At 34.7% G+C, this 55,766-nt stretch overlaps 3 protein-coding genes across 3 annotated transcripts; 1 reads left to right on the top strand and 2 right to left on the bottom strand.

The window, feature by feature from the left end:
- Positions 1–10,131: 10,131 nt before the first annotated feature.
- LOC133870608 (putative UPF0481 protein At3g02645) lies at positions 10,132–11,903 on the bottom strand. The gene is made up of 2 exons (XM_062307771.1): positions 10,685–11,903; positions 10,132–10,148 (listed from the first exon to the last, which is right to left on the bottom strand). The coding sequence occupies exons 1-2, from the start codon at positions 11,901–11,903 to the stop codon at positions 10,132–10,134; spliced, it is 1,236 nt and encodes a 411-aa protein (XP_062163755.1).
- Positions 11,904–19,191: 7,288 nt separating this feature from the next.
- LOC133870607 (uncharacterized) lies at positions 19,192–19,905 on the bottom strand. Its single transcript, XM_062307770.1, has one exon. It carries the CDS (start codon positions 19,903–19,905, stop codon positions 19,192–19,194), a length of 714 nt encoding a protein of 237 aa, XP_062163754.1.
- Positions 19,906–35,061: 15,156 nt separating this feature from the next.
- LOC133870161 (uncharacterized) lies at positions 35,062–44,744 on the top strand. Its single transcript, XM_062307218.1, has 9 exons — positions 35,062–35,131; positions 35,304–35,336; positions 41,826–42,627; positions 42,791–43,035; positions 43,138–43,371; positions 43,482–43,574; positions 43,695–43,796; positions 43,888–44,341; positions 44,449–44,744. Exons 3-9 carry the CDS (start codon positions 41,832–41,834, stop codon positions 44,619–44,621), a joined length of 2,097 nt encoding a protein of 698 aa, XP_062163202.1. The 5' UTR covers positions 35,062–35,131; positions 35,304–35,336; positions 41,826–41,831; the 3' UTR covers positions 44,622–44,744.
- The last annotated feature ends 11,022 nt before the right edge of the window (positions 44,745–55,766 follow it).

The following is a 55,766-nucleotide window of genomic DNA, read 5'->3' as shown; positions in this document are numbered from 1 at the left end:
TTATTACAAATTGATGATAACAATACTATATCTCAAAATGATGAATATTCTAATAATGAAATAAGATTATGTTTCTGTAATAATAAGAATATGTGTAGAAAAGATATAAATACTTTAACAAGAGAAGAAAGAATAATATTGGAATTAATAAACCAAATTGAAGATCCAGAAATAAAAATAAAATATTTATATCAAATTATTCAGAAAGAGAAAGTTATTACTAATAACATAAATTTTTTATAATCTTATTGATGTTCCTAATAGACTTAAACAAGAAAAACATCCTACTACAAGTCCAGATTTAAAAGTTGAAATAAATAATATAAAACAAAAGATAAAAGAATTAAAATATAATTTCAAGATCTCTAATGAACAATTAGTACAAGAAATTATAACATTACAATCAGAAGAACAACATACAAAAAAGACTATACAAGATGATAAAATCAAAGATCATGATAATATCAAACAAAATTTAGTAGATAAAGAATTATTCATTAAACTTATAGATAGAATAATCTTTCAAAAAAGGTATGTTAAAGTTACTTTAATTATTAATGCTGAATTTCAAATTACTACTATAGCATTATTAGATTTAGGTGCAGATATGAATTGTATCCAAAAAGGAATTATACCTACAAAATATTATGAAAAAACAAATAAATCATTACATCAAGCTAGTAAAGCAAAATTAAAAATAAAATATAAAATACCTAATACCCATATAGGTAATAATGAAATACGTTTTAAGATTACGTTTATTTTAAAAGATATTACTTCTAGAATAATATTGAGGAATATATTTTTAGCATTATTTGATTCTTTTATAAAAACAGAAGAAGGAATTAGTATTGAAATTATGAGAAAGAATATCTTATTCAGAATTATTTTACCACTAATAATTGAAGATATTAATGTTATTTCCAAACAAATAAGAAACAGAAAAGAAAAACAAATAATGTTCTTAAAACAAAACCCAAAACATGAAAGAATAGAAGAACAATTAAAGGATTCATTATTACAACAAAAAATTAGAAATTTTCAAAAAAGAATAGAATCAGAAACTTGTGCTAATATTTCAAATGCTTTTTGGCATAAAATGAATCATGTCGTCCAACTACCTTATGAATCAAACTTTGATGAGAAAATAATATCAATAAAGACTAGGTTTATTCAAATGAATCAAGAATTATTAGAATATTGTAAAAATGTTGAATTAAAAAGAAGAGCCCTTAGACTAGTTATAAATTATAAATTGTTAAATAAATCTTTGAAATGGATAAGGTATCTAATTCCCAATAAAAAACATTTACTTTCAAGATTATATGATGCTACTATATTTGTTATGAAAAGAAGATTTTGCCAAATCCAAATAGATAAAAATGATAGATATAAAACTGCTTTTACAATACTCTTTGGACATTATGAATGGAATAATATGCCATTTGGATTAAAAAATGTTCCCAGTAAATTTCAGAAGATTATGAATGAAATTTTGAATAGTATTTTCACTTCTTTTACCAACTTTTCCATTAAATACATCAATGATGTTTTAATCTTCTTTAAATTAATCAAACAACATTGGATACATACTTCTGTCCAAATTATAAATAATAATGGATTAGTAGTGTCACCTATACTAAATGAAGATAATGAGTATTATGAAAGTAAGAGAAAGAAGTAATGAAAGATAATGATTTAAAATAATTTAAAGGACTGATTTAAAGAAATAATTTGAAAACATAATACAAAGGAGAATCATATAGTGAAGACAAGGAAAGGATAATAAACATACTTGATATTATTGATTCGAAGAGGAGATGATACAAAGCCTTGATGCGAGGCAAGATAAGATACAAGGAAGGGGAAGGGAATAGTACTGATACAAAGGATTCAAAAGCTAAAAGGATAGAAAGGCTGATAGGCGATTACAGATTGGCTCTTAAGTGGCTAACCTCTCAAAATACCTTTGTTAAATAATTCTAGATGGTTTTAGCAAAACCGTCTAGAATTAATTATGGACGGTTTGAGCCAAACCGTCCAGAATCCGAATTCGTGACCCATATTTCTGAATGGTTTTAAATCGTCTAAAATAAACCATCTGGACTTTGTTCCAGACTGTTTTTTGCAATTTCTGGACTGTTTGAAACCGTCCATATATATATATATATATATATATATTAAAAATATTATTTTAATAGAATAGAGAAAAACAATTTAGATAATAAGGTGTGTGTGCATGGTGTTTTTGAAAAGTGACAAGCTAAAATAGAAAAAATAGATTTAGTTATCTATTTTAGATATAAATTCAGAGAAATCATTATGAATGCTCAAACCAATCCCAATACACACCATCATGGTTGTCCAAGACAGATCAAAATCTTTTAAAAAATTTAGACTATTCTACAAAGCAGATTTATTCCAATATCAACCATTATTTTCAAATGCCCTAACAAAAAAGTAATTATTTTCAAATGAAGTGATAAATTAATGTTGAGGTAGAAAAATGAGAGATTTCCGTGATTTGTGGATTAAAAATATAAATGTAGTATATATTTTTTTTTAATCTCCACATTAATTATCGCTTCATTAGTTATCATATATAAACATATAAGCTAAAGTAATACTACTCTTTGTTGGAAATAAATTTTGAATGGTGCACAAAATTCTTGTTAAAATAAAATAATATCAATTTGAAATAAATAAAAATAAAATAAATAGAATGCAATAAAATAAAATTAAAGTAAGAAAATATCTTACAATGCTATACAATCACGTAAGGTCATTATCCTTAAAGGTTGATTCGTGCCTCCCGGAGTATATAATTCGGTGTGATAGGATGTAACACCCCAGTCCCATATTGGAAAGAGATGAATAGTTCACATAGAGTGAGTAGTTATATAGATATTCATGGGTGCTAAGTCCCACATTGCCTAGTTACTATGTGAAACTGGGCTTTATAATGAATTCTAAGGAAACTTCATATTGACTAGTCCTTTTGGGGTGATAGCGCAGATGTGGCTAGCGCTTTTTCTTGGGCCATTACAAATGGTATCAGAGCCACCTAGTAACGCCAAGTCATGTGGTACTAGAGCACCGCATGACATGGCCCTGACGAGGACGTCAGGGGTTTAAGGGGGGGAGTTTGTAACACCTCGGTCCCATATTGAGAATAGATGAATAGTTCACATATAGTGAGTAGTTTATATAGATATTCATGGGTGCTAAGTCCTACATTGCCTAGTTACTAGGTGAAACTAGGTTTTATAATGGATTCTAAGGAAGTTTCAAATTGACTAGTCCTTTTGAGGTGATAGCGCAGATGTGGCTAGCACTTTTCCTTAGGTCGTTACATAGGATCTCTTGACGCGCAGCCTTCCAAGATTAGACTACAACGTCTATCTTCGTTAAAGACACACTTCCAAGAACAAAAATCAAATAGAACAACCCTTTGATTTTCTTTTGTAAAAATAATCTCATAATCTTTTTGGATCAATATCATATATATATATATATATATATATATATATATATATATATATATATATATATATATATATATATATATATATATATAAATGTGACACACTTCTAAGAACGAAAATCAAATAGAACAACCCTTTGATTTTCTTTTGTAAAAATAATCTCATAATCTTTTTGGATCAATATCATATATATATATATATATATATATATATATATATATATATATATATATATATAAAAGTATATAAAAATATATATTCAAATGCCACAAAATACCATAAAGTTTAATAATGTCCAATGGTCAAAACCGTTAAATTAATTAAAACTCATTTCTCTTTTTAAAGTAAATGACCATTTCCATTTGTTAAAGACAATTAAAGACCTTATGAGAACAAGCTTTTTTATCATAAAAAGAATAATGACCAAACAGTCATAACATCAAAAGCATTTCTTATTGGTCAAATGCTATAAAATCTTTGTTAAAACCCAACAGTAAAACCATAAAAATAAATAAATAAATAAATAAAGATTTAAAGTTGATTTCTTTTTTCTTCTTTTTCTCATAAAAACTCATCAATGTCTTAATGTCAAACATCAAAATATTTTTGAAAACAGTCAAAAATAAAACAATTTTTGCAACATTACAACAATCTCCTACATGTTACAAACACTAGAATATAAGGAGATTGAGAACATGCATCAATGTAATACCCGAAGGTTTTAACTGTATCTAGGATAAATAAGTAGGAACTTAATAAATCATGGTAGAATTAAACTCTTTTAACCAAATTCTCAAGTTGACCAAACTTATCACCTACATAACTTTCTCAAAAAAAAAAAGAAAAAAAAAAAAAAAAAAAAAAAAAAAAAAAAGGTTGTTCTATAGTGGGTTGGTACCTTTTACATGCCATGCGCCCCTGGATTTTATGAGCGCTCTAGAGACTTATCAAAGTCTCATAGAAAGCGGCACCATCTCCAAGCTCACATAGATAGCACCAATCAAGAGTGTTTGCAGGGAACACTCCATCCCAACATATAAGGACTATAGATCCATTAAGAGTTTTTAACTCATCCTTAGTTTTTATGCATCTTGTACTGTCTTACACCATAAGGATGGTCTCATCGCCAATCTTTTCATTTAAGATAGTGGATAAATATAGAATGACAGTACCTCACCATGATCACTTGTGACTTCGTTTCCCAATAAACCTCATTCATGGGATCTCCAATCACAGAGGTTGGGTTTCAATCACAGTGTCATAATTTGAGTATCAGTCATATCCCCCTTGATGTTTTACTCACTAGCCTTCTTGTTAGTGCCTTGGTCAAAGGATCTGTAAAACTCTTTTGACCTCACAAAGTCTGTGGACATTACACTGGTGTCAATAAGCTGTCTCACAATATTGTGGATTTTTCTCATTATAAATCTTGCCTTTTGCTTCGAGCTATGGCAGCCTGCCGATCACAATAAAAACACAGGCGGAATTGAATTAATATATAAAGGCAAATCAATTAATTAACAGGCGCCTTAGCCATTCATCTTCAATTCTTATCCTTTCCAAGGCAACTAATTCTGACTCCATAGTGAACCTTGCTATGCAAGTCTATTTTGAAGATTTCTAAGAAATAGTTCATTCAGTTAGAGTAAACACATAACTACTAGTAGGTTTTGCTCATCTAAAAAAAATTCAATTAGCATGACAATATCCTTTCAATATAGTAGGATAACCACAATATGACAAATCAAAATTAATTACTCCTTTTAATTATCTCAATAATTTATTGATAGCATCCCAATGCTCAACACCAAGATTTTGAGTATATATATTTACTCAATCTGCCAACAACATATACAATAGCATGGGCCTGGCATATACAGTTTGCCAAAACATAAAGCTAATAACAAATTTTGCATATTTTTCTTGCAATATACCATCATTGTGATTCTTTACCAAATGTATTTTTGAATCATATGGTGTAATACATATGTTTCTTGCAATACACCATATTTTTCTTCCAATTGTTTTAAAGTTGATTTCTTGTTTTCTTTTTCTCATAAAAACTCATCAATGTCTTAATGTCAAATATCAAAATATTTTTGAAAATGTTCAAAAGTAAATCCATGTTTGTAACATTACAATATTCTTCATACTTATTTATTAGACGTACATATTTTATATTTACTAGCGTAACGTGTTTTAAATAACTTTTATTTTGTTATTTTGTTTTTAAGTGATTGACATTAAAAAATATAAAAAATGATATAAGTTTGTCAGACGTGTCCTTTCTGAGTGTGGATGATATCATGATATGATACCATAACTTTGGCTGCCGCTTGCGGCGTGATATGAGGCTAAACAATGAGAAAGAAGTGCTATACATATATATTTTCAAACTTGGACGTACTCAAGTTATTATCATTTCATTAGATTGTGATATATTTTTTAAAATAATAAATGATAAGTGAAGGTGGCCCGTCATTTAAGAAGTAGCTTTTAAAAGGAAAATTTGGTAGCTAGTATACGTTTATTTTCCTTTCCAACAGTGATCGAGACACATCCCACAGTATCATGGACCAGGGGATCTTATTAATTGTTGACGATATGATGAACACCTGCACGAATTAGTAGGGAACATCCAACCGACTTAGGGAACCGAGTTTTGACTGAAACCTCCCCAACATTATTCTCCACGCGCGTGGTCATATATATATATAGTTAGCTCTACGAAACATTAATGACACACATTGCTCCCCATGCAATTAATGACGATGAAGACCGGCCAGTTGCAATATGAGACTCTTCGATCTAGCTAGAGGCCAGTTGCCTGGAAGAGTTTCATTGGCTCTAACAGGATAAGTTGCGATTTTTCGTTCACTTTCACGTAGAAGTTACGTTCTACGCTGCCTTTGCTTTTTTTTTTTTTTTTTTTTTTTTTTTAAGTATGCTGCCTTTGCTTTGAACTCTCTGCTTTTTGGCTCTTCTTTTTATCATGATTTTTTTTTTTTTTTTTGAAAGGAACTTGTAATCTCATAAAGAATTAGACAAATGAAGTTCATTACATGACAAAAGAAATGTCATAGACCTAAATGAGTTAGTCTTAATTAAATTTTAAAGTTTAGCTCGGTTTAATTCGATTATACAAAGACCTAATTCTAAAAACACATAACTTAACACCACCTAGCTCTTCCCCTCCCCTCCCCCCAAAAGAAAAAAAATAAATAAAGAATAAAAAAGTAGGAAGCCCCAAAAAAGGGGGTAAAGAAGAACATGAAGAGTTATAGGGCTATGCAGTACTATATCTAAAATGCATTTTGCATTGTGGATATATGGTTATGTCAACTTGGACGTGTGCCATTTTTTTGGACTTGCTTTCTTCTTTTAAGGTTTAATAGGAATCTAATGTGAATGTTAGAATAAAAAGAGACAACGCGCGTGCATATATTGCGCATGCTAAGTAGCGCTGATGGATATGAACGCCCGTACTTAATTATCACATGTACCACTTTCCGATGGTTCACACCTCAGCCGGCTACCAATTACGGCACGATGTTGACTAATTTGAAAAGTTGTAGAGTCCAACTCTTAACCGTACTTAACGGACTCGTTTGGTAAAGAAAAGAAAATTTTCATTCTCTTTTTTTCACTTATTCTAAAAATAATTAATTTTAAAATATTCTATTTTTATATTACATCAATAATTTTTTATTATTATTTAAATAAAAAAATTCACTACCTTACAAATTCTTTTTACTTTTTTAAACAAATTCTTTTTATTTTATATTACATCTATCAATTCTAACTCCCACTACCAATTTTCCTTCCTTTTTTCCTTCCCTTACCAGTCAAGCCCAACACGTTTATTAATCTTTTGAGATGGACAGTGGGTTAAATTACCATTTACTGGCGAGTTGTTCCGGTGACAAGATGTTGCACTGCATTCTACACTTGGTGGCTGTTAGAACAAGATCGGGAATGGCTATTTCTTATGTCTCACTTAATGTAATAAAAACCGATATTAGTGTTATTTTATTTATTTACGTGGTATTAGTGTATTAGTTTTTCTTTTTTATTAGGCCAGGGTTAGGTTTTTCTTTTCCAATTACGTACGTGTGTTTTAGTTTTCTTTAATTTTATTAAGGATTTGGTTTTCATTTTCCATTAAGGATCAGGTGTTTTCCTTTCCAATTAGTAGGATTTGTTTAGTTTTTTCCAATATAAGGGATAAGCACTTAGTGGAACAATGCAATTTTGAAATATCAATTAAATTTCAATCTTTCATAAATATTTACTTGTTGACTTATTTTGGGCAACTATGGTTAGTATTTTTATTTCCTATTTATTATTTTATCTCTTTCTGAATTTTCTTTTTCATATTCAATTCTTAGTTTTTATTACTATCATATGTCATCAGAACAATCTTAGTTCTATTCAGCATCACCACTACACCCTGTGCTTGTTTTGCATTGTTGGCTAGCATGCTCGCTTTCCTGGCTCGGGCCTGATCAACCTAGCCCAATTTGTGGGTAAATGGGGTCGGGCGAACCGAGTGGATATCATGTATATCAAAAATTAAACACCAAACCAAAGATCTGGCTAGTAATAAAAAATTAAAAACAAAATCATGAAATTAAGACTTCCATACCACAAAATACAATTCTTTCTTAAAAACGCAATAAGAATTGATAACATATACTTCATAACATTCCGTAGAAAGATATCGAAAACATTATTCATATAGCCTTGAAAATTATGGGGCGATTGTACATAGAACAAGCAGTCTCGAGGGTAGACATCAATATCAGAAGATTAGCAGCTAAAAATGTGAGACATGGCCATGAACCAAAGATATACTTGTTCATGATCACATTCATTTTGGCCTTTGACGCCGGAACAGAATAGCGATTATTCTGTAGGCTAACCAACAGGTAGTTTGCAAGGAAGAAAACAGTAAATTCACCCAAAACAGAGAAAAACTCTGAAGTTTGATAAATTATCAATAACAATAAGCTGTCGGAAAAAACGCCCACAAGCCGGGCTAATATAGCTAAAAATTCGACCTATAGGATTTTACCAAAAATAGTAAAACCCAAAAAAAATCTCCAAAGACTTGAATAAATACAAATAAGCATATTATGGAAATACTTGGTACCAAAGAATATCTCCAAATTAATGGAAAATACTTGGTGCCAAAGAATGACCATATTTAGGGAAAAAAATAATAACTATAATATTACTTGACGACAACGTAAATATAAATATGAGAATTCTTTAAAAGATGAATCAAGAGATTTGTCGATAGTCTCTTCTTTCCTTCTTGGTCTTTCTCTTGATGGATGTTGACAACTCGGTAGAGAATATCTTCTAAATCATAATTGTCAAAGGTCTGTTCTTTTTTTCTTGAGTAGTTGACCCTTCCCTTTCTTGCTTAAATCAAACCAATTACATCGCCACATCATAGACTAAATAATTCTATAGTTGTGTTCGATTTCCTCCTGCATCAGTCTCATCGGGTTGGAAAGAATTCGTCCTCGAATTCGAATCTTTTTTACCTCGATCTTTTGGAAGGCCGATTAATTCATTCCATCTCGTATTCCTCAATACCAAAATAACTTGAAACCAGAAGATAAATAAATTGCAACTCATTACAACAACTAGCCTCACACTAAATTGAAACAATTCAATCTTCTCACGTCTTTTATTTATTTTCTCCAATTCACGCTCCATAAAAGTCTTCAATGAATTATCAATTCTTTTTTTACCGCAAAAATTAAAATTGTCATCCATCACACCAAAACCAACATTCAAATTATTACTAGAAGAACTTGATAGAAAATTTTCAATCCCAAGAAAATCAACATAACTAATTTCCTTATTACTCAACTGAAATCCCTCGTCATGTGGACTTTCATCAAACACATGGTAGTCATTATTTTCTTCAATAAATTTTATTGTATCACCCACAAAACTTACCTCTTTCAATAAATCTTCTTCTTCATGATAGACATCATAAATTGGGGAAGAATTCCAATCCACAAATCCTTGTGAAGGATTTTCAACATCTTCATGTTCAACATCATCATGAACATCTCCATGTATGAACTCCTCATCAACGAACTCGTCTTCTTGGAACTCTTCATCAACGATTTCTTCATCCCGACCACGTTGTACCCGGTATAGAGCAGGATTGTGATACAAGATGTCGAAGGTGAAATTGGAATCGGAGTTCATCTCACGATTGCCGACTTCCTTCGCCGCTAGGCGCTGGGCTAACTCTGCAACTTGCCTCTGCAAATCCTCAATCATCATATCCTGAACGTTACGATCATGGTGCGGAGCTTCCTCATTCGGAACCTGCTCACGATGACCACCACAACTACGACCACCAACCATCGAAACTGATGAAGAACGATCATGGTGCGGAGCTTCCTCATTTGGAACCTGCTCACGACGACCACCACGACTACGACCACCAGCCATCGAAATTGATGAAGAACTCGTCTCAGGAAAGTGCTGAAGCTTTGATACCAATTGACGCCGGACAGAATAGCGATTATTCTGTAGGCTAATCAACAGGTAATTTGCAAGGAAGAAACTAGAAAATTCACCCCAAAACAGAGAGAAAACTCTGAATTTTGATAATTAATCAATAACAATAAGCTGCTGAAAAACGTCCACAAGCCGGACTTAAATAGCTGAAAATTAGGTCTTTAGAAGAATTTTGCCAAAAATAGAAAAATCCCGAAAAGGCCTAATAAATCTTGTAAGACTTGAAATAAATACAAATAAGCATATTATGGAAATACTTTGTACCAAAGAATATCTCCAAATTAATGGAAAATACTTGGTGCCAAAGAATGGCCATATTTTAGGGAAAAAATAATAACTATAATATTACTTGACGACAACGAAAATATAAATATGAGAATTCTTTAAAAGATGAATCAAGAGATTTGTCGATAGTCTCTTCTTTCCTTCTTGGTCTTTCTCTTGATGGATGTTGACAACTCGATAGAGAATATCTTCTAAATCACAATTTGTCAAAGATCTCTTCTTTCCTTCTTGAGTAGTTGACCATTCCTTTTCTTGCTTAAATCAAACCAATCACATCGCCACATCATAGACTAATTAATTCTATAGTTGCGTCTGATTTCCTCCTGCATCAGCCTTCCAACTGTCCAAATAGTAAGTATTTGCACCTTCAATGGCCTTGTCAAGAACTGGGACTTTCGTTACCCTCACAGACTTCGTCATGCCATTCCAAAGCGTTGCCACTTCTTTATCGCTTTTGAGGCGGTTTAAGATGATCCCTGCCTCCCGAAGAATTCTTACATCTTCCTCCGTATCAATTATTCCATTCATCAATTCCGTATAACGTGTAAAAACTATCACCTCCGGTGCAATACATGCCTCATAGGCCACGAGGCTCCTCATCACAACTTCCGAGTTATCATCCAAATGAATAACCGGAAGGTAAAATGTACCACAAGACTTGTCGAAATTTATAGATCCTAGGCCACCCTTTGCCGGACAAAATTTGACACCAATTTTATGGAGCTCTGTCACGCTTGGGATTGCAATCTCTTCAACCAAAGGACTTTCGTCTTTCTTCTCATGAGATTCGCTTTCCACCTCTTCGGCCACGCTCCCTGCCGATGATATGAGACTGTTTATATCACATTTGTTTCTAAGACGAAAAAGATACGAGATGATTTTCAATGCCTGTGTAACTAAAAACGTGACTGCTTTTGACCTGTATATTTTACTGAGAAGGCGGAGCAGCGCCAAATTAATGTAAAATATTGACGCCAAGAATGATTTCAAGGCCTTTCTAAACCAGCAAATCTCTTCGTCATCTTTAGGCTCCTCCTGCTCATAATCAGGTATAAGTTGCAGTTTTGGTGCAACCAAGTAGTAAAGAAGTTCTAGCAAATGAGCTCTCTCGAAACATTCTTCTCTTAAATGTTGGCAATTAATATACTTGATGGGTGACAGATCATTGCAAAATCCCATCAGAATTGTGTCTAATACTTTGTCATGATCTTCATGCAGCTGATAAAAACTGTGGACTTTTCTGAGCAAAAAGAGAGGGATTCGGTTTTCCAACATGATAACATCCCTGAGGATCGCATGGTGTGTGGTTTTCCTCCTTGAATAGTCGATCAAATGTGTCATCTTAGAAGAGATTCGCATAAGCGAGTCTTCCGTTTCGGCGGAGTAGGTTTGGAGATACTCCAACAAGAAGGAAGCATCGATGGCAAATATCCATGCGAGTGTTTCCCGGTCGAACTGCAAGAAGCGGTAGAAAGCGCGGAGAGTGCTATCACTTTCCGCAATATGGTTGACCAAGTGGCAGAATTTGATTGGTTGGAGGTTCTTTTGCACTTTTTTAGCAGAAGTGAGCTTGTAGTGCTCCATCTCGAAGAGTCAAGCCGCTGGTGATGGTATGGGCCAAGGGCTATTAGCTGTGTAATGTATGCATCTGGTTTCAGAGAGATTAGGGTTTTGGGTTCGCTGAAGATGCTAACGGGAACGCCTTCAGCATTGTCTTCAAGGTCTTCTTCTAGGGCTCGACTTATCTGTATGACCCATTCTTGATCGTAACTAGGTTTTGCTGTTTCCATGGCTTGTAACTCAGAAGACATGGTCGATCTGTTTAGGGAGAGGGAGGCAAAAGAGAATTAACGTACGTGTTTGGCAGAGAGAGAGAGAGAGAGATAGAGAGAGAGAGCAGTGTGTTTTGTTCTTCTTGTGAAGTACTGCTCCTCGTTTATAATGGGTTGGACTTAAAATTCTGGCTCCGGGTAGTACCTCAAATATTTTCTTATTTTGTGTTTATAATTCAATTTTTATTTATTATTATAAGCATTAACTTTGGCTTTAATTTCCTAATAGCTCTTTTCTTCTTTTTTTCCCCCCTATTTTTTCTGTGAACTTGGGTTTCGTAGCAGGCGGCAACTAGAAGTCTAGAACCATGAGGTTGTCTTTGTGCACGATTTCATCGTGGATGGTACAATTTCCCTAATCAATGTCTAATCACTTAATTAAGGTTATATCACGAAGAAACTTTTTATAGGCGGCTTACTCTTTCTTTCACTGCGATTTGATCGTACGTGGTCGATGTTTTGTTGTTTCGTAGAAGGTAGAAATTAGGATCATAGGTTGGCGTGTTTGAACGAATTTGTGTATACGATACTCATGCCTCTGTCGTAAAATTTTATTTTAAATGTATATTTTATCAAATTCTCTGTTTTTTTTTTTAAAAAAAATGACAATAAACTTCAATAATACTAGACGTACGAGTTAAATTGCTCAAAGCCTATAATATAGAATAAGATTCCAAACAGTAGTGGTATTGGTAAAATATATATATATATATATATATATATATATATGGTTTGTCTAAAAAAAAAAATGATAGGTTTGTGAGAAAACTATTAAGGTTCTTCCAAGAAACATGATTATTTTACTGATAGAAGAAAGTATTTCAATCGACGTACTAAATTATATAAAAATATTTGATTATTTTTCAAATGCATGTGTCGCTAACAAGATTAATTTGATTGTCAATATTTGTTCTATTTGCTTATGCAAGGAAAATTTTTTGTAAACTAAAATTGATAAAAATCCTATTTAAGATAGACAATGTCACAAGAAATTGAGCGGATTAACCATTTTGTCAATTGAAAATAAAATGTTAGAAAATTTTGAATATAAAATCTTAATTAGTAATTTTTTTTAAAAAAAAAAAAAATAATGATTTTTTAAATAAAAATATAACATAAAATTAAAATAAATATTATTTAGTTAATATTTAAATATTAAAAAATAATTCACTTAAAATATGTCGTCTTTAACCTCAAAATGTAATGAACTGAGTGGGCCCGTATGTTTGGAGGTAATTAATTAAGAAAGAAAAGATAGAATAAAATTAAACAAATGTGCCCCTCACTTATTTAGTTTATAGAGAGATGAGAATGCAAACCTATCTCTTTACATATGGGTGATTTCTATATTTTTATATAATAAGAATACTACTATGTATTACACTCTTATTTTACACTTATTTTATTTGACTAATGTGACACTATTAATCACCTCTGAATTTTTCTTTTTAATTTTAGTAAAGATTGATAATTAAGCACATAATTATATTTTCACATCACAATGGTGCACTTTTACACATCACTAACGTTACTTTAGCGACCGACAGATTAGTGATTGAAAAATGTTAGATTTACAACACCAATACAATAACTGTACAACAATCCCTCATATGAGGGTAGGTCCCACATACTGGAGCCCACCCTCATGTGAAGGGTTGTTGTACAGTTGTTGTATTGGTGTTGTACAAGAATCAAATCCCTTAGTGATTTGGACAGTAAGTCACTAATGCCATGTCACTAGAGTTTAGTGACCTCCACGTCACTAAATTCCAGATTTTTTTGTAATATAACACAACTTCCTTTTAAAGCAACAAACAAAAGATAGGAATTTTTATTTTCTTAAAAAAAAAAATTACAAAAGAAAAAAAGAAAAAAAAAAAAAACAAACAAAAGATACGATGACAAATGAATAAATGGGCACGAAGACGGCATTCGATCACCATAAACACGTAACCACATTTGCGTGCCTGCCTCTTTCTCTCCCTCTGATCCCCACTTGGGGTGCCACAGCACAGGCCCACAAAGAACTGGGTCCACACCGATATTCAAAACGTGAAACGAATTTTTTCAAAAAAGTCAAAAGTAAAGGAAACTGTTAGGTAGCGTGAAGAAAATAGTTTTAACTTTTTTTTTTTTTTTTTAGGTAAAAAAGAAAAGTCACGTCTCTTGATGTTTTTATTTTACTATTTTCGTAATCATATTCAAAATTTAAAAAAATGTCAATTTATTCTATTTATTTTTTATTTCTTTTCAATTTTATTCATTTATTAAGATTTTATGTTAAATTCTCTGATTATATATATATATATATATATAAGGAAATACTTGGGGAGCCTATTACAATTAGTGATACTCGACTGTAATATTGAAAATAGGCTTTCCTTGTTTTACAGATGTACATCAGTATATATTTATGTTGTTGACATGCAATAAAATTTAAGAAAGAGTTTCCTCTGCATATCAAAACTTTTTACACAGTACCTACTGAGGCAGCCCACCAAACTAAGAAATTAACAAGACAGTGGGATGCATTCATAGGAAAAATACTGGCGCGGTGGAGTTTACGGGCCATTTGGATCTAACATGGCATAAGTCAATAGCTCTGATACAAAATATATATATATATATATTGTAAATGAAATTAAAAGAAAAGGTGGAATTAAGAAAATAGAAAATAATTTACTTGTTTCGTATTATGACTTACATCCACAGGATAAAGTCTAAAGAACTACATTTTTTTCTTATTCGCTTAATTGAAACTGCATGTACAATAAAATAATCTATTTATAATTGAATGAGACCAAAAATACAATAATATATAACGTATGAGAATTATGAAAGTAATGTAACAAATGCTTTATTTGTTTCAGCGTAAAATAATTTCTGAAAAATGATTTCGGCATTTTTCGGTGTTTGGTAGGGGCGAAAATAATAGTCAACCGGAAAATGATTTCTGTTTAACCAAAAATGCTTAGTAAATTTCAAAAAATGATTTACGCTTTTTAAAAGCGTAAATTATTTTCCGAAGACGCCAAACACATTCAGCCCATTTTAAATGACACAGTCGACCTTCACATTCAAGCAATCGACCATCACCAAAATCTTGTTGGTACCAAAATCCGACAACATCCTGTCAATGTCGTCGGAATCTGGACATCTTCGCCGAAATCCAGCAGCCCATATTTCAGCAACTAAACTGGTCATATTTCAGCCATCTGGCCGGATCTGGCTAGAAAGACCGGATCCAGCCAGAACGGCCAATTGGCCAAACAGATCTGGCCCGGAATCCGGCCTTTCTAGCCAGATCCCGGTCGAGATCTGGCCAGAAAATCCAAGCCAGAACGGTCGGATCCGTGCTATATGGCCGGGATCTGGCCAGAACGGCCGGATTCCAACGGTTCTGGCAGAACTCCGACCAGTAGGCCGAAGTCCGGCGGTTTTGTGCCAGATTCCGGAAGTTTTGGCTGAATCCGATTACTTTTGCTGGAATCCAACCACTTTTGCCGAAATCCGACCAACTCAGATTCCGACGAAACTATTCGAATTCCGGCATTTATCTCAGATTCTGGCTATAGTAGCCAGAATTTCGGTAAAAGTGGTCAGAATCCTGTCAGTCAGTGGCGAAATCTCGTCCCCGGTGATTTTTATATTATTTTATATTAATATTTATATGTTTTGAATAAAAATTGATTTTTGTAGGTTAATATGATTGAACAAAAATATAAAAAATATTTGTGATTTTTCGTATGCGCCAAACACCAAAAAATTCTTTCAACGAAAAACATTTTTTAAAAGTATGACTTCCCTAAAATCATTTTATGGTGAAAATCATTTTACATCGAATGAAAGCAAAAGTTGGATAATCAATATACGTAACGTGTGAAAATTATGAGATGAGAAAATAAATAATAAATTAACAGAATTGACTCGTGTAAGCCGTTGTGTTGATTTTGATTTCTGGATATGATCTGTACTTTTTTTTTTTTTTTGGAAGATGAATATGAATATTATTGATAAAACTGAGAAATTACAGTTGCTTAATAAACACAAGATCATGGAGAAAAGACGGAAACTACCCCTTCCAAACAATATCCTGAACTATAAACAAAGCGTGCTTGGCTAGAAAATGCGCCACTTGATTAGCCGACCTCCTTGCATGCTTCAATGTCCAAGAGTTAAACTGATGCAACATTCTTCTAGTGTCCTCCACAATACCAACACAGATCCTCCAACATGGAGATGGAGAGAGGAGAGAGTTGACCACAACGAGAGCATCCCCTTCAAATACCACCGACTGAAAACCTAGTTTTGCACACATAGACACAGCCCACCGTGCAGCAATAGATTCTGCTATCTCCGGGTCAGTGATGAACGGAGTATTAGAAATGGCTGCTGCCTTGAAGCCTCCTGAAGAATCAGGAACCACTAGCCCCATTCCCATCTTCTTGGACCGACCATCTATGGATGCATCCCAATTACATTTCAGAAAATCCACAGGTGGACGAGTCCATGAACTTTGCTCACAGGGACCCACCAGTACTTGGGTTTCGGAAGGAGTATTGGCTTGCAGAAAACCCTCCATAGAGGCCAAAGCTTGCTTATTAAGAACTGAAGGGGAAAGAAAAGGCCCCTAAAAAATAAATGAATTCCTCCTCAGCCAAATAAGCCTAGCCACCCCCATCGCCTAAGCAAACTCCTCCTCATCCAACTTCTCTAAGAGATTCTGCATGATCCATTCCATACCATCACCCCCCCCTGAATGATAGCTTCTGTATCTTACGAGATTGCTCCTGCCAAACAGCCTGTAAAGACCTACAACTCCAAAGTATATGCTCGGTAGTTTCAGGTTCACACATACATATAGGGCACTGATTATCAAGGGAGATATGTTTGCGAAACAGGTTCTCCTTGGTAGGAAGCAGATTCATCCCAACCTTCCAAATGAAATTCTTAAGCACCGGCGGGATTTTCAAAGCCCAAGCCATTTTCCAAAACTTCCTTGTGGCTCCCTTATTTGAACCTTCCCCTTGCTCCTGTGCCCTTATAGATTTTTCAAGAAAATATGCACTACGCACAGTGAAGAAGCCTTGTTTAGAGGCACTCCATCTCAACCAATCAAGAATGCTACCACTACTCAATGGAAGACCACAAACACTCTCAACTTCAATTCCATAGGAGAAAACAGAGAATGAATAAGGTCCAGGTTCCATCTTCCAGCCCTATGATCTATGAGGGCTGCCACCTTAGCCTCCGTAGGGAGAATTGAAACTGGCGACCAAATTCTGCCTGAAGGTAAATTAGGTAGCCATTTGTCATGCCAAATTGAAATAGATTCGCCATTCCCTACCCACCAAATAAGCCCCGCTTCCAAAAGAGACCGAGCATGGGAGATACTACACCATGCATAAGAAGGGCGCCTACCAACATTGGCTTCCATAAAAGAGCACTTGGGAAATATTTTTCTTTGAAAATCCGAGCTACAAGAGAATTTGGATTTTGAAGAATCCGCCATCCCTGCTTAGCGCAAAGAGCTAGATTGAAGATTTCCAAATCCCTAAACCCCATACCTCCACTGTTTTTAGAATTTTCCAATCTCTCCCAACTCATCCAAGCCATCTTCTTCGTCCCTTCCTGCGACCGCCACCAAAACCTGCTCATTAAAGAATTCAAGTGAGTGCACAAGGTCTTGGGAAGATGGAACACACTCATACCATAGGTAGGAATCGCTTGCACAACAGCCTTAATCAAATTTCTTTTCCAGCTTGAGAAAGAAATCTTTCTTTCCACCCATCCAACCATTTACACACCCGATCTTGGATTTCTACAAAAGTTTGAGTCTTGGAACGTCCCACTAAGGTTGGTAAGCCCAAGTATTTGTAATAATTGTTCATTGTTGCATTACCCACCAGAGAAGCAATGTGTTTTCTAAAAGGCCTTTGAGTATTGCGACTAAAGAATATTGATGTCTTTTCTGAGTTGAGCTTTTGACCGGAAGCTAACTCATACATATGTAGCAGATTTTGAACACTATTCCATTCTGTAAGATTAGCCCTACAAAACAAGAGGTTGTCGTCGGCAAAGAATAAGTGGCTAATCTTTGTACCCCGAAAAGAGATAGGCACCCCCGTGATCTTCCCTTCACTTTCAGCCTTCAACAATAGCGAGCTTAGACCCTCCGCACAAAGGATAAAAAGGTAGGAAGACAAAGGGTCCCCTTGCCTTAAACCACTTGAAGGAGAGATGCAGCCCATTGGAGTGCCATTGACTAGAACAGAATGTGGCTGAGCGGACACAAGTCATCAATAATGAAATCCATCTTTTTGCAAAACCCAGCTTCTTCATAATCTCTTCCAAAAAAGCCCACTCAACTCTGTCGTAGGCCTTACTCATGTCAAGTTTAATGGCCATATAACCTGTCTTTCCTTTCATCCGGGAGTCCATGGTATGTAGGGCTTCATATGCCACTAGAATATTGTCTGTTATTAACCTTCCGGGAAGGAAGGCACTCTAGTACTAAGAGATCACCGAAGGGAGAACCTGCTTAAGCCTGTTTGCTAGGATTTTTGCAATCAATTTATGAAGCACGTTGCACAAGCTTATAGGTCTATAATCATAACCTTGGCCACATTGGGATTTTTGGGAATCAAAGCTATATAGGTATAGTTAATCAAACGATCAAAAATACCATGATTTAGGAAGTTAAGGATCACCTGCTGTACCTCACATCCAACAATGCTCCAATTTTTCTGGTAAAAGCATACTTCATACCCATCAAGACCGGGAGCTTTTAAGGGCTGCATTTGGGCCAAAGCTTTGTCTACCTCATCTTCCGTATACTCCTTGAGCAGAATAGAGTTCATGGCAGGAGAGACCCTTAGGGCTATCGAATCTAGACATCTATCCATTCCCTATGGTCCAGCTGAAGTGAACAAAGTTTGGAAATAGTTGGTAAAGACCATCCCTATCTCCTCCAGTTTAGTCCAGGAACCCCCATTCTGCATCCATAACCTTGTTAATCCTATTGTTTCTTCTTCGGTGATTCACTCACGCATGTAAGAATTTCGTGTTTCGATCCCCCCCTGGAAACAATTTCTTTTTGCCCTTTGCCGCCACCGGATTTCTTCCATCTCCAACAAATTGTTAAGTTCTTCTTGGAGGATCCGAATTCCCTCTTCATCTCCTTCTTGCTGATCCCTTTGGAGGATTTCCAATTTCTGAGTCAAGGAAGAAATTCGTTTACCAATATCCTCATATTTAGCCCAATTCCAGGCAGTGAGGGCCCTTGCACATCTCTCTAATTTTCTCTGTGTAATTGCTAGGGGATAAGGTCCTGCTACATCCTTTTCCCATTTGTCCTTAATCACCTCGGAGCTTTCATCATCAATATTCCAACTGGCTTCAAATTTAAAGCCTCTGTGAGTGTGAGAATGACCCTGCAGAAGTCGCACACAAAGGGGCTTATGATCCAAACTCCTTGCCGACATAACTTCAACTTCCACATCTGGGTATTGCACGCACCACCCCTCAGTAGCAAGAGCCCGATCGAGTCGCTCCTTAATAAAGCCTACCCCTTCACGGTCATTGCACCAGGTATATTTAGAGCCCTTATAGCCCAAGTCGCCCAAAGAGCATGCTTCAATAGCTGAACGAAACGGGAGGATCTGTGAAGCTATTTTCAAGGATCCGTCCACTTTTTCAGTATTATCCACAACTTCGTTGAAGTCCCCCAAACACAACCAGTCCCGTGGATTCATCCTACCAAGGTGAGTCAAGAGTTTTCAAGAATCCTCCCTTCTTTCCCTGTTAGGATGCCTGTAAAAATCGGTAAACTTCCAGACAAACTCAGAATTCACCAGGGAAATAGAAGCTAAGATATGATGGGGAGAGTAATTCTGAATTTTTACTTCATTTTCATTCTTCCACATCAACGCCATGTAAGATTTTATCTCCATATATGGCCTATATGCCACATAAGGAAGTATTTATTAATAATTTAATAAATAAATAGTATATACGGTATTACGGTTAGGTAATTTAATTAATTAAATTACCGTAATGGAATCGATTAATTGATTTAAAATCAATTAATAATATTGTTTCCTTGATGGGAGGAACAATACGGTACTTACCATATTTGAGGGTCCCTGACCTAGCCTATAAATAAACAGCCTGTGTACACCATCAGTACGGCAATTCGGTAATAGGCATAGGTTAGAAGATCCCTCAAATAATATTTTCTTGTTCTTCAGATGGATCGTGGAGACGCTTGAGCAAACATGGCTAGAGGTAAGCCTAAATCCTGTTTATTCGTTTTCCGCTGCGCATGTTAGATTAAATAATATGTTGATTATTTCTAACATGTGGTATCAGAGCCACCTCTATGCTATTTTGCTTAGCATTAAATTCATGTTGAATCGATAATATTTGTGAACATAAGTTGTTGTTCACGTATGGTTGAAAAGCACATGGGTATTTATATATATATATATATATATATGTATATATAAAATTTACTGTTGTGCCCCTGTGAGACCTTCTGCCTTCACCATGAAACCCATTGGAGATCAAGCAGTGAGTCACTGCATAAGGAAGGATCACCGAATTCCACTACTATGGGCGGCGACTCACTGGCAATACCCTGTATTGGCGCCGCATAAGGAAGTTGCAGTGGGAGAAGAGGCTACTTCCGATGGCCTCCCCCCGTCATCGGGACTGGTGGTCCTTATGGGTCACCGGTTTCCTGGACCAATGGCGACCCCTCTGGGTCGCCGTTGCTGCTAAGCAGCGGTCCATCAAGGCCGCTGCATAAGGCGGCAGCAACCTGAAGGCCGGCGCCGTTCTGTGTAAGGAGAGGCCAAGCGGCCTCTCCCCGTCACCGGGATTGGCAGCCTTTGCGGGCTGCCTGGATCCTAGACAAGCGGCGACGTGGGTCGCCGTGTCTGCTGAGCGGCTGCCCCTTGTGGTCGGCGCATAAGGAAGGAGGAAGAGGCGGCGGTGGGATGCGGCCTCTCCCTGTCGCCGTGACAGCAGCGGCAGCCCGTCTGGGTGAACGGCGACCCATGGGGTTGCCGTGGTCTGCTGAACGGCGGCCTCTCGTGGCCACCGCATGAGGAAGTGCGGCTGATATAAGGGCGGCGGCCGGAGCAACTAAGGAAGAAAGAAGAGTGCTAGGCACATGAGGAAGGGCGGCGGCAACAGCTAGGGTTTGTTTTCCGGGTCAAAGGGATGAGTTTTCCGGGTCACAGGGTCGGGCTGGGATACGGGTAGGGTTTCATACCCATAAAGGATTCCGGGTCAAGGGGTATTATTTCGGGTATGGTTTCGACCCATAAAAAAATGAGGGTCGGGCCGGGTTGTGGATCGGGTAAGGTTAAAAACCCATGAGCCCAACCCGATATCAAGTGGATTGACCCATTCGGGTCAGTTCAACCCAGTTACTGACCCATTCGGGTCAGCCCAATCCAAGTGCTGACCCATTGGGTCAGCCCAAGAGGCCCTATTCAGTTAAAAAGGGCCCATTTAAGTGGGTTTAACCCAGCCCTATAAAGAGATCCACTAGCCCATTGCAACAACCCATCAAGTTCTTTTTGAAAAAATGGGAATTTAGGCCTTATGGGGTTTAGAACTTGGGTTCACCAAGTGTAAAGGGCCTTGGCCACCTACTAAACCATTGGGCTATATTTTTTATTATGTCCTCATATTGCAGTTTTATTCCACTTATTATTTACAGTGTTGTATGTTAAGATTATTGTTTCTTTAATATATGAATTGAGGAATATATTTTTAATTGTTGAATTTATATTGGTTAAATATAAATTGCTTGATGCCTAGACCTAGGAATAATTAACAATACCATATATACTGGTGTGTTTACAGTAATATCTAAGAATGCAATGTCGGGGAAAGTTCTGGCAAGGAAAGTCTTGGGATTTAAGTGTGTCCGGTGTGACCCCCCTCACTTTCCTGGGAGCTCATCTGCTTGCACCTTGGAAAATGCTGTTTACCCCTTTTAAGTATTGGTTTGTTATATTCTTGGGGCTATTAAAGGGGCATCTATAAAGTTGTTAGATGTTAATGAAGTCGCAATTATTATTATGATTTTGGGAAAGCCAAAGCATCCCAATTTTTGAATAATAATTGCATCAAGATTACACACACGTAATTATCATGATAATTATGGGAGAGCCAAAGCATCCCAATTTTGTATGATAATTACATCAGGATTACACGCATGAACCTCATAAAGATTTATTAGATGTTCATGAATTACAGCGTGATTATTATGATTTTGGGAGAGCCAAAGCATCCTAATTTTGTAATAATTGCATAAGGATCATACACATGAACTTCATATAGAAAAATTAACATCGTCTTGTAGTTAATTCATAAATTTAATTACTTATCCCCAAAGGGAAGTTTTTATTTTTATGACTTAATTAGAATAAGATAACAAATTTAGTATTAAAAGTGAAATTTCTTTCGGTTGCCCAAAGGTACGAAGAATTTTATTTATTAATATTTAAATTTGCTTTAGTCTTGTTAATAAAGAGTAAATTTCATGCGTGATGCAACCTTTGCCCACAGGTAGGTTGAAATTTACTATTTACTATTTAAATTGGCATTGACCAATTTGAAATAAAGTTACTTCATAGCATTAAAGTATTTTTATTTTTTATTTTCTTGGTTATTGCAGCTGTTCATATTACTCTACTTTTGTGGTTTTATATTCCAATACATTATGGTAATATTTTTCTGACTGGAAAAAGATTAATATACTTTTTCATTTGAGCGTTTCTAATTCCATTATGGGAATGAAGGATATTGTAGTTTAGCTTAAGTTCCTAAAGATTGAGATTTTTAAGTCATTATTGGTCTATTTCAATTTTTTGAATTCTCTCTTCTAAGTGTAGAATTTTATCTTGTAACACATGTAAGGATAAATGGTTAGTAAATAAACTTCTAACCATGTGTGTTCAAGGATATGAGAGAATTTATAAAGTGTTCACATGATTATTCATGTCAAAGGAAGGACCAATAAATGCAATCATGTCCAACACTTAAAGCATGAGAATAAGGTGCCAATAAAGTATTATGGCAATCAAGATACATATTTCTCATGAAATAAGGAAAATTAAGGGCATATAAAGAAAGATTGCATGAAGTATAAGAAATGACTTAAAATAAAGATAATCTCATATATCTAGTATGTCGTGAATCTCTTTTAGTGACTCATTCAAATATATTGTGGATTGATTATGGTTTAACAATCCATGTTGTCAACACAAATGCAGAGTCTTTTTAAAATGAATAGCACGTGTTTATAATTTGAGCTTGTTGGGATCTATAGGTTAATTTTAAAATTCAGTTATAATTTTGACCTCAAAAATGATTTATATTCCATAATCCTTTTGAAATCTATTTTCTAGTTTGGCTTATTAAAAATTTCAATTTTTATTTTAAACTTGAAATTTTTCTTATTTTTGGTGGAATATTGGTTGGGATTTATTTAAAGTCTATTTAAAATTGACCTACATCCCAATTTTTGAAACAAAATTATTTGTTTATTTCTGCATACTGATGTTGACGTAAAGTAGAGTCTTTGAGAATTTAAAATGCTCTGGTTATGGCTTTGGAGATTGAAATATATCTCCATACAGTAAATAAAAGTCGGTAATTCACTGACTTTGGTTCTTGTGTGGGCTGCATAAGGGAAAGCATACCAACAAGACCACTAGAGGTGCCAAAGAGAGCATTTTGAGATTCTTGAGATCATGTACATTGAAAGGTGTTGACCTTTTCATACTCATTGCCTAAATGGTCAGAGATATTTTTTATCTCTTTTAGTGATGACCATATAAAGTTTATGTATCTCTATCTTCTAAATATTAAAGCTGGGGTATTGAATGCTTTCAATACCTATAAGGAAGAAGAAGAGAAACAATATGAAGATCATAAGATCTAATATAGGCATAGAGTATTAAGGTAGGTACACACAAAAAGGAAATGATTAGTAATACTAATCTACTATCACCCTTATAGAGTAAAGCTTTGCAGACCGTTGTGTATATGTTAAACAGGATTTCATCTAAGGTTGTCCATAAGACACCTTTTAAAGTATGAAATAGATGGAAGCTTAGTTTAAATTATTTACACATATGGGGTTGCCTTGCTAAAGAGAGGATTTATAATCCTCGCCTTAGAAAATTAGATTCAAGGACAACCAACGGATCTTTTATAAGCTATCTAGTAAACTTTAAAGGGTTTTAATGTTTTATTATCCTTCGTATAATCTTAGAGTTGTTGATTGTAAAATTTCTAGAGGATGCAGAACCTAGTGGGAGTGCTCATTCACATAAATTGGAATTTGAGGAAGCACTAGAGTTGGCCAAGTCTCCTCCTCATAGAGGATGATTGATTGTATTCAGGAAAAATCAGATTGATTATCCTGAGCCACAATCATTTCTAGAACAACCAACTCATACAGAATAGGTTCAAAAGTCTATTCTCCCCTTGCAAAATGCAGAGGAAGTAGAATTAAGAAAATCCTATAGAATAAGGAGATCAACAATTCTTAGTGATCATATTGTATATCTCCCAGAGTCTGATGTTGACATTGGACATAAAGATGATCCAAATTTGTTTTCATATGCTATGAGTGGAGAAAACTCCACATTGAGATTCAGTGCCATGAAGTGAGAGTTAAGTCCATGACTGAAGGGTCGAGCTAGACTCGTAGCCAATGGTTTTACTCATAAGGAAGGCATTGATTATCGTAAAACATTCTCTCCAGTGTCTAAGGATGGTTCATCAAGATGATCATAGCATTAGTAGCTCATTTTTTGATCTAGAGCTACATCAAGTGGATGCGAAAACGACTTTCTGAATGATGATCTTAAAGACGAGGTTTACATGAAACAATCAAAAGGTTTTATAAATAACAGTCAGAAAGCTTGCAAATTAAAGAATTCTATTTATGGCTATGATAGATCTCTCAATGGTAATATACTTTTTACAAGGTTATTGTTTATAGAAAAACCTTGTTGATTAGTATATATACCTTAAGGTCAGTGGGAGTACAGTAATCTTTCTAGCCCTATATTTGCAAGTGGTGATTTAGGTTTGCTACATAAAGTTCACAAAACTTTGAAATGAAGGATTTGGGTGAAACCTCTTATGTCTTTTGACATAGAGATTCACAGAGACATAAAGAATATTAACATTGTCTCGGAAGGCCTACATTAAAAAAGTTTTGGGAAAATTTAGAATGAAGGATTTGCACCTTCAGTAGTAATTAAGAGGGACTAATTAAATACAGATTAATGTCCCAAAAGGTATTGGAATAAGGGCAGATGAAAAGTTTTAAGTGTCTGCATTATACATAACCATATGACTGACAATAAGTATATTGAGTCAATAAAGTGCTGCAAATAAAGTCTTGCGGTATATGCAAGGAACCAAGAAGTACAACTTAACCTAAGGATACACTTTCCATTTGAAGGTGGTTAGTTGTTCAGATTTGAGTTTTGTTGATTGTGTAGATAGTAGAAAGTCTACTTTAGGGTATATATCTTTTTATTGAAGGATATATCCTAGAGATGCAGTATGCAGACTATAGTTGCTACGTCTACCAAGAAAGCTAAAAATCTGGCGTGCTATGAATTTAGTACACAGGCATGATGGTTGAGACATTTGTTAAAAGTCTCAATCTTGTCGATTTTACAGTTAGACCATAAAGATACTCTGCGGTAATTCTACTGTAATCTTCTTTTATAAGAATAAAGAGTAGAAGCAGAAGTAAATCGATATCAAGTATCTCAGTACGAGAGATAACATTAAGGGACATAAAGGGTCTATTAAGTATATAAGTACTGAATTAATGATTGCGGATCCCATGACTTAAAGTTTACCGGTAAAGAAAGAATAAAGTCATGCGGAATATATGAGACTCATTAATTCATGTTCGCTTGGTTTGTCTCTCTTTTTGGTCTATAGACATAAAGTTATTATAATAAAGATTTTGTGCACATTTGTTATTTTATCCATGAGGATAAATAAAGTTGGACCCGAATGACTTATAGGAAGTTCATTCATAAAGCTTGATTATCCATAAGGTACTCATGTAAGGAGTGTTTTACATCGTGATACATGGAAGGGACGACCTAATTTTATAATGGTTTTACCGTCATGATTCGTGTGAAACATTTCTTATCTGAGTGGGAGGATTCCATAAGTGATTGGCCAAACTAAGGAACCTAATGCCATAAAGTCATGTGTCATAAAGGCCAAGTGGGAGAATGTAAAATTTTATCTCCATATATGGCCTATATGCCACATAAGGAAGTATTTATTAATAATTTAATAAATAAATAGTATATACGGTATTACGGTTAGGTAATTTAATTAATTAAATTACCGTAATGGAATCGATTAATTGATTTAAAATCAATTAATAATATTGTTTCCTTGATGGGAGGAACAATACGGTACTTACCATATTTGAGGGTCCCTGACCTAGCCTATAAATAAACAGCCTGTGTACACCATCAGTACGGCAATTCGGTAATAGGCATAGGTTAGAAGATCCCTCAAATAATATTTTCTTGTTCTTCAGATGGATCGTGGAGACGCTTGAGCAAACATGGCTAGAGGTAAGCCTAGATCCTGTTTATTCGTTTTCCGCTGCGCATGTTAGATTAAATAATATGTTGATTATTTCTAACACGCCAACCCCCCACTTTTTCCAACTGGATCTACAGTGAGTAAGCCATCGAATCCAAGAGAAACACGTAAACGCTGTATAGCTTTATTCTAAACTTTCATCTCCATCAGAAACAAAAGAGTGGCCTTCTTTTCCTTCACCATAAGGCAAAGGTCTCGAACTGTTTGAAGGTTGCCAAGCCCTCAATAGTTCCAAGATAAGATTATCATTGGGGATGGCGGGGCTGTCCAGCAGCCTCCGCCGATAATCCCATATCATTTTTAGTAGAAGTTTCATACCTCCTCTCCTTCTTTCTCTGCTTTGAATCCTCTTCCTCCAAATTCTATTCGGACCAGCCTCTCTTCTCTGGCAAAATCTGTGTAGGGACACCCTCCACCAACTCATGAGAGGAATCCCCTCTTTCCAGCTTCTTCCAAGTTCTAGCCCCCCCCCCCCCCCCCCCCCCCCCCAACTAGTTGGAACCCAGACCGCTGCTGAACCCAGAAGCTAAGATATGGTTGGAGTGCCATCAGCTGGTGTGTGCTCTGTTTTTTCTTCTGGGATTTTCGCCGACCCATTTGCATGAATAGTGGTCTTTCCACGTGTTTCCTCTTTCTCCATGGAATTGCCTTCATGGGCTTCATTTGAAGAAAGGTTTGATTTGGGCCTAAACATTAAGCCTCTTAGTGACAACTCACGCAAGCCCGACTCCTTATCAACTCGTCCATAAGTCTCCTTTTTTGAACCTCCCTTTCCAGCTCGCCCATTTGCCGTTACTTATGAATTCACGTTATCATCTTGGAGCCATTGTCCGTGAATCTTGCCTTCCGAGAATATTTTGTTTCCATCTTTGTGCATGCCTCCTTCCTTGATTCCCGGATGTGCATAATTGCGGGTGGGTGATTTTCCTTTCCTGGAACAACTTGCCTTTTCTTGTTTTTTGCCCACGTGTGCCCTATCATCGCCGCCCTTTCCCGAAGACCTAGGCTTGCCTTGGTTGGACTGATAGCCGTCAACGATTTCTGAAGCTTTGGCATAGTCATCAGCTTGAATCCACGAGCCCCATCCTGTAACTCCTTCTTTGTGGTTGGCTCTTTTTGGAAGTGGGATATGACAACCTTTAGGGCCATGTAGAATCCTACCACACTTGAAGCAGAAAGAGGGTAGTTTTTCATATTTGAAGGCAATCCACCATGTGTTACCAGCAAAAATCAGATCCCTACCTCGTTCCAATGGCTTATACAAGTCAATCGCCACCCTCAAACGTAAGTACCTACCCCATCCGACATCATCATCGGCTATGGCTACTTCTTCGACTTGGCCCAACGTTGCACCAATTTTGTCTCCTACACTTCCCTATCAAGGTATATATCTATCATTTATCAAGGTACAAGACCCCGGTGACTCTTCTGGAGCTGATGGTTGTGAAATTTTTTTGCTTTGTATATCCCTTTTGTGTCTACTTGTAATGCACAAATGTTTCATGGGCTTATTTGGTATATGTGGTAGCCTAGACCAGCCCTTTTATCTTGTTTAATATGGGCTTAACCGTAAAGGATGACTTTAATTGGTTTTCTTGTAATATTTGTATATTGTATTTAGGCAACTGCTTCAAGTCAAACTTGTTTTCTGACTTAAGGTTTAGGGGGGTCTTGTACCTCTATCCTTGTATTCACCTTCGGGTGCTTTCAACAATATATGGTAGCACATGCTATCTTGTTAATATATATATATATATATATTAAAAAAACAACAAAACAAAATAAAACAAAACAAAAACAAAAACAACAACAACATAAAGAGCTCCAGAAGACTCCACCAAATGCTTCTGGAAAGAGGTAAAACTACTTGTTGTGGTGGGGACGAATGTCCCTCCATAAAGTTTTGAAAATCTTTATAAAGTATATGTTTTTTATAAATTCGTTTTCCAAAACTAGATTTCTGTCCTCCTTTTATAAATCTGTCTCGATCTCCAAAATTATATTTTGTCCCCCCATTTTAAGTTTCTCTTTTAGTTTTTGGCCCTCTCTTCAATTCTAGCATGAAAAACCAAAAATATCCGCCATGTCCATTTAGTTTTCCTCTAACTCTAGTTCACTTCTAACCAGTAGAAACTCCAATTTAGTTTGGGACTCTAAACCAACTTTTTAGTCTGGGACTTAATTTGAGCTTTGCGTAGGGTCAACAACGTACATCTCAATTGTTGTTGGGTTTTTATTCTAAAATGTCACCAAAAGCCTACAAGAGTTTTGTTCATAGTTTACTATGAAATTAAATTTAAGACTTCTTTATTTTTATTTTATTGACACAACTTAACCTCATATGTGAACATGAATTGACACCCCTAGTCAAAATGGAACTTAGTGACAATCAGATTTCAGGTGTAAACTCAGAACACAAGATCACTACCTCAGCTCGAAACCCAAACATTTTTTTTTCCTTATAAAACAAATTAAAAACCAAAAAGACAACAAAAAAAAAAAAAAAAAAAAAAAGGAGAGAGAGAGAGAGAGAGAGAGAAGTAGGGTTAAATGCAATATTGGTGCAATGTTGATACTTGTGGATTGTACCATTATCAAATCGCCAACTCGATTATATTTCAAATTTTATCATATGTGGTATTTGTGGTTATCTTAGTATAAATTTGAGTACTTTCGTTAGTTCGTCTTTCGTCCACCTACTTAATGAAAATCCATGTCATGACCTATCAGAGTCTAATATGTGTCCCAAATGTCACATTAATTATCCTAATCACCAAAAAAAAATTAAAAAAGTATAAAGATATAAAACAAACAAAAAATAAAAATAAAAAGTATACATATCCCCTTCAAACTACCACTCAATTATCAATGTACCCCACAAACTACTAATTGTGTGAATGTCCCCCCTAAAATTATCAAAAACATGTCAATGTCCCTCCTAATACTAACAAAAAGACAAAAATGACCCTAAATTTTTTTAAATAAGACAAAAATGTCCTTATAAATTTGGAAAAGAAAAACTAAAAAACAAATTACAGAAATTAAAGAAAAAAAAAAAGAGAGAAAATTTTTTTAAAAAAAATGGGAAAAAGAAATATTTTTTTAAAAAAAAAATAAAAAAAATAAATGAAAATTATACAAACATTTTACAAAACAAAACAAATGAAAAACAAAAATGAAAAACCTGTTTTTAATTAAATTTTTTAAAAAAAAAAAAACGAAAAAGAATGATTTAAAAAAAAAAACTGAAAATTATAAAAACAATTTTTTTTTTATTTAAAAAAACGATTATATTTTTTAAAATATATTTTTTAGTTTATATTTTATTTTAATAATTTTATGAATGATATTTTTGTCATTAGGAGGACATTGATAGTATTTTGTAGTTTGAGCCTTTGAGGGGAGACTTTAACACAATTGGTAGTTTGGGGGGACTTTGAAAATGGGGTAGTAGTTTAAATGGATTATGTGTACTTTTTAAAAAATAAAAAATAAAAAGACCAATATTTACTTTTAGTGTGATCCTATTTAATATATCAAGATCAATATCCCAATAAATGTTCATCAATTCGAGATGTCAACAAAAGTATAAAGTATGTCCTTAAGGAGTAGCTTAATCGGCTAGAGACCACATCTCATGAAGCGGGGGTCACTAGTTCGAATCTCTCCTTTTGTGTAAATAAAAAATAAAAAATAAATAAAAAAACAAATTAACAAACAAAACAAAATTATAAAGCAATCATCAATGTGTTGTAAGGAAATGTCATTGTTAGTGAATGTAGTTATTTGTTTTCAAGAAAACTAAAAATAAAAATTGATGTTAAAAATAACATCCAAATAATAACATCGAGTTGTTGTTTCAGATCTATCCAATGAGAAATGATTAAAACACTCACACTACACAATAATGCTACAATACCAAGACATAATGGAGTGGGGTCCACACATGAACCCCACTCCATTATGCATTGATATTGTGTCATTGTTGTGTAGTGTGAGTGTAAGGATCACTCCCCCTATCCAATATTCGAGCAGGGTCTTTTCATTAACTTAAGGTCAAGCCCAACTCATGCCAACAAGCCCAATTCATGCCAACATGCCCAAACCATTGCCTTAAACAATTGGTCTTGTTCCTAATTGACTTGGGCCCAACAATTTGAATATTGCACATGTCGCGTGGCATACGAATATTATACATATGGAAATACTCCTTAAACTATCACCCCATGTTAATTTCCCTCCTTTCAAATTATTAATGGTGTCAATATCTCTCATAAACTACAACAAAAAAAACTGTCAATATTCCACCCATCAACAAAAATACCCTTTATAAAATTTTTTAAAAATATCTTAAAATTATATTAAAAAAATTTGAAAGTAAAATAAAATTACAAAAAAAAAAAAGAAAAAAAAAAAAGAAGCCTTCCCTTGGTTTTTATTTTTATTATTTTTTTCGTTTTTTATTTTTTATTTTTAATAATTTTCAGTTAGGTCGAACCACCCTCATTTTTTTTTTCACTTTAGATTTTCTTTTTTTGAATTTATAAGGATATTTTTGTCTTATTAAAAAAATTTTAAGGTCAAAAACTGTCAATATTACTCATTGACAAAAATTCCCTTCATAAAATTTTCAAAAAATATCTTAAAATTATATAAAAAAAATTAGAAAACTAAAATAAATTTTTTTTTTTTAAAAAAAAAAGAGCCATCCCTTCGTTTTTTTTATTATTTTTTTTTAATAATTTTCAGTTAGGCCGAATCACCCCCAGTTTTGTTTTTTTAAAAAAAAATAAAAAGAAAATCATTTTTTTTCATTTTAGTTTTCTTTTTTTTTTTTCGAATTTATAAGGATATTTTTGTCTTACTAAAAAAAAATTAAGGTTATTTTTCTCTTTTTGTTGGCATTGAGGAACATTGACATTTTTTAGTAATTTAATGAGGACATTGATACAATTAATAGTTTGAAAAAACATTAAAAATTGAGTGGTAGTTTTGGGGGTATGCATATATATATATATATCATAATCACAAGAGAGGATGCCTAAAATTGTGCCATGTGTCACTTTAAAATTAATAGGGTCCGTTTGGTAAAGACAATTAAAAACCTTATAAAAACAAGATTTCATAGAAAATCCTTTGATCATAAAAACATTAATGACCAAACCATAACATCAAAAGCATTTGTTACTGATCAAATGGTCAAATACCATAAAATCTTTGTTAAAACCCAACGGTATAACTATAATTTTTATTTTTTATTTTTTTAAAAAAAAAGATTTAAAGTTGATTTCTTTTTTCTTATTTTTCTCATAAAAACTCATCAATGTTTTAATGTCAAACATCAAAATATTTTTGAAAACAGTCAAAAAGAAAACCATGTTTGTAACATTACAACAATCTCCTACATGTTACAAACACTAGAATATAAGGAGATTGAGAGTATGCATCAATGTAATACCCGAAGCTTTTAACTGTATCTAAGATAAATAAGTAGGAACTTAATGAATCGTGATAGAGTTAAACTCTTTTAACCAAATTCACAAGTTAACCAAACTTATCATTCACATAACTTTCTTCGGAAAAAAAAAAAGGATTCACTACAAAAATCGCTGCAGTTTGACACGTGTCTACAGTACCCGTTACTGTAGACACGCGTCAAATTTGACACGTGTCACAAGTGACACGTGTCAAATTGTGCAAGCGTCAAAAATGGACACGCGTATGAAATACACGTGTCCAATTGGACACGTGTATTTTATACGCGTGTGCAAGTGGACACGAGTATAAAATACTCGTGTCAAACTGGACACGTGTCTTATTACACGTGTCCATTTGGACACGAGTATAAAATACTCGTGTCGAACTGGACATGTGTAATAAGACACGTGTCCAGTTTGACACGAGTATTTTATACTCGTGTCCACTTGCACACGTGTATTAAGACACGTGTCCAGTTTGACACGAGTATTTTATACTCGTGTCCACTTGCACACGTGTATTTTTACACGTGGCAAATTGGTATTTTTTGCCAAAATAAACATTAAAAAAAAAAATCAGTGTTGTATTAATTTTTTAAAATTAAAAAAAAAAAATTAAACTCATTATCTTATTAATCATACAAATCTTTGAAAATACGGTGTACATAACTTATACACATAAAATTAAGTTTGAAAAGTATATGCTATATGTAAATTTTATATTTGAAATTTATACTTTTTAGGTTCTTTATTTATATGTATATAGTATACTATATTGTACTATATACATAATTAACCAAATTTGGTGCTATATATCTAATTAAACCAAATAGTTCAAATTAGGGTTCAGTTTTGTACACCATCTACGTTTAGAAACAAAAAAAAAAAAATTTAAACATAACAAAGTTAAAAAACCTATAATTAATACTATATATATAGATATGCATGCATGTAAACGGTTTAGAAATTATATACAGTAACCTTTTTATTTATGGCTATATATAGTAATTGCAATTATTTTTAGAATTCTGCGCTACATAATGAATTAAATACTTATAGTTTAGTCCCTCATATAGTACATATATACATTTAGGGTTTATGGCTATATATAGTACATACCCTTAGGGTTAGGGTTTATAGCTATATATAGTATATACACTTAGGGCTAGGGTTTATACCTATATATAGTATATATACTTAGGATTATGGTTTATCGATATATATAGTATATACACTTACGGTTTGGGTTTTAGGGTTTATAGGTATATATAATATATACACTTAGGGCTATGAATTATAATTTAATTGATTTTACGTTTAATGAATAATAATGTCAATATATTTTTCACGTTTCATTATTGTACACTTTTAAATATATATATATATATATATATATATATATATATATATATATATATATATATATATATATATATATATATATATATATATATATATATATATATATTAAATCATGAGCAGTTCAAAATTAAATAAAACCGATATATATAGTATATACACTTAAACTTATGATTTATAGCTATATATAGTATACATACTTAGGGTTAGGGTTTATCGCTATATATAGTATATACACTTAGGGTTAGGGTTTATAGCTATATATAGTATATACTTAGGGTTAAGGTTTATCGCTATATATAGTATATACACTTAGGGTTAGGGTTTTATGTTGTATAGGTATATATAATATATACACTTAAAGCTATGGGTTATGATTTAATTGATTTTACATTTTATGAATAATAATGTCAATATATTTTTCATGTGTTATTATTGTATACTTTTAAATATATATATTAAATCACGAGGATTAGGGTTAGGGTTTATGACTATATACAATACGTACCATTAATTAGGATTGTAGTTTATAGCTATATATAGTCTATGCACTTAGGGTTAGAGTTTAATTTTATGGTTAGGTTTTAGTTTTTATTTTTTATTTAGCTATATGTACGGTATATACATTTCAGGCTGCATGGGTTTATATTTTTTTTTATGTGGTTAAATTATATATATATATATATATATTTTTATGCATGCAAATACATTTCGGGACGTGTATTTAAATACAAAATAATATATAGTACATATACTTAGGGTTATGGTAGTATAGTATATATACTTATACTTAGTGTCATGATTTAAATTTAGGGTTTATATTTAGTTTTAATTTATAGTTTATGTTTTAGTTTTAGGTCTTAGGGTTTAGCAATGTGTACATGCAGTACATGCAGTGCATACACGTTATGGGTTGCATGGGTTTATATAAAATATATATAATATATTAAATATATATATATAATATATTAAAAAAAAATAAAAAAAAATGACATTTGGAGACGTGCATTTACATACACGTCCCCAATTGGGCACGTGTACTACGTACACGTGTCCAATTGATTAGCCAGGTACTGCGCGGGAGTTCTCCCGCGCGCCACCTGGCCAATCTTAGGATATAAATTATATTTAAATTATATATTATTCAAATTATATACTTTTTAAATATATTTTAAATTTTAAATTTTATATTTAATATATATAAAAGAAATGGGTAGCTTCCAGAGGAAGCTACCCATTTCTTACGTAATTCTCTCTCTCTCTCTCTCCGTCGAGCTCTGGCCGGCGACGACAGCCCATTCCGGCGACCCTCCCTCTCTCTCGCTCTCCCTAGCTCTCTCACCTCCCGTTCCGGCCGGCCAGTACTGTCCGGTACCGGCCCTCTCTCTCTCTCTCTCTAGCTCTCTCTCTCTCTCAGCTCTCGCCACTGTCCCCCGCCACTGCACAGCCCTCGCGTCCGTTCAAGGTATTCCCTCCACTTCCGGCCTCTCACTCTCACTCATCTTCTCAATCTCTCTCTCTCTCTCTCTCTCTCTCTCTCTCTCTCTCTCTCTCTCTCTCTCTCGGTTTACAGTGCATATCTAACATTTTGAGCTTTAATTTTTTTATTTTTTTTTTTTTTCTGTCAAAAATTCCAGGTACACGTACAAGCTTGCACTACAAAAATCACTGTGAGTTATTTTTATTTTTGTTTTGAATTTTTTGCTATAAGTTTGTATATTTTATTAATTTTTTTTGTGATATTTGTATAATTTTTTTCATTGTCTAGTTTGTGGAAATATGGAATATATACTTGTAGATTTTTTATTACTGATTTTTTATTACTGAATCATTGTCTAGTTGGTGGAAATATGGAAAATATGGAATATGGAAATATGGAATTTATTGGTGATTATATTTAATTTTTTTTTAAAAAAAACTCTTGATGTGAGGATATTTGAGATATATTTTAGTGTGCTACTATGGATTTAATGTGCTATTGTGAATTTTGGTATTTTTATGAAGTGGCAAAAAGAAAAAATATCCGCTATCATCTTAATTTTATAAAAATATGATCGTGAGCAATAATGGCAAAGTAAAATTAAAATACAAAATTATAATCAACATATTGTGCTATGAATATATATAAATTGTGGGGAAAATAAATTGTGCTACTAATATATATAAATTGTGGTATTTTCGGGAAAAAAAAAACAAAAAAACAAATATTCCACTGTCCACCATTTACAATCATATTCGTAAAAAAAACCTTAAAACAAACGTCATAAATCATCAATTGCGACGAATTTGTTTTTTATCTTCCATTTTTAACGTTAACTATTCATGTGAAGAGACTACATATTTATAAGAAGAATTTGGTATCTTCGGATAAAAAAACTCAAAAAAAAAATACTAAAATTTCTCTCATATGCATATATAAACTTTATATCCTAAAATCATAACCATAAAACCAACACAATAATAAACCCTTAAATAAACTTTGAATCCTATACGTTCTAAAAAAAAACCCTTACCCTAAACCCTAAACCCTAAGCCCTACAAAAAAATCCTACACTTTCTAAAAAAACCTAAACTGCTAAACCCTAAACCCTAACAAACCCTAAACTCTTATAAAAAGAATAAAATAAAACCCTAAACCCTTTAAAAAAAATAAAAACTTACTACACTTTCGAAAAAAACAACGAAAACCCTAAACCCTAATCCTAAATCCTTACAAAAAAAGATTCCTACACTTTCTTAAAAAAAACTCTTAACCCTAAACCCTAAACCGTAACAAACCCTAAACCCTAAAACCCTAAACCCTAAACCCTAATCGCTTTAAACCAAAATAAAACCCTAAATCGTAAACCCTAAACCCTTAAAAAAAAAAAAATTTACCTAAAACCCTAAACCCTAAACCCTTAAAAAATAAAAACCTAAAACCCTAAACCCTAACCCTAGACCCTAGACCCTAACAAACCCTAAACCCTAAACCCTAAAAAAAAAAAAAACCTAAAACCCTAAACCCTAGACCCTAACAAACCCTAAACCCTAAACCATAAACCCTAAAACCCTAAACCCTAAACCCTAATCGCTTAAAAAAAAAAACCCTAAATCCTAAACCCTAAACCCTTGAAAAAAAAAATTTTACCTACAACCCTAAACCCTAATCGCTTAAAAAAAAAAAAACCTAAAACCCTAAACCCTAACCCTAGACCCTAGACCCTAACAAACCCAAACTTAAACTCTAAACCCTAAACCCTAAACCCTAAACCCTAACAAACCCTAAATCCTAAACCCTAAACCGTAACAAACCCTAAACCCTAAAACCCTAAACCCTAAACCCTAATCGCTTTAAACCAAAATAAAACCCTAAATCGTAAACCCTAAACCCTTAAAAAAAAAAAATTACCTAAAACCCTAAACCCTAAACCCTTAAAAAATAAAAACCTAAAACCCTAAACCCTAACCCTAGACCCTAGACCCTAACAAACCCTAAACCCTAAACCCTAAAAAAAAAAAAAACCTAAAACCCTAAACCCTAGACCCTAGACCCTAACAAACCCTAAACCCTAAACCATAAACCCTAAAACCCTAAACCCTAAACCCTAATCGCTTAAAAAAAAAAACCCTAAATCCTAAACCCTAAACCCTTGAAAAAAAAAATTTTACCTACAACCCTAAACCCTAATCGCTTAAAAAAAAAAAAACCTAAAACCCTAAACCCTAACCCTAGACCCTAGACCCTAACAAACCCTAACCGTAAACTCTAAACCCTAAACCCTAAACCCTAAACCCTAACAAACCCTAAATCCTAAACCCTAAACCCTAAAAAAAAAATAACCTACACTTTCTAAAAAAAATACCCTAACCCTAAACCCTAAAAAAAAATCCTACACTTTCTAGGAAAAAAATCCTAACCCTAAACCTTAAGCCCTAACTCCTAAACCCTAAACCTTAAAAACATTTTGACATACACTTTCTAAAAAAATACCCTAACCCTAAACCGAAAAAAAAAAAAAAAAATTCCTACACTTTCTAGGAAAAAAACCCTAACCCTAAACCTTAAACCCTAACACTAAACCCTTAAAAATAAAAAAACAAAATCCTACACTTTTAAAGAAACAAATAAAACCTAACCCTAAACCCTAACAAACCCTAACCCTAAACCCTTTAAAAGAATAAAAAAAATAAAAACACTTACACTTTCTAAAAAAAAACTAAAACCCTACATAAAATAATCCTACACTTTCAAAACAAACCATAACCCTAACCCTAAACCCTTAAAAATAAAAAATGAAATATATTTGTACACGTTTATACTGTAAGCCGTATGATTTGTCTTGTCCTCTTAACCCTATACAGATAAACATGGACAAGTCTTGGATGTCAACACCTAGGGGTACGACACGGTATAACGATGGGTGTAGGGCGTTTGTGGCATTTGCCGTTAGTAATTGTACTGCCGGCGATGGAAAAATTTACTGCCCATGCAAGTATTGTCGAAATAACCAGCGTCACACTCCTGAGTACGTTCTTGCCCACCTGACTGGAGGTCGGGGGATGAATCCGGGATACAATTTGTGGTATATGCACGGTGAGACTACGACTGGTTCCGCTATTCCTGGTCAGTGTTCGAGTCATCACAGTGGCACAGAGGCCGCTGACCGTAGCACTGAACATGGTGATCATGTCACAGAACAGGAGGGTGTCGCCGTGGAACAGGATGATAACATGCACGCCATGTTGCGTGACGCCTTCGGCGTGCACGATGTTCCTGAAGGGGTCAGTACTCTTCCGCAACAAGTTGATGAAGATACCTCGTGCGGGGACGCATTGAAGTACCAAGAGCTGTTAAAGACTGCCGAGAAGCCCCTTCACCCTGGTACGAAGCACAGTAAATTGAGTGCTACTGTACACATGTACAACTTGAAGTGCGTTGGAGGTATTAGTAACAAGATATTTTCAGACATTCTCGAATTCATCAATCAGTTGTTGCCTCCTTGCGATGAGGCATTGCCAGATAACACGTATGAGGCGAAAAAGTTCCTAAGTGGCATGGGTCTGGGGTATGAGAAGATTCCGGCGTGCCGTAATGACTGTATGTTATTCTGGAAAGACAATAAAGAATTAGATTCATGTACCGTATGTGGAGAGTCTAAGTGGAGGGCTGATACACATGTAGATGATGATGGTGAGATCATATCAGCGAGAAAAAAACGCCCGGTGAAGATCTTGAGGTGGTTTCCACTCATCCCACGGTTGCAGAGGTTATTCATGTCTGAGCATACTGCGCCCCATATGAGATGGCATGCAGAAGGCCGCACTAGGGATGGCGTATTGAGGCACCCGGCCGACGGTGAGGCATGGAGATCGTTTGACATTTTACACCCAGATTTTATGGCAGAGAGTAGGAACGTCCGGCTTGGTTTGACAGCAGATGGATTTAATCCATTTGGGAACATGAGCACATCCCACAGCACATGGCCCGTAATGCTTGTGCCGTACAATTTGCCACCTTGGATGTGCATGAAACAGTCGTCCTTCATCCTTTCCATGGTTATCCCTGGACCGAGCTCACCAGGTATGGATATTGATGTTTACCTTCAGCCATTGATTGATGAGTTGCTGGAACTTTGGAATGTAGGGGTACGAACATTCGATGCTTCAAAGAAGGAAAATTTTATTATGCGATCTCAGTTGATGTGGACGATAAACGACTTTCCAGCGTATGCAGATTTATCTGGTTGGCCTAACAGGGGTGCGAAGGCATGTCCTTGCTGTATGCAATCGACGCGTTCTATACGCTTAAAGAACGGATGCAAATTTTGCTATATGGGGCACAGGAGATATCTGCCGCCTGAACATCTGTGGCGGCTTAACAGGAGGACATTTGACGGTACTGAAGAATTTGACAGCGCCCCGATTGTGCCATGCGGATACGAGGTTCTCCAACAGTTGGACGGAGTTGCGTTTGGGGATGAGACCGCGGGTAAGAAGAAGAAACGGAAGAAGCGGAAGAAGGGTGCAGGGAGTTCCGATGTTATATGGAAGAAGAAAAGTATATTTTTCAGATTGCCGTATTGGGAAGACAATTTGCTTCGGCACAATCTTGATGTTATGCACATAGAGAAAAATGTCATGGACAATATACTTGGCACTATTTTGGATATAAAAGGGAAAACGAAGGACAACTTGGCAGCTCGGCTGGACTTGCAGGAAATGGGGTTGAGACCTAAGTTGCATCCGTTCACGGCCGCCAATGGTAAAACGTATATTCCCGCTGCCTGTCACACCATGACTAGAGAGGACAAAGAAAGTTTTCTGAAGGTTCTTCGAAATGTGAGGGTCCCGGACGGATACGCCTCGAACATTTCACGATGTGTTCGGCTGAAGGACCGTACAATTTCCGGGTTGAAGAGCCACGATAGCCACATACTGATGCAACAGCTTCTTCCAATTGCACTGCGTAAGTCATTGCCTGATAAAGTTGTTAGACCTCTTGTGGAGATTTCGGCATTTTTTAGAGGCATATGCTCAACAAAGCTATCACAAGAAGATATGGACCGACTGCAGGGTGACGTCTGTATCACTTTGTGCAAACTAGAACAGATATTCCCTCCAGGGTTTTTTACGAGCATGGTCCACTTGGTCGTGCATCTTGTGCGCGAGTGTAGACTCGGCGGACCCGTGCAGTATAGATGGATGTACCCGGCGGAGAGGTAAAATTCAGCGTAATATGTAAATATATAATTTGATTTAAATGTAACCATAATTGACGACAATTAAATTGTCGTGTATGTGTGTACACCAGGAGTCTGGGGCATTTCAAGTCTACTGTGCGCAATAAAGCGGCTCCTGAGGGGTGCATTGCGGAGGGGTACATAGCGACCGAGCTGGTAACGTTCTGTTCAAGGTATCTGAATAACGCACCAACATTCCACAACAGACCTCAGAGGAATCCTGATGGATCCAAGGGGGCGGGCACGCGTGTTACCCTGAACCGGTTGATAATGCACCAGATTCATCGTTATATTGTGTTCAACTCTGAAGAGTTTCACAATTTGCGGACGTAAGTAGTGTTTATATATTTAACAGAATTCGAATAACGCATCTAATTGATTTTACTACATAATTGTATACGCTGAATGTAGGATGCACAAAGACGCGCTTAGGCGATCATGCACTAGAGGTCGCATTACGGAGGCTCTTATTGAAGCAGAACATCATGAGCAGTTCTGCGAATGGTACCCTGCATATGTAAGGAAATAGTTGTAATTTTTAAGTTGGATAAAGTTATGCGGGTTCAATATAATTACCCAATACACGTGTTTAATATTTGTAATTATAACATAGGTCGATGGCCTTGACGATCAACGTAGGGAGGAATTGGGCCACAACTTGGTTATGCGTTGTAGAGGGCTGAAGGAGACAGCGGTCAAGTACAACAGGTACGTGGTAAATGGGAAATTGTTTCGCACGCTTGCCCATGATGTGGGAAGGAGGACTCAGAACAGCGGCGTATGTGTTCCTACCGTTGAAGGCGAAACGTACTACGGGCAGTTAACCGATATAGTTGAGGTCGAGTACTATGACAGGACTACGTACGTCCTATTTAAGTGCAATTGGGCAGACCCCACGATGGAAAGAGGATTCACAATAGACGAGTATGGCCTAGTGTTTGTCAACTTCAATCACCTCGTCCACAGGGGAGAACTGATTCAGGACGAGCGGTACGTGCTTACATCTCAAGTGGATCAAGTATTCTACGTCGAAGATGGAAGGAACCCAAATTGGGTTTGTGCGGTTAGGACCAAACCGCGCAACGTGTACGACGTTGGCCAGGGGGATGGGAGTAATGAGGATGGTACAACCTACCATGAGTGCGTACCGCTCGTACTAGCCACTGATGACCTACCTGATACGAATGATGAATTCGAGTACGACAGGCCCGACATTGATCCGATTGAAGCTCCTGTGATACAATGATTGATGTATTTCTTGTGAGTATAATTAGCTTGAACTCAACACACTTGACTGATATATAAATTGTTTGTACAATTCGCTTGAACTGAATAAGGGTTTCTATTATTTGCATAAATTTCGTTGTATAATTTGCATATTCATTAAAAATATATTACAAAAAATATTCTAATTAATTTGTCTACATTTATTCGCAGGTATTGATGGACCAGGGACGCCATCCTTATGCATATCGGGCACCTCGCCCACCCGTGCCCCCCATGACCACGCCCACTGATTCGACGCCAGTATATACTGCGGCGTGGCCACCCCACCCAGACGGGGCTTATAGACCATTGTTGCCGGGTATGGTGGCCGTGCCCACGTCAGATCACGGGCAGACCAGCACAGCTGGAGTTGGCAGCTCTCCATTGTCGGAGCTGCCGACATTATCTCAGTTAGGGTTCACCCAACCGGGTAACGCCTATCGATGGTGGGTGCAAGAGGGGGTGGGGTCACAGGGTTATGCGCCGTACTTTCCGTATACGTATAGTCGACCTATGACGTGTAACCCTGATAGTGAGACGCAGGATTGTAGATTTCCACTGTCACAGACCGGGGAGATGCAGATGCCGGCTGTGGGGTTGGGACAGATACCGGCACAGGCGGCGATGCAGGGCCAGATTTTGGGGCCGAGACAGATGCCAGCATCGGGGGCGAGTCAGGGCCCGGGGCATGTAGAGAGGCAGATGCCGTTACCTGGTGAGAGCCAGATGCCGCTTTCCGGTGAGAGTCAGATGCCGCTTTCCGGTGAGAGTCAGATGCCAGATGTGGGGGGGAGCCAGACTACCCATGAGGAGGACGTTGCGATGTTGGGTACCGATCAGTTGGCCCCCGGTAGCCCCCAGGGTATGGATTCAGATGATGATCAGCATCCTCCACCAGCCGGAGAGGTTGGCGAGGAGGTTGCAGGCGACCCAGCGACGCAGCACATAGGGACTGGGCAGATTCGGTTGATGGGTAAGTACATATGTAGACATCCTTAAAACTCATATTATGTTACCAAAATATTTTTTTTGGTTTGGAAAAAAATAACTATTTGATTACATTTTGTTTATATATGTGTGTGTGTGTTATTTAGTGTTAACCAATTAAATTAATGTTGAATATATTTTTTCATTAGGGTACAACCCAGACGGGACCATTTATTATGAGGTGATTGACGACCCAGCGAGAAACTGGGTGCTCCCGAGGGGGAAGAAGGTTGTATTGCAGTACAATGCTGCTATACAACCTGTAGGACGAGCCTGCAATCGTTTTCGGCGGGAAGTGGGCAAGATGATCAGGAGTGGGTCCTACATACACATGCGGGACGAATGGGCGAGGGTAAATAGGCAGATTAAGCAGGCAATGTGGAACGCACTGATGGTATGTTTATGAATATAATTTAATTATTTATTTGAATTAAACTTGAGCTTAATGTTTAGGTTGAAGTTTTTAAACCTATAATGCTTTGATTGAAATGTGCAGGAGGAGTTCTATCTACCTGTATCAGTTGACATGCGCAGGGCACAACAGGAGGCGTGGAATGATATTGGACGTAAGCACCGCTCGTGGAAGTCGAGGTTCAAAACCCAACTAGGAATTGGAGACGGTGACACGCCCGAGAGTATCCGTGCGAGAATGCCGGAGAAATTTTTTGAGCAGTATGATGCAGAAGATGTAGAATTCCTGCTGAGAGATTGGTGCAGAGAGCATAAAATCGTATGTAGGCCAAAAAATTGTCAACTATTTTTTAATAACAGTTCATTTAATTTTAGTTTTAATTTAAGTGTGTCAATTGTTACATGTTTACTTTCATGTTCAATGCGTAGGCAACCTCTGAACGGATGAAGAGGTTGCGGGAGCGGAATGACCTACCCCATTGTGCGGGATCTAAAAGTTATGCCAGATTTAATCACGAGGAGGTAATTAAATATATATGTTTATGTTTTTAATATTTGTTGGTAATTGTTTTTCTTTTTCTTTTTCTTTAAACTATTTTTATCGCTATCTGTTTGTTATATATGTCAACTGCATGACGACAGGCATGTACATCTGGCACGCCCCCCACTCGCGCCGCGTCGTTCGTGAAGACCCACACAAAGAAGGACGGCACTTTCCTGAACGACCGTACACGGGTCTTATGCGTATGCTACTGATTTAGTTTACTAATATTTTTAAATTATGTGTGATATGTCATTATTCAATATATGACTTTTTCATGTTGACGACGTACAGGAGAGGATGACGCAGAGTTTAGCCAGTGATCCAGCCGCCACGCAAAGCGTCTCCGCAGACACGGTGCGTTGGGCACCGAACGACGCTTACGAACAGGCGATTGGGAGGCCTGAGTATGCAGGGAGGGTTCGGCAGGTTGGCCCGAACGTCACACCTGTTCGAGGGACATGTTTTTCATATAGGCCTCGGTCACAGGGGGGACCATCTCAGGGGACGTCTCGGGATTGGGCCGAACAGTCTCGGAAGATGGAAGAGATGCAAGCGGAGCTACATGCTGAGCGAGCGAGGAATGACCGTTTGGAGCAGCGCGTGCAACAGTTCGACGGCATAGAGCAGCGCTTGCGAGAGATGGAGGTCTTCATGTCCTCCATGGCAGTACCAGCACCATGTGTTGGTAATCAGTCTTCTCCTGCACACGTAGGTAGTACGTCGTCCGTTGGTAGTGCATCTGCAGGTATGGTTTATATTGTGTATAGGACAAAATTAATTTCAATTTGTTTTCATTACCCCTTTAATTTTGCAAGTAATATTATATACTTTAATTGTCTATATTATTTGCAGGTAATTCGACAACGGTTGGTACGTTGTCGCCTGTTGGACGACAGCTGAGCCAGCACTCCACTGTCGCTACACCTTCGCCCGCTACACCATTCATTGCGCAGCAATCGCCGGTGGGCGAGAACACGCCTGGGACGGTACCTCGTGATTCGCAGAGACGCCTTTCAGATTTGTAGATATTTTGTGTAATTATTTTTTGTTCGTAAATATTTGCTTGTTAACGAATATGTTATTAATTATTTGTTTGTGTAGTATGATTTCGTGTTGGTTTTGGGTAAAATAAATGCTGCGTTATTTGTGGTCGAAAATTACAAAATTTGAAAAATTCAAAAAAAAATTTAATTAACCCAAATAAATTTTATAAAACAATAAAAAATTTATTTTTTTTTAAAAAAAAACTAAATTCAGTTTTTTATTTAATTAAAATTTTTATTTAATTTTTTAATTGTATTTTTAATTTAATTAAAAATACAATTAAATAATTAAATAAAAATTTTAATTAAATAAAAAACTGAATTTAGTTTTTTTTTTAATTAAAAACATTTTGACACGTGTATCGGAATACACGTGTCAAATTTGACACGCGTATTCCGATACACGTGTCAAAACATTTTGACACGCGTATTGGAATACGCGTGTCTAATTTGACACGTGTATTCCAATACACGTGTCAAAACATTTTGACACGTGTATCGGAATACACGTGTCAAATTTGACACGTGTATTCCAATACACGTGTCAAAACATTTTGACACGCGTATTGGAATACGCGTGTCAAATTTGACACGTGTATTCCGATACACGTGTCAAAATGTGCAGTTTGTAACATGCACATTTGACACGCGTAATACGCGTGTCAAAGTACACGTGTCTAAATGTTTGACACGTGTACGACACTGTACACGTGTCAAACTGCACGTGGCTATTTCATGCCATTTTTGTAGTGATTGTTCTATAGCGGGTCAGTGCCTTTTACATGCCATGCGCCCCTGGATTTCATGAGTGCTCTAGAGACTTACCAAAGTCTCATATGAAGCAGCACCATCTCCAAGCTCACATAGATAGCATCAATCAAGAGAGTTTAAAGAGAACACTCCATCCTAACATATAGGGACTATGGATCCATTAAGAGTTTTTAAATCATCCTTAGTTATTTCTTGTTTGGTGTTCCACTTGAAGAATTCAAGATTTTTGTCAGCTTCTTGTCGAGGAATGAATGGATCGAATTAGTTGATCATTGTTTTGTAGGTTTTTCGATTGTAAGAAGGATAGCGTACGTCTTTGAATGGATTAATGGTATATAGTCATCTCAAAGAGAAGGTGACCGTGATAGTTTGTCACTCGATCTATAATTAATGATAGGCAATATTTCAGTATCATGATCAGTACTTCATATACATATGTGTGTGTGGGTGCATGTTTCGAGTGTGTAAAACAATATCTTCAATTGGACCAATAATATTAGGGCAATAAAATTATCAGTCTCTAAAAGTTTAGACTTAATAATATTCTAATTTTTTTTCAATATTTGGAGTAGATCATTGAGAGATACGCTCACTTTATTCTTGCCAAACACTTTTGCTTTCTCTGCTGAACCACCTATGGGCCGGTTACTTTAATTAAGCTTTCTTTGTTTCTTACCTTGCATGCATTGTCGTTCAAAAGCTTGGTGTGTGTGCAATTAACTAACATCTGCAATGATCTTAACAAGTCTTATTACAACTGAAAATGCACCCAAACTGATATTTTTTTTTTTTTTTTCCAGTAAACTGGATGCACTCCCATCAACAGGGATACAACAAAACACCTGAAAGCAACTCAGCTAAGACAAAACAACATGAAAACTCAAATTAACCCAAACATGAATTCCCCAGTCCTCAATATATCTTGTTAAAGTTTTGTATATCAAATTAATATATATATATATATATGCTTCTTTTTTTCTTAAAACGAAAGACATTGACAGTTTTAAAATGCCATCAATCTCTTTCTCTCATTTAATGCATCTTTGGCTGTATCAAGGGAAAGGAAAAAGAAAGGGGTGGAAGAAAAAAAAGAAGAAGAGGGAACGTGCATATATAGCTTCTTCACCCATGTTGAACGTGATAATTGCGTAAGGACTTTTGTTTGTTAAAATGTTTTAAAGAGCGTTTTTTATTTTTGGTTTGAAATTTTGATGTATAATAAAGATGAAAGTAATTAAATTTTGTACGTACGTACGTTCAAAAATGTTTTGTGTCTGAATTATTTGTTGATAATTTTTATTTTTTATTTTTTAAAAAAATAATTTTAACATACCGAGACATCTTGTACGTTGCTCCCTCGATCGATCGAGCATCCAAGGATTCATGAAGATCGATGTTGGTCTTGGATGAAGATGAACATAAAGGTCGCGATCGAGACATGTCGTAGACTTGACCACAATTCATTATTGTCATACTCCGTGTGTTTTTCTGTTTTTGGATAGAGACGTTACAAAAAATTAAATCCCAAAAAAGATTAATTTGATTCCTTTGGTTAGTTACGTACCTGTAACGTGATCGAGCAAAAAAACAATTTATACCATTCATTTGAAAAGATGGGCTCTTCCTTTGATAATGCCTTTTAGGATAGATTTGTGCTTGTTTATAAGCAACCACTACAAAAAATAGGCAATTCACGAGGTTGCTACAGTAACTGAATCCATGTCACGTCGCTTAATTGCCATGTGGAAATGAAGGCCACGTTCGGAAATTTTTTAGCGACGTAATCCTTGTTCCACGTCTTCATTTCTAGACGTGGTTAAGTAGACACGTCCCCACATGGAGACATGTTATATTTTCCACGTCCTCGTAGGGTGACGTTCTACATATATATATATATATCAATTTTTTAAAATATATATATATAGTGACATGCAGAAACAACACTTGGGGAAAAAATGACGTGCTATGATCCAAAACCTGACTATTTCGAGATGTGTTGTATGTGAAATGTCGCTAAATAAATAAATATTTAAAATATTTATTTATTGATATATAATTATTTAGATAATATATAAAACATATTAAAAATATAAAAAATGCTAGACTTCTCAATTTTTTTTCTCAAATGATATGTCACAATCCCATGAGATTGTAATCACATGTTCCCCAAATTGATAGATCACATGAAATTGTGACACAATATATACATAATGTGACACATGTTTACATTTGTGTATTATACATATAAAATATAAACTTAAAAAATAAATACAACTTTTAATTAATACTATATACATTTTTATGTATATTCTATATATTGAAAAGTATTGAACCCTAACCCTAGTTTAGTCTTATATATAGTATGCGTAGGGTTAGAGTTTTGATTTGAGCAATATACATATAATGTATATACTTAAAAAAAATGAATACACCTTTTAATTAACACTATATACATAATGTATGTATACTATTTATTGAACCCTAGAGTCTAATTTAGTCCTATATATAGTATATATACGTAGGGTTAGGATTTACATTTGTGTACTACACTTATAAAATATATACTTTAAAAAATAATACAACTTTCAATGTATTACTATGTACATAATATTTAGGGTTAAATATATTTTAGCCCTCCAAACTATCTCATTTTTTCGAATGACCCCTCAAACTATCAATGCTTAAATTCTGGCCCCCAAACTACCACTTTCTAATTTTTTGGCTCCATCCATTTATTTATGCCGCCAATTCTAACAGAAATTGGCCAAAAATTCGAAAATACTATTCCCTTAATCGTGGGAATTTCAAAGTGTAGGAAGCGTATTTTCGGATTTTTGTTTAGGATTGACGGCATAAATGGACGGATGGGGCTAAAAAATCAAAAAGTGGTAGTTTGGGGGGCTAGAATTTAAGCATTGGTAGTTTGTGATGTCATCCGGAGAAAAGGTAGTAGTTTGGGGGCTAAAATATATTTATCCCTAATATTTGTATACCCTAATACTAGATTTGTACTATATATAGCACACGTAGGGTTAAGGTTTACATTTGAACAATATACTCAAAATGTATATACTTTAAAAAATAAATACATCTTCCAATTAACACTATATACATAATGTATATATACTATTTATTGAATTCTAAACCTGAATTTGTGCTATGTATAGTGTACGTGGGGTTAGGCCGGGTTTACATTTGAGCAATATATTCAAAGTGTATATACTCTAAAAAATAAATACACCTTTTAATTAACACTATATACATAATCTATGTATACTATTTATTGAACCCTAACCCTAATTTAGTGCTCTATATAGTATATATACGTAGAATTAGAGTTTACATTTATGTACGTACTACACATAAATATATACTTTAAAAAATAAAACAACTTTCAATGTATTACTATATGCATAATATTTATATACCCTAATACTAGATTTGTGCTATATATAGTATATGTAAGATTATGGTTTACATTTATGCAATATAATCAAAATGTATATACTCTAAAAAATAAATACACCTTTTAATTAACACTATATACATAATGTATATATACTATTTATTGAACCCTAACCCTAGTTTAGTGTTATATATAACATATATACGTAGGATTAGGGTTTACATATAGCTTATTACTTATAATGTATATACTTTAAAAAATAAATACAACTTTTACTTAATACTATATACATTTTTGGGTATATTCTATTTAATTATTAAACCCTAACCCTAGTATAATGCTATATATAGTTTATATACGTAGGGTTATGATTTACATTTGTGTACTACACATATAAAATATATACTTTAAAAAAATAAAACAACTTTTAATTAATACTACATACATTTTTGGGTATAGTCTATTTATTGAACCTAACCCTAGCTAGTTTAGCGCTATATATAGTATACATAGGATTAGGGTTTACATTTGTATACCATACTGCACTTATAAAATATATACTCTAAAAAATAATACAACTTTTAATTACTACTATATACTTTTTTGGTATATTCTATTTATTGATCTCAAATCCTAATTTAGTGCTATATAAAGTATATATACGTAGGGTTATGGTTTAAATTTTTGTACTACACATATATAAAATATATACTTTATAAAATAAAACAACTTTTAATTAATAATATATACATTTTTGAGAATATTATATTTATTGAACCATAACCCTAGTTTAGTACTATATACAGTATATACATGTAGGGTTAGGTAGGGGCGTAGTTAGGTGAAGGCTTGAAGGGTCCATGGCCCCCCCCATGCCCCAAGCTTTTCCTAAAAAAAATCTAAAAAAATCTATAAAATATATATATATATATATATATATATATATATATATATATATATATATATATATATATATATATATATATATATATTAAGTTTTACCCCTAATTTTTTTTTTTTTTTTTTTTTAGTTTTTCCCCACTCAATTTTTTTTTTTCAATTTGGCCCCCAAAGTCTAAAAGCTGACTCCGTCCGTGGTTAGGTTTGCATTTGTGTACTACACATATATAAAATATATAGTTTAAAAAAATATGACAACTTTTAATTAATACTATATACATAATGTATATATACTATTTATATATCCTAACCCTAAATTAAGTACTATATATAGTATACGTAGGGTTATGGTTTATATTTGTGTAATATACATATAATATTCATAGTATATTATAATCAAGGTTGTATTTTATATAATATTAATTACTGACGTGGCTAATGAACACGTGGTAGTATAGCAACGTGTCTTCTTGCCACGTAGCTGAATGGCGACGTCCATGCTTTATGCGCGTCGCAATTTTCGCCACGTGGCAGTGTGCCAAGTGGCTATTTCATGATGTGGCACAATGCCACGTCTCGAAAATTGGCAGAAATCTGCCGCACGCAGGACATCTTTGCACCACCTAGGGAAAAAAAAAAATTAAATTTAATTAAAAAAAATATTCTTAAGAGACTTCTCGAAGAAGCCTCATCTCTCTCTCTCTCTCTCTCTCTGACACACACACACACACAGAGCCATCGTCAACCAGCCCACCACCGCAGGTCCGACGTTCCCTCCTACAAAAATTCTCACCAATCGTCCCTCTGTCTCAACCTCTCACTCATATTCTCTTTCTCTCTTTCTCTCTAACCCCAAAGTGCCCACCGTCTGGCAACCCCCTATGGCGAGACCTCCAGTACGGCGCCACCACCGATAATACACCACCTCTCACTCTCTCACTCTCTCTCAGTTCCATTTCTCTCTTGGTCGTTGGAGCTTGCATGTATAAGTGTAAGAATTGTTCTTTTCCTCCCATTATAAGTACACCGGCCGATTGAAGCTTAAGAACAAGGCAAATTGTTCTCCACAAGCAGACTCTCTATTCCCTTAATTTTTTTTAAATTTTTTTTTGTAATTATTTTTTTGTTCTGCACGTGTGTGTGTGTGTGTGTGTTCTTCATGTTTTTTTTTTTTTTTTTGGTTCAATGTTCTTGATAAATTTGGGTGTTGATGTTTAAATCTGTACTTTTTTTTGTAATTTTTTGTAATTTTTCTTTGTTCTATACATGTATATATGTCTTCTTGATTTATTTATTTATTTATTATTTTGTGTTTCAATGTTGTTGATTATTTAGTATATATGTTGAGAGGAGATTAGAAAAATGTTGTATATATATATTTTGGTGTCTATTTATGGGTGGACAATTCAGATTGTAGTTTTTCTTTTCTTTTCTTTTCTTTTCTTTTTTTTTTTTTTGGTGTTTATGTTTCTATTATGGTTTGTCTTGTTTTACTATTATTATTATTTTTAATTATTCATGGGAGAATATTAAAGATATTTTGTAAGGTGACATGTTTGTAGATGAATTTTGGTGTTTTTGAGGGAAAAAAAAAAAAAAAAAAATCAATTTTCCAACATTTTAAATCTACAATAATATTGTTAATCAACAATTTAAAATTAAATAAGATCGACGACCAATAAAAAAATTTAACAATTGGTGAGCCAAATTAAGTCAATGCTTGCCTCAAGAGTACGTCCCACGACAAATTATATAAAAAGAAATAAATACGACCAAATGTTTAGGTACATAGATAACCTAAAAAACTATGTTAGAAGTTATAAATCTCTCTCTTTTCTTTCCATTTTAGGTACATCGGCTAATTAAAGCTTAAGAACAAATTAATTTGTTTTCCACCGTCACTGTAAGTCTCCACCGGCCGACTCTCTATCCCCTTGCATTAATTCTATTTTTTGTAATTTTTTTTGTAATTTTATCTTTTGTTCTGTACGTGTATATATGTGTTCTTGAATTGTTTTTTTTTTTTTTTTTTTTTTTTTGGATTCAATGTTCTTGATTATTTCTGTTTAGATGTTGGTTTCCTTTGTTGTTGATGCTCAATTCTGTTTTGGTTACCATTATTTTTTCGGATGTGGAACTTTGAGATTTAGTATGCAGGCTGTATCTAGTTTTATTGTTGGTTATGCATTGTAGAAGGCCGAAGGAGATAGTAGTCAAGTATAAAATGTATGTAGTCAATGGCAAACTATTTCACACTCTTGCACATGATATGGGAATGAGGACTCAGAATAGTGGCATATGTGTGATAAGTCTTGAATTATTTGATTCATGACCCTTTAATTTGCATTTGTTAGACCTAATTTGTGTTGTATATATAACGTTTTGTTGTAATTTTGTGTCATGTCTTATTTTCAGGTCCTAGTTGAAATCTAGTTCAAAGCACGTGAATTAGACCTGAAAAAAACATCAATGGCAATTTGGTCATTTCCAGAATTTGAAGTTGATCCTGAAAATCGTCCAAGGCATTTCGATCGATCGATTATTTGTATAGTCAATAATTCGATCGATCGACTTTCAATTGACCCAACTTCGATCGATCCAGATGCGATCGATCGATTTTTAGAGCATATGAAAATCGATCGATCGACTTCGCATCTTCCAGAAGGTCCATATATTTTCAAATCTTGGTGCGATTGATGTGAAAATTTTAATACTCGCAAGCGCACGAATCGTTTGCAATATAGTGTGTGTGCAAGTGCGAGATCGTATTCACAGGGAATTGCGTTGCAAAAATTAATTTATATTTAAACTAATTTTATTTTAACCTAGTTCCAAATTTGGTGAATAATAGAAAAATAAAATAAAACAAAATAAAACAAAAGAAAAATGTACTAAGGTTTTAGAATCCACACCCACCTAATCACAGCAACGTATTCTCATGTTCGTTAATAGATATCCGAAGTTCTCACTGTAAAAATCTTATGAATGTTCTACTATGCTTCAAAAATTAATTAAATCATTCATTGAATCCGTTCTTTGCACAAATCACAAAAGATATCCGGTTTAAACCGAATCATCAAATATATCCGTAGAATGAAACACAATGAATATTCAACATTTTGATAAATGAAAAATCCAAGCAATCAATTAAATGAGACAATTCTCAAATCATCACATGTATCGGGAAATCATAATAGATATCCAAGAAATCATCTCAAAAATTGAAAAGAAGTAGAACATTGAAAATATTAAATCCAATAAAATCGGATAGCAAAAACTCTCATGAAAATATAGTTGCTCTTCTAAGGTGAGGTTTCATCCTCAACCTTAGTTGAAAAATTAGCTACTCATTACTAAAAAGAAAATACTAAATTTCATTAAGAACATAAAAATAAAAACTTACAAAGAATAGAAGCCAAAGAACCCAACTGCTGTTATGTACAATGTTGAAATGTGTCTTAAGTGGTGCCTAGCAGGGGTATTTATAGCAGAAGATTAGGTTAAATCCAACTTTTACAAAATGGCACCTCTACCCCTCTAAACCCTAATAGGAGAAAAGAACGCTAGGGTTTAGGGCCATTTTTTCAAAATGGCACCTCTACCCCTCAAAAACCCTAATAAGAGAAAAGAATGCTAGGGTTTGGAGTGTCTACAGCCGCCAGGAACAAGGAAATTCACGTTCTTATATTGTGGGGCATTTATGATGTAGCAGACTTTCGAACCAGGAAATTTCTATTTCACAATGATTTGTAGAATTTTGAATTAACTTTCGAACGCCATTGATTTCACTTTAATCCGATGTTTGAGCTGAAAGTTATGATCAAAATACTATAACTTGTGCAGAACCTGAAATTTGATCCAATCCGATTTTGACTTCCAAACTTTGTATTTTTCACTTAAAAATTACCGTTTTCTTTCTATGATCTGTAAAATACCAAAATACAAAAACTAACAAAAAGACATTAGAAAATAACAAAGCTAAAGGTCCAATTAATGCAAATTAAGGGGTCCAAATATACAATATTTTGCACTCATCAGCGATCCAAATTAAAAGTTGAGTTCTATGGACAGAAATGGATGGCGACCAGCTCTGTTTGTGCGGCTAGAATTGATCATTGATGAGTCTTTTGTAAATATAAATCTCTATATATATAAGATGAGGGTTTAGGGTTTAATTATGCATCTTTTGGAAGTTTCGAATTTTCTCAGGTATATCACTTTAATTTCTTGTGTTTTAGTTTACTTTGATACACGTTTTCTGGGCCAAAATCCAGAGAGCAACTTCTTCTTCTTTTACTTCTTTGTTCTTCATGTTTTAGCTTAGGTTTTATTTTTCTTTTGTAATCCGAATTTCATAATTTTAATATAGTTGTTTTTTATTCATTTCCTTCTTGTTCCTTTATTGTTTTCATTAATTTTTATGCTTAGATTATATTCAATTATACATAGCTAAATTGGTTCTTAGGGTTTGATTTAAATCCTCTCCAAAAATCGTAAAGTGTTATTGATATTCTTGAGTTTTTCTTGAGATGTTTGATGATTGTGAAAGGCTAGAGGATTGCAAAACCCATGCTAAAAGATTTTGTCTTCAAGATTCCAATCCATTTATTATTCATGAAAAAAGGATATTGCTTGTCTATGAGTTTTCTTAGATTCACGAGTAAAATCAACGTTCTTGAAAGAGAACGATGTCTTTTGCAATGGTTTTATTTGACATGATGTGTGTTTACCTATTAGAGTCATCTTATAGAGTATGCTAGGGAGCATCGGTCATTTCATACCTTTGGTAGTGTAAAATGTCTTTCCATTGTAGTTTAATCTTTACATGGAATAGATCGGTGTGAAACTAAGATACCTTATCATTGTGGCCTAATTAGAGTGTTCACGTATTGTGTATGCTTATTAGGATGTGTTATAGAGTAATAAGTTAGGGAGCATCAATCTCCCACACCTTTGATAGTATAGTCGTTTTTCAATTATAGTTTAAATCTTTACGTGGTAAGTGTTTGATGTGAAACTAGGTGCTTTATGGTTATGTCTTAACGAAAGTGTTTTCATGTCGAGGTCGTCGTAATGGTTGACGCCCATTATGCGCTCATATCATGCATGTTAGGAAAATCCTTTTAAGCTTTAAGCATTCCATTAGCTGAGGATTGGATAAGATCAATACCTTAAGTTTCCTTTAAGTTTGTTTTCAATTTTCGCTTTTCTTTACTTTACTCGTTGTAGCTTCAATTCTACAACTTTACTTTTGTTTTTATTTTTAAGTTAAGTTAAATACGCTCTTTAAATATCTCGTTACACAAAACAACCATCAATCTCTGTGGTTTGATAACTCTTACTACAGTACAATTGATTCGTACCATTGTGAAGTGTTAAAACATATAAATTTAAAATCCACGTACATAGTCGTCTACACTCGAGCGTACCAATGTGTGTCGATCGTTGATGGCGAAACGTACTACGGAAAGTTAATAGATATAGTTGAGGTCGAGAATTATGACAGGACTAAGTATGTTCTATTCAAATGCAATTGGGCAGACACCATGAGAGATAGGGAGTACAAGATAGACGACTATGACTTAGTGCTTGTCAACTTCAATTACCTTGTCCACAGGGGAGAGCTAATTACTGATGAGTCTTATGTGTTAACTTATCAAGTTGACCAAGTCTTTTACGTTGAAGATGAAATGAATCCAAATTGGGCTTGTGCTGTAAGAACTAAACCGTGGAACATGTACAACATTGGTCAGGGTCAACGGCCTAATGATGCAGGTGCCACTTATCACGAGTGCGAGCCACTCGTGTTAACCAATGGTAACCTCCATGATCTGCATGATGAGTTTGACCATGACAGGCCCGATTTGGATTCGATTGAAGCGTGTGTGAATGAATAAATCGTATTTGCTGGCACTATTCACATAAATTCTATTACATCATTTGTAAATTATAGTAATTAATAAGTGCATTGATAAAATGGTATAAATCTCATTGTCAAATTCGCATTTTCCTTTTGAATATATATTTGGGTAATTTTGCTTATTAATTAA

Source organism: Alnus glutinosa, chromosome 6 (genome assembly GCF_958979055.1).
Source record: "Alnus glutinosa chromosome 6, dhAlnGlut1.1, whole genome shotgun sequence".
In the NCBI taxonomy this organism is placed as follows: Eukaryota; Viridiplantae; Streptophyta; class Magnoliopsida; order Fagales; family Betulaceae; genus Alnus; species Alnus glutinosa.
This window is presented reverse-complemented; position numbering and strand designations above follow the sequence as displayed.

Bases quoted from the DNA above. Each gene is read 5' to 3' on its own strand.
- LOC133870608 (XM_062307771.1), bottom strand. From the start codon at position 11,903: ATGGAGCACTACAAGCTCACTTCTGCTAAAAAAGTGCAAAAGAACCTC.
- LOC133870161 (XM_062307218.1), top strand. From the start codon at position 41,832: ATGGACCAGGGACGCCATCCTTATGCATATCGGGCACCTCGCCCACCC. The intron at 43,372-43,481 runs GTATGTAGGCCA...TTCAATGCGTAG, and splicing joins GGTGCAGAGAGCATAAAATC to GCAACCTCTGAACGGATGAA. The intron at 43,797-43,887 runs GTATGCTACTGA...GACGACGTACAG, and splicing joins ACCGTACACGGGTCTTATGC to GAGAGGATGACGCAGAGTTT.
- LOC133870607 (XM_062307770.1), bottom strand. From the start codon at position 19,905: ATGAATCCACGGGACTGGTTGTGTTTGGGGGACTTCAACGAAGTTGTG.